General features: G+C 43.7%; 1 long non-coding RNA gene across 1 annotated transcript; it reads right to left on the bottom strand.

The window, feature by feature from the left end:
* Window positions 1-35,999: 35,999 nt before the first annotated feature.
* LOC307181146 lies at window positions 36,000-46,720 on the bottom strand. The gene is made up of 3 exons (XR_013826018.1): window positions 46,639-46,720; window positions 42,314-42,395; window positions 36,000-36,084 (listed from the first exon to the last, which is right to left on the bottom strand). It is a non-coding gene; the product is annotated as an uncharacterized lncRNA (long non-coding RNA).
* Between the last annotated feature and the right edge of the window lie 25,369 nt (window positions 46,721-72,089).

Here is a 72,089-nt window from a genome sequence, read left to right as displayed (position 1 = left end):
CAACGAAATGGACTCAACACCGCATATTAAACGTCTAAGAATGTACCTGACTAGTAAGTATCTTAAAACCTATGGATTGCTATGTCTCCGAAAGAGAATCAAGCATGTGTACAGGGGCATAAACGCAGCAGTGATAGGATTGGAGAGGTTCGGTGAGCAAATGAAGACCCTTTGAAGTCATATTGCATGGTACCCATTCCACGGGTCTCAACTCTCCAGGTTTAAGGTATTCTTCCTTCAGCTAAAGCATGCATGTGGAACCCAAGTATGATCAACCATGTGAACGGGAGACGTGTTCAAATATGTCTCAGTTTTCCTCCCCTGGTACTCGGGTGCAACATTCCAGACGCTTTACTAACACTCTCCCCACTTGGAGAGTCAGCGCCTTTAACCTCCTGTTTGGCCCAGTTTGCAATTTCTGCGGAAGATGAACAGGAATAGCGAGAACCAATGAGAGACTAGCTGGAGGTGTTTGGACGGGCAAATTTAACTCTCATTTCCCACCAGGAAGAGGAAATAACCAAAGGCTCAGCGTGCCGTGCCGGAACCAGATTAGGGCCTGAAGCCATCCTGCGGTGTTGCGGCCAGGTCACAAGAAAGCAAGTTGAAGAAAGGAGCTCAGGGGCACTGTAATTCACAAACCTGCAGAGTTATAAATGACAGCTATCGTCCAAAAATAGACTGAAGTAAGGCTGCCAAGAGGACTTGAAAGCGGGGCAGAATTGCAGGAAACCGATTTCAGGAGGTAGACTGGAATTGCATTGAAAGCATAGGAAAAGAGGCAGAACGTCCACAATGATGCACTTGGCCAAAAAGGGCGTATGCGTTTTTCCCTGAATATATTCAGGAAAAAACGCATACGCCCTTTTTGGCCAACCAAGCAAGCTTGCAAAGGAAATCTGCACTACAATGAAGTCTCACTTCCCCCCGGTCAAAAGGGCCATCTGAAAAAAGTGTAAAATCCAGAAAGGCAGGACAGGCCATGGAGAACTGGGAGCCTTGTTATGCTGATGGGCGGGATGTAAATTGCCAACAACGACTCGGGAGAAGTGTATGCTGTTTCCTGAAACATCTAAAAAACAAAGCAACAGAACCTAGGGCACTTCCACTTATGGTCCTATAGCTTAGGGAAATTAAAATCAAAAAGACACAGCCACCCCAAAGTTTGGAACGGCTCTGTTTACAAGAACCTCGTTTACAGTACAAGTTCAACATCGCAGAAAGTGAAAAATGGATAAAGAAGTTGTGGTATTCACTTACAAAGCAATATCACTCAGCAATGAAATCTATGTCATCAGGCCCTTAGCAGCACAATGAGTGGATTCAGGTATGATGATTCTAACTGAAATAAGTCACACAGAAAAAGAAACATCATAAGATATCAGTAATACACGGAATGGAAACTTGGCTACACAGGAACTGAATTACAGAACAGAACTGGGTCACAAATTTAGAAAAACAACTTATGCTTGCTTAAGGGTAAAGGTGAGTTGGGGTGCTGCATAAAACCAGAGATTGAAATGAGCACAGATAAAGTTCCTTAAGCCAAATATGGAATAGACAAGAGCTACTCCTTGCTCAACGAAATGGACTCAACACCGCATATTAAACGCCTAAGAATGTACCTGACTAGTAAGTATCTTAAAACCTATGGATTGCTATGTCTCCGAAAGAGAATCAAGCATGTGTACAGGGGCATAAACGCAGCAGTGATAGGATTGGAGACGTTCGGTGAGCAAATGAAGACCCTTTGAAGTCATATTGCATGGTACCCATTGCACGGGTATTAACTCTCCAGGTTTAAGGTATTCTTCCTTCAGCTAAAACATGCATGTGGAACCCAAGTATGATCAACCATGTGAACGGGAGACGTGTTCAAATATGTCTCAGTTTTCCTCCCCTGGTAATCGGGTGCAACATTCCAGACGCTTTACTAACACTCTCCCCACTTGGAGAGTCAGCGCCTTTAACCTCCTGTTTGGCCCACTTTGCAATTTCTGCGGAAGATGAACAGGAATAGCGAGAACCAATGAGAGACTAGCTGGAGGTGTCTGGACGGGCAAATTTAACTCTCATTTCCCACCAGGAAGAGGAATTAACCAAAGGCTCAGCGTGCCGTGCCGGAACCAGATTAGGGCCTGAAGCCATCCTGCGGTGTTGCGGCCAGCTCAAAAGAAAGCGAGTTGAAGAAAGGAGCTCAGGGGCACTGTAATTCACAAACCTGCAGAGTTATAAATGACAGCTATCGTCCAAAAATAGACTGAAGTAAGGCTGCCAAGAGGACTTGAAAGCGGGGCAGAATTGCAGGAAACCGATTTCAGGAGGTAGACTGGAATTGCATTGAAAGCATAGGAAAAGAGGCAGAACGTCCACAATAATGCCCTTGGCCAAAAAGGGCATATGCGTTTTTTCCTGAATATATTCAGGAAAAAACGCATATGCCCTTTTTGGCCAACCAAGCAAGCTTGCAAAGGAAATCTGCACTACAATGAAGTCTCACTTCCCCCTGGTCAAAAGGGCCATCTGAAAAAAGTGTAAAATCCTGAAAGGCAGGACAGGCCATGGAGAACTGGGAGCCTTGTTATGCTGATGGGCGGGATGTAAATTGCCAACAGACACTCGGGAGAAGTGTATGGTGTTTCCTGAAACATCTAAAAAACAAAGCAACAGAACCTAGGGCACTTCCACTTATGGTCCTATAGCTTAGGGAAATTAAAATCAAAAAGACACAGCCACCCCAAAGTTTGGGACGCCTCTGTTTACAAGAACCTCGTTTACAGTACAAGTTCAACATCGCAGAAAGTGAAAAATGGATAAAGAAGTTGTGGTATTTACTTACAAAGCAATATCACTCAGCAATGAAATCTATGTCATCAGGCCCTTAGCATCACAATGAGTGGATTCAGGTATGATGATTCTAACTGAAGTAAGTCACACAGAAAAAGAAACATCATAAGATATCAGTAATACACGGAATGTAAACTTGGCTACACAGGAACTGAATTACAGAACAGAACAGGGTCTCAAATTTAGAAAACCAACTTATGCTTGCTTAAGGGGAAAGGTGAGTTGGGGTGCTGCATAAAACCAGAGATTGAAATGAGCACAGATAAAGTTCCTTAAGTCAAATATGGAATAGACAAGAGCTACTCCTTGCTCAACGAAATGGACTCAACACCGCATATTAAACGTCTAAGAATGTACCTGACTAGTAAGTATCTTAAAACCTATGGATTGCTATGTCTCCGAAAGAGAATCAAGCATGTGTACAGGGGCATAAACGCAGCAGTGATAGGATTGGAGAGGTTCGGTGAGCAAATGAAGACCCTTTGAAGTCATATTGCATGGTACCCATTACACGGGTCTTAACTCTAAAGGTTTAAGGTATTCTTCCTTCAGCTAAAGCATGCATGTGGAACCCAAGTATGATCAACCATGTGAACGGGAGACGTGTTCAAATATGTCTCAGTTTTCCTCCCCTGGTACTCGGGTGCAACATTCCAGACGCTTTACTAACACTCTCCCCACTTGGAGAGTCAGCGCCTTTAACCTCCTGTTTCGCCCAGTTTGCAATTTCTGCGGAAGATGAACAGGAATAGCGAGAACCAATGAGAGACTAGCTGGAGGTGTTTGGACGGGCAAATTTAACTCTCATTTCCCACCAGGAAGAGGAAATAACCAAAGGCTCAGCGTGCCGTGCCGGAACCAGATTAGGGCCTGAAGCCATCCTGCGGTGTTGCGGCCAGCTCAAAAGAAACCGAGTTGAAGAAAGGAGCTCAGGGGCACTGTAATTCACAAACCTGCAGAGTTATAAATGACAGCTATCGTCCAAAAATAGACTGAAGTAAGGCTGCCAAGAGGACTTGAAAGCGGGGCAGAATTGCAGGAAACCGATTTCAGGAGGTAGACTGGAATTGCATTGAAAGCATAGGAAAAGAGGCAGAACGTCCACAATGATGCACTTGGCCAAAAAGGGCGTATGCGTTTTTCCCTGAATATATTCAGGAAAAAACGCATACGCCCTTTTTGGCCAACCAAGCAAGCTTGCAAAGGAAATCTGCACTACAATGAAGTCTCACTTCCCCCCGGTCAAAAGGGCCATCTGAAAAAAGTGTAAAATCCAGAAAGGCAGGACAGGCCATGGAGAACTGGGAGCCTTGTTATGCTGATGGGCGGGATGTAAATTGCCAACAACCACTCGGGAGAAGTGTATGGTGTTTCCTGAAACATCTAAAAAACAAAGCAACAGAACCTAGGGCACTTCCACTTATGGTCCTATAGCTTAGGGAAATTAAAATCAAAAAGACACAGCCACCCCAAAGTTTGGAACGGCTCTGTTTACAAGAACCTCGTTTACAGTACAAGTTCAACATCGCAGAAAGTGAAAAATGGATAAAGAAGTTGTGGTATTCACTTACAAAGCAATATCACTCAGCAATGAAATCTATGTCATCAGGCCCTTAGCAGCACAATGAGTGGATTCAGGTATGATGATTCTAACTGAAATAAGTCACACAGAAAAAGAAACATCATAAGATATCAGTAATACACGGAATGGAAACTTGGCTACACAGGAACTGAATTACAGAACAGAACTGGGTCACAAATTTAGAAAAACAACTTATGCTTGCTTAAGGGTAAAGGTGAGTTGGGGTGCTGCATAAAACCAGAGATTGAAATGAGCACAGATAAAGTTCCTTAAGCCAAATATGGAATAGACAAGAGCTACTCCTTGCTCAACGAAATGGACTCAACACTGCATATTAAACGCCTAAGAATGTACCTGACTAGTAAGTATCTTAAAACCTATGGATTGCTATGTCTCCGAAAGAGAATCAAGCATGTGTACAGGGGCATAAACGCAGCAGTGATAGGATTGGAGACGTTCGGTGAGCAAATGAAGACCCTTTGAAGTCATATTGCATGGTACCCATTGCACGGGTATTAACTCTCCAGGTTTAAGGTATTCTTCCTTCAGCTAAAACATGCATGTGGAACCCAAGTATGATCAACCATGTGAACGGGAGACGTGTTCAAATATGTCTCAGTTTTCCTCCCCTGGTACTCGGGTGCAACATTCCAGACGCTTTACTAACACTCTCCCCACTTGGAGAGTCAGCGCCTTTAACCTCCTGTTTCGCCCAGTTTGCAATTTCTGCGGAAGATGAACAGGAATAGCGAGAACCAATGAGAGACTAGCTGGAGGTGTTTGGACGGGCAAATTTAACTCTCATTTCCCACCAGGAAGAGGAAATAACCAAAGGCTCAGCGTGCCGTGCCGGAACCAGATTAGGGCCTGAAGCCATCCTGCGGTGTTGCGGCCAGCTCAAAAGAAACCGAGTTGAAGAAAGGAGCTCAGGGGCACTGTAATTCACAAACCTGCAGAGTTATAAATGACAGCTATCGTCCAAAAATAGACTGAAGTAAGGCTGCCAAGAGGACTTGAAAGCGGGGCAGAATTGCAGGAAACCGATTTCAGGAGGTAGACTGGAATTGCATTGAAAGCATAGGAAAAGAGGCAGAACGTCCACAATGATGCACTTGGCCAAAAAGGGCGTATGCGTTTTTCCCTGAATATATTCAGGAAAAAACGCATACGCCCTTTTTGGCCAACCAAGCAAGCTTGCAAAGGAAATCTGCACTACAATGAAGTCTCACTTCCCCCCGGTCAAAAGGGCCATCTGAAAAAAGTGTAAAATCCAGAAAGGCAGGACAGGCCATGGAGAACTGGGAGCCTTGTTATGCTGATGGGCGGGATGTAAATTGCCAACAACCACTCGGGAGAAGTGTATGGTGTTTCCTGAAACATCTAAAAAACAAAGCAACAGAACCTAGGGCACTTCCACTTATGGTCCTATAACTTAGGGAAATTAAAATCAAAAAGACACAGCCACCCCAAAGTTTGGAACGGCTCTGTTTACAAGAACCTCGTTTACAGTACAAGTTCAACATCGCAGAAAGTGAAAAATGGATAAAGAAGTTGTGGTATTCACTTACAAAGCAATATCACTCAGCAATGAAATCTATGTCATCAGGCCCTTAGCAGCACAATGAGTGGATTCAGGTATGATGATTCTAACTGAAATAAGTCACACAGAAAAAGAAACATCATAAGATATCAGTAATACACGGAATGGAAACTTGGCTACACAGGAACTGAATTACAGAACAGAACTGGGTCACAAATTTAGAAAAACAACTTATGCTTGCTTAAGGGTAAAGGTGAGTTGGGGTGCTGCATAAAACCAGAGATTGAAATGAGCACAGATAAAGTTCCTTAAGCCAAATATGGAATAGACAAGAGCTACTCCTTGCTCAACGAAATGGACTCAACACTGCATATTAAACGCCTAAGAATGTACCTGACTAGTAAGTATCTTAAAACCTATGGATTGCTATGTCTCCGAAAGAGAATCAAGCATGTGTACAGGGGCATAAACGCAGCAGTGATAGGATTGGAGACGTTCGGTGAGCAAATGAAGACCCTTTGAAGTCATATTGCATGGTACCCATTGCACGGGTATTAACTCTCCAGGTTTAAGGTATTCTTCCTTCAGCTAAAACATGCATGTGGAACCCAAGTATGATCAACCATGTGAACGGGAGACGTGTTCAAATATGTCTCAGTTTTCCTCCCCTGGTACTCGGGTGCAACATTCCAGACGCTTTACTAACACTGTCCCCACTTGGAGAGTCAGTCCCTTTAAACTCCTGTTTGGCCCAGTTTGCAATTTCTGCGGAAGATGAACAGGAATAGCGAGAACCAATGAGAGACTAGCTGGAGGTGTCTGGACGGGCAAATTTAACTCTCATTTCCCACCAGGAAGAGGAATTAACCAAAGGCTCAGCGTGCCGTGCCGAAACCAGATTAGGGCCTGAAGCCATCCTGCGGTGTTGCGGCCAGCTCAAAAGAAAGCGAGTTGAAGAAAGGAGCTCAGGGGCACTGTAATTCACAAACCTGCAGAGTTATAAATGACAGCTATCGTCCAAAAATAGACTGAAGTAAGGCTGCCAAGAGGACTTGAAAGCGGGGCAGAATTGCAGGAAACCGATTTCAGGAGGTAGACTGGAATTGCATTGAAAGCATAGGAAAAGAGGCAGAACGTCCACAATAATGCACTTGGCCAAAAAGGGCGTATGCGTTTTTTCCTGAATATATTCAGGAAAAAACGCATACGCCCTTTTTGGCCAACCAAGCAAGCTTGCAAAGGAAATCTGCACTACAATGAAGTCTCACTTCCCCCTGGTCAAAAGGGCCATCTGAAAAAAGTGTAAAATCCAGAAAGGCAGGACAGGCCATGGAGAACTGGGAGCCTTGTTATGCTGATGGGCGGGATGTAAATTGCCAACAGACACTCGGGAGAAGTGTATGGTGTTTCCTGAAACATCTAAAAAACAAAGCAACAGAACCTAGGGCACTTCCACTTATGGTCCTATAGCTTAGGGAAATTAAAATCAAAAAGACACAGCCACCCCAAAGTTTGGGACGCCTCTGTTTACAAGAACCTCGTTTACAGTACAAGTTCAACATCGCAGAAAGTGAAAAATGGATAAAGAAGTTGTGGTATTTACTTACAAAGCAATATCACTCAGCAATGAAATCTATGTCATCAGGCCCTTAGCAGCACAATGAGTGGATTCAGGTATGATGATTCTAACTGAAATAAGTCACACAGAAAAAGAAACATCATAAGATATCAGTAATACACGGAATGTAAACTTGGCTACACAGGAACTGAATTACAGAACAGAACTGGGTCACAAATTTAGAAAAACAACTTATGCTTGCTTAAGGGTAAAGGTGAGTTGGGGTGCTGCATAAAACCAGAGATTGAAATGAGCACAGATAAAGTTCCTTAAGCCAAATATGGAATAGACAAGAGCTACTCCTTGCTCAAAGAAATGGACTCAACACCGCATATTAAACGCCTAAGAATGTACCTGACTAGTAAGTATCTTAAAACCTATGGATTGCTATGTCTCCGAAAGAGAATCAAGCATGTGTACAGGGGCATAAACGCAGCAGTGATAGGATTGGAGACGTTCGGTGAGCAAATGAAGACCCTTTGAAGTCATATTGCATGGTACCCATTGCACGGGTCTCAACTCTCCAGGTTTAAGGTATTCTTCCTTCAGCTAAAACATGCATGTGGAACCCAAGTATGATCAACCATGTGAATGGGAGACGTGTTCAAATATGTCTCAGTTTTCCTCCCCTGGTACTCGGGTGCAACATTCCAGACGCTTTACTAACACTCTCCCGACTTGGAGAGTCAGTCCCTTTAAACTCCTGTTTGGCCCAGTTTGCAATTTCTGCGGAAGATGAACAGGAATAGCGAGAACCAATGAGAGACTAGCTGGAGGTGTCTGGACGGGCAAATTTAACTCTCATTTCCCACCAGGAAGAGGAATTAACCAAAGGCTCAGCGTGCCGTGCCGGAACCAGATTAGGGCCTGAAGCCATCCTGCGGTGTTGCGGCCAGCTCAAAAGAAAGCGAGTTGAAGAAAGGAGCTCAGGGGCACTGTAATTCACAAACCTGCAGAGTTATAAATGACAGCTATCGTCCAAAAATAGACTGAAGTAAGGCTGCCAAGAGGACTTGAAAGCGGGGCAGAATTGCAGGAAACCGATTTCAGGAGGTAGACTGGAATTGCATTGAAAGCATAGGAAAAGAGGCAGAACGTCCACAATAATGCACTTGGCCAAAAAGGGTGTATGCGTTTTTTCCTGAATATATTCAGGAAAAAACGCATACGCCATTTTTGGCCAACCAAGCAAGCTTGCAAAGGAAATCTGCACTACAATGTAGTCTCACTTCCCCCTGGTCAAAAGGGCCATCTGAAAAAAGTGTAAAATCCAGAAAGGCAGGACAGGCCATGGAGAACTGGGAGCCTTGTTATGCTGATGGGCGGGATGTAAATTGCCAACAGACACTCGGGAGAAGTGTATGGTGTTTCCTGAAACATCTAAAAAACAAAGCAACAGAACCTAGGGCACTTCCACTTATGGTCCTATAGCTTAGGGAAATTAAAATCAAAAAGACACAGCCACCCCAAAGTTTGGGACGCCTCTGTTTACAAGAACCTCGTTTACAGTACAAGTTCAACATCGCAGAAAGTGAAAAATGGATAAAGAAGTTGTGGTATTTACTTACAAAGCAATATCACTCAGCAATGAAATCTATGTCATCAGGCCCTTAGCATCACAATGAGTGGATTCAGGTATGATGATTCTAACTGAAGTAAGTCACACAGAAAAAGAAACATCATAAGATATCAGTAATACACGGAATGTAAACTTGGCTACACAGCAACTGAATTACAGAACAGAACAGGGTCTCAAATTTAGAAAACCAACTTATGCTTGCTTAAGGGGAAAGGTGAGTTGGGGTGCTGCATAAAACCAGAGATTGAAATGAGCACAGATAAAGTTCCTTAAGTCAAATATGGAATAGACAAGAGCTACTCCTTGCTCAACGAAATGGACTCAACACCGCATATTAAACGTCTAAGAATGTACCTGACTAGTAAGTATCTTAAAACCTATGGATTGCTATGTCTCCGAAAGAGAATCAAGCATGTGTACAGGGGCATAAACGCAGCAGTGATAGGATTGGAGAGGTTCGGTGAGCAAATGAAGACCCTTTGAAGTCATATTGCATGGTACCCATTACACGGGTCTTAACTCTCCAGGTTTAAGGTATTCTTCCTTCAGCTAAAACATGCATGTGGAACCCAAGTATGATCAACCATGTGAACGGGAGACGTGTTCAAATATGTCTCAGTTTTCCTCCCCTGGTACTCGGGTGCAACATTCCAGACGCTTTACTAACACTCTCCCCACTTGGAGAGTCAGCGCCTTTAACCTCCTGTTTCGCCCAGTTTGCAATTTCTGCGGAAGATGAACAGGAATAGCGAGAACCAATGAGAGACTAGCTGGAGGTGTCTGGACGGGCAAATTTAACTCTCATTTCCCACCAGGAAGAGGAAATAACCAAAGGCTCAGCGTGCCGTGCCGGAACCAGATTAGGGCCTGAAGCCATCCTGCGGTGTTGCGGCCAGGTCACAAGAAAGCAAGTTGAAGAAAGGAGCTCAGGGGCACTGTAATTCACAAACCTGCAGAGTTATAAATGACAGCTATCGTCCAAAAATAGACTGAAGTAAGGCTGCCAAGAGGACTTGAAAGCGGGGCAGAATTGCAGGAAACCGATTTCAGGAGGTAGACTGGAATTGCATTGAAAGCATAGGAAAAGAGGCAGAACGTCCACAATAATGCACTTGGCCAAAAAGGGCGTATGCGTTTTTTCCTGAATATATTCAGGAAAAAACGCATACGCCCTTTTTGGCCAACCAAGCAAGCTTGCAAAGGAAATCTGCACTACAATGAAGTCTCACTTCCCCCTGGTCAAAAGGGCCATCTGAAAAAAGTGTAAAATCCAGAAAGGCAGGACAGGCCATGGAGAACTGGGAGCCTTGTTATGCTGATGGGCGGGATGTAAATTGCCAACAGACACTCGGGAGAAGTGTATGGTGTTTCCTGAAACATCTAAAAAACAAAGCAACAGAACCTAGGGCACTTCCACTTATGGTCCTATAGCTTAGGGAAATTAAAATCAAAAAGACACAGCCACCCCAAAGTTTGGGACGCCTCTGTTTACAAGAACCTCGTTTACAGTACAAGTTCAACATCGCAGAAAGTGAAAAATGGATAAAGAAGTTGTGGTATTTACTTACAAAGCAATATCACTCAGCAATGAAATCTATGTCATCAGGCCCTTAGCAGCACAATGAGTGGATTCAGGTATGATGATTCTAACTGAAATAAGTCACACAGAAAAAGAAACATCATAAGATATCAGTAATACACGGAATGTAAACTTGGCTACACAGGAACTGAATTACAGAACAGAACTGGGTCACAAATTTAGAAAAACAACTTATGCTTGCTTAAGGGTAAAGGTGAGTTGGGGTGCTGCATAAAACCAGAGATTGAAATGAGCACAGATAAAGTTCCTTAAGCCAAATATGGAATAGACCAGAGCTACTCCTTGCTCAAAGAAATGGACTCAACACCGCATATTAAACGCCTAAGAATGTACCTGACTAGTAAGTATCTTAAAACCTATGGATTGCTATGTCTCCGAAAGAGAATCAAGCATGTGTACAGGGGCATAAACGCAGCAGTGATAGGATTGGAGACGTTCGGTGAGCAAATGAAGACCCTTTGAAGTCATATTGCATGGTACCCATTGCACGGGTCTCAACTCTCCAGGTTTAAGGTATTCTTCCTTCAGCTAAAACATGCATGTGGAACCCAAGTATGATCAACCATGTGAACGGGAGACGTGTTCAAATATGTCTCAGTTTTCCTCCCCTGGTACTCGGGTGCAACATTCCAGACGCTTTACTAACACTCTCCCGACTTGGAGAGTCAGTCCCTTTAAACTCCTGTTTGGCCCAGTTTGCAATTTCTGCGGAAGATGAACAGGAATAGCGAGAACCAATGAGAGACTAGCTGGAGGTGTCTGGACGGGCAAATTTAACTCTCATTTCCCACCAGGAAGAGGAATTAACCAAAGGCTCAGCGTGCCGTGCCGGAACCAGATTAGGGCCTGAAGCCATCCTGCGGTGTTGCGGCCAGCTCAAAAGAAAGCGAGTTGAAGAAAGGAGCTCAGGGGCACTGTAATTCACAAACCTGCAGAGTTATAAATGACAGCTATCGTCCAAAAATAGACTGAAGTAAGGCTGCCAAGAGGACTTGAAAGCGGGGCAGAATTGCAGGAAACCGATTTCAGGAGGTAGACTGGAATTGCATTGAAAGCATAGGAAAAGAGGCAGAACGTCCACAATAATGCACTTGGCCAAAAAGGGTGTATGCGTTTTTTCCTGAATATATTCAGGAAAAAACGCATACGCCATTTTTGGCCAACCAAGCAAGCTTGCAAAGGAAATCTGCACTACAATGAAGTCTCACTTCCCCCTGGTCAAAAGGGCCATCTGAAAAAAGTGTAAAATCCAGAAAGGCAGGACAGGCCATGGAGAACTGGGAGCCTTGTTATGCTGATGGGCGGGATGTAAATTGCCAACAACCACTCGGGAGAAGTGTATGGTGTTTCCTGAAACATCTAAAAAACAAAGCAACAGAACCTAGGGCACTTCCACTTATGGTCCTATAGCTTAGGGAAATTAAAATCAAAAAGACACAGCCACCCCAAAGTTTGGGACGCCTCTGTTTACAAGAACCTCGTTTACAGTACAAGTTCAACATCGCAGAAAGTGAAAAATGGATAAAGAAGTTGTGGTATTTACTTACAAAGCAATATCACTCAGCAATGAAATCTATGTCATCAGGCCCTTAGCATCACAATGAGTGGATTCAGGTATGATGATTCTAACTGAAGTAAGTCACACAGAAAAAGAAACATCATAAGATATCAGTAATACACGGAATGTAAACTTGGCTACACAGCAACTGAATTACAGAACAGAACAGGGTCTCAAATTTAGAAAACCAACTTATGCTTGCTTAAGGGGAAAGGTGAGTTGGGGTGCTGCATAAAACCAGAGATTGAAATGAGCACAGATAAAGTTCCTTAAGTCAAATATGGAATAGACAAGAGCTACTCCTTGCTCAACGAAATGGACTCAACACCGCATATTAAACGTCTAAGAATGTACCTGACTAGTAAGTATCTTAAAACCTATGGATTGCTATGTCTCCGAAAGAGAATCAAGCATGTGTACAGGGGCATAAACGCAGCAGTGATAGGATTGGAGAGGTTCGGTGAGCAAATGAAGACCCTTTGAAGTCATATTGCATGGTACCCATTACACGGGTCTTAACTCTCCAGGTTTAAGGTATTCTTCCTTCAGCTAAAACATGCATGTGGAACCCAAGTATGATCAACCATGTGAACGGGAGACGTGTTCAAATATGTCTCAGTTTTCCTCCCCTGGTACTCGGGTGCAACATTCCAGACGCTTTACTAACACTCTCCCCACTTGGAGAGTCAGCGCCTTTAACCTCCTGTTTCGCCCAGTTTGCAATTTCTGCGGAAGATGAACAGGAATAGCGAGAACCAATGAGAGACTAGCTGGAGGTGTCTGGACGGGCAAATTTAACTCTCATTTCCCACCAGGAAGAGGAAATAACCAAAGGCTCAGCGTGCCGTGCCGGAACCAGATTAGGGCCTGAAGCCATCCTGCGGTGTTGCGGCCAGGTCACAAGAAAGCAAGTTGAAGAAAGGAGCTCAGGGGCACTGTAATTCACAAACCTGCAGAGTTATAAATGACAGCTATCGTCCAAAAATAGACTGAAGTAAGGCTGCCAAGAGGACTTGAAAGCGGGGCAGAATTGCAGGAAACCGATTTCAGGAGGTAGACTGGAATTGCATTGAAAGCATAGGAAAAGAGGCAGAACGTCCACAATAATGCACTTGGCCAAAAAGGGCGTATGCGTTTTTTCCTGAATATATTCAGGAAAAAACGCATACGCCCTTTTTGGCCAACCAAGCAAGCTTGCAAAGGAAATCTGCACTACAATGAAGTCTCACTTCCCCCTGGTCAAAAGGGCCATCTGAAAAAAGTGTAAAATCCAGAAAGGCAGGACAGGCCATGGAGAACTGGGAGCCTTGTTATGCTGATGGGCGGGATGTAAATTGCCAACAGACACTCGGGAGAAGTGTATGGTGTTTCCTGAAACATCTAAAAAACAAAGCAACAGAACCTAGGGCACTTCCACTTATGGTCCTATAGCTTAGGGAAATTAAAATCAAAAAGACACAGCCACCCCAAAGTTTGGGACGCCTCTGTTTACAAGAACCTCGTTTACAGTACAAGTTCAACATCGCAGAAAGTGAAAAATGGATAAAGAAGTTGTGGTATTTACTTACAAAGCAATATCACTCAGCAATGAAATCTATGTCATCAGGCCCTTAGCAGCACAATGAGTGGATTCAGGTATGATGATTCTAACTGAAATAAGTCACACAGAAAAAGAAACATCATAAGATATCAGTAATACACGGAATGTAAACTTGGCTACACAGGAACTGAATTACAGAACAGAACTGGGTCACAAATTTAGAAAAACAACTTATGCTTGCTTAAGGGTAAAGGTGAGTTGGGGTGCTGCATAAAACCAGAGATTGAAATGAGCACAGATAAAGTTCCTTAAGCCAAATATGGAATAGACAAGAGCTACTCCTTGCTCAAAGAAATGGACTCAACACCGCATATTAAACGCCTAAGAATGTACCTGACTAGTAAGTATCTTAAAACCTATGGATTGCTATGTCTCCGAAAGAGAATCAAGCATGTGTACAGGGGCATAAACGCAGCAGTGATAGGATTGGAGACGTTCGGTGAGCAAATGAAGACCCTTTGAAGTCATATTGCATGGTACCCATTGCACGGGTCTCAACTCTCCAGGTTTAAGGTATTCTTCCTTCAGCTAAAACATGCATGTGGAACCCAAGTATGATCAACCATGTGAACGGGAGACGTGTTCAAATATGTCTCAGTTTTCCTCCCCTGGTACTCGGGTGCAACATTCCAGACGCTTTACTAACACTCTCCCGACTTGGAGAGTCAGTCCCTTTAAACTCCTGTTTGGCCCAGTTTGCAATTTCTGCGGAAGATGAACAGGAATAGCGAGAACCAATGAGAGACTAGCTGGAGGTGTCTGGACGGGCAAATTTAACTCTCATTTCCCACCAGGAAGAGGAATTAACCAAAGGCTCAGCGTGCCGTGCCGGAACCAGATTAGGGCCTGAAGCCATCCTGCGGTGTTGCGGCCAGCTCAAAAGAAAGCGAGTTGAAGAAAGGAGCTCAGGGGCACTGTAATTCACAAACCTGCAGAGTTATAAATGACAGCTATCGTCCAAAAATAGACTGAAGTAAGGCTGCCAAGAGGACTTGAAAGCGGGGCAGAATTGCAGGAAACCGATTTCAGGAGGTAGACTGGAATTGCATTGAAAGCATAGGAAAAGAGGCAGAACGTCCACAATAATGCACTTGGCCAAAAAGGGTGTATGCGTTTTTTCCTGAATATATTCAGGAAAAAACGCATACGCCATTTTTGGCCAACCAAGCAAGCTTGCAAAGGAAATCTGCACTACAATGAAGTCTCACTTCCCCCTGGTCAAAAGGGCCATCTGAAAAAAGTGTAAAATCCAGAAAGGCAGGACAGGCCATGGAGAACTGGGAGCCTTGTTATGCTGATGGGCGGGATGTAAATTGCCAACAGACACTCGGGAGAAGTGTATGGTGTTTCCTGAAACATCTAAAAAACAAAGCAACAGAACCTAGGGCACTTCCACTTATGGTCCTATAGCTTAGGGAAATTAAAATCAAAAAGACACAGCCACCCCAAAGTTTGGGACGCCTCTGTTTACAAGAACCTCGTTTACAGTACAAGTTCAACATCGCAGAAAGTGAAAAATGGATAAAGAAGTTGTGGTATTTACTTACAAAGCAATATCACTCAGCAATGAAATCTATGTCATCAGGCCCTTAGCATCACAATGAGTGGATTCAGGTATGATGATTCTAACTGAAGTAAGTCACACAGAAAAAGAAACATCATAAGATATCAGTAATACACGGAATGTAAACTTGGCTACACAGCAACTGAATTACAGAACAGAACAGGGTCTCAAATTTAGAAAACCAACTTATGCTTGCTTAAGGGGAAAGGTGAGTTGGGGTGCTGCATAAAACCAGAGATTGAAATGAGCACAGATAAAGTTCCTTAAGTCAAATATGGAATAGACAAGAGCTACTCCTTGCTCAACGAAATGGACTCAACACCGCATATTAAACGTCTAAGAATGTACCTGACTAGTAAGTATCTTAAAACCTATGGATTGCTATGTCTCCGAAAGAGAATCAAGCATGTGTACAGGGGCATAAACGCAGCAGTGATAGGATTGGAGAGGTTCGGTGAGCAAATGAAGACCCTTTGAAGTCATATTGCATGGTACCCATTACACGGGTCTTAACTCTCCAGGTTTAAGGTATTCTTCCTTCAGCTAAAGCATGCATGTGGAACCCAAGTATGATCAACCATGTGAACGGGAGACGTGTTCAAATATGTCTCAGTTTTCCTCCCCTGGTACTCGGGTGCAACATTCCAGACGCTTTACTAACACTCTCCCCACTTGGAGAGTCAGCGCCTTTAACCTCCTGTTTCGCCCAGTTTGCAATTTCTGCGGAAGATGAACAGGAATAGCGAGAACCAATGAGAGACTAGCTGGAGGTGTTTGGACGGGCAAATTTAACTCTCATTTCCCACCAGGAAGAGGAAATAACCAAAGGCTCAGCGTGCCGTGCCGGAACCAGATTAGGGCCTGAAGCCATCCTGCGGTGTTGCGGCCAGGTCACAAGAAAGCAAGTTGAAGAAAGGAGCTCAGGGGCACTGTAATTCACAAACCTGCAGAGTTATAAATGACAGCTATCGTCCAAAAATAGACTGAAGTAAGGCTGCCAAGAGGACTTGAAAGCGGGGCAGAATTGCAGGAAACCAATTTCAGGAGGTAGACTGGAATTGCATTGAAAGCATAGGAAAAGAGGCAGAACGTCCACAATGATGCACTTGGCCAAAAAGGGCGTATGCGTTTTTTCCTGAATATATTCAGGAAAAAACGCATACGCCCTTTTTGGCCAACCAAGCAAGCTTGCAAAGGAAATCTGCACTACAATGAAGTCTCACTTCCCCCCGGTCAAAAGGGCCATCTGAAAAAAGTGTAAAATCCAGAAAGGCAGGACAGGCCATGAAGAACTGGGAGCCTTGTTATGCTGATGGGCGGGATGTAAATTGCCAACAACCACTCGGGAGAAGTGTATGGTGTTTCCTGAAACATCTAAAAAACAAAGCAACAGAACCTAGGGCACTTCCACTTATGGTCCTATAGCTTAGGGAAATTAAAATCAAAAAGACACAGCCACCCCAAAGTTTGGAACGGCTCTGTTTACAAGAACCTCGTTTACAGTACAAGTTCAACATCGCAGAAAGTGAAAAATGGATAAAGAAGTTGTGGTATTCACTTACAAAGCAATATCACTCAGCAATGAAATCTATGTCATCAGGCCCTTAGCAGCACAATGAGTGGATTCAGGTATGATGATTCTAACTGAAATAAGTCACACAGAAAAAGAAACATCATAAGATATCAGTAATACACGGAATGGAAACTTGGCTACACAGGAACTGAATTACAGAACAGAACTGGGTCACAAATTTAGAAAAACAACTTATGCTTGCTTAAGGGTAAAGGTGAGTTGGGGTGCTGCATAAAACCAGAGATTGAAATGAGCACAGATAAAGTTCCTTAAGCCAAATATGGAATAGACAAGAGCTACTCCTTGCTCAACGAAATGGACTCAACACTGCATATTAAACGCCTAAGAATGTACCTGACTAGTAAGTATCTTAAAACCTATGGATTGCTATGTCTCCGAAAGAGAATCAAGCATGTGTACAGGGGCATAAACGCAGCAGTGATAGGATTGGAGACGTTCGGTGAGCAAATGAAGACCCTTTGAAGTCATATTGCATGGTACCCATTGCACGGGTATTAACTCTCCAGGTTTAAGGTATTCTTCCTTCAGCTAAAACATGCATGTGGAACCCAAGTATGATCAACCATGTGAACGGGAGACGTGTTCAAATATGTCTCAGTTTTCCTCCCCTGGTACTCGGGTGCAACATTCCAGACGCTTTACTAACACTGTCCCCACTTGGAGAGTCAGTCCCTTTAAACTCCTGTTTGGCCCAGTTTGCAATTTCTGCGGAAGATGAACAGGAATAGCGAGAACCAATGAGAGACTAGCTGGAGGTGTCTGGACGGGCAAATTTAACTCTCATTTCCCACCAGGAAGAGGAATTAACCAAAGGCTCAGCGTGCCGTGCCGAAACCAGATTAGGGCCTGAAGCCATCCTGCGGTGTTGCGGCCAGCTCAAAAGAAAGCGAGTTGAAGAAAGGAGCTCAGGGGCACTGTAATTCACAAACCTGCAGAGTTATAAATGACAGCTATCGTCCAAAAATAGACTGAAGTAAGGCTGCCAAGAGGACTTGAAAGCGGGGCAGAATTGCAGGAAACCGATTTCAGGAGGTAGACTGGAATTGCATTGAAAGCATAGGAAAAGAGGCAGAACGACCACAATAATGCACTTGGCCAAAAAGGGCGTATGCGTTTTTTCCTGAATATATTCAGGAAAAAACGCATACGCCCTTTTTGGCCAACCAAGCAAGCTTGCAAAGGAAATCTGCACTACAATGAAGTCTCACTTCCCCCTGGTCAAAAGGGCCATCTGAAAAAAGTGTAAAATCCAGAAAGGCAGGACAGGCCATGGAGAACTGGGAGCCTTGTTATGCTGATGGGCGGGATGTAAATTGCCAACAGACACTCGGGAGAAGTGTATGGTGTTTCCTGAAACATCTAAAAAACAAAGCAACAGAACCTAGGGCACTTCCACTTATGGTCCTATAGCTTAGGGAAATTAAAATCAAAAAGACACAGCCACCCCAAAGTTTGGGACGCCTCTGTTTACAAGAACCTCGTTTACAGTACAAGTTCAACATCGCAGAAAGTGAAAAATGGATAAAGAAGTTGTGGTATTTACTTACAAAGCAATATCACTCAGCAATGAAATCTATGTCATCAGGCCCTTAGCAGCACAATGAGTGGATTCAGGTATGATGATTCTAACTGAAATAAGTCACACAGAAAAAGAAACATCATAAGATATCAGTAATACACGGAATGTAAACTTGGCTACACAGGAACTGAATTACAGAACAGAACTGGGTCACAAATTTAGAAAAACAACTTATGCTTGCTTAAGGGTAAAGGTGAGTTGGGGTGCTGCATAAAACCAGAGATTGAAATGAGCACAGATAAAGTTCCTTAAGCCAAATATGGAATAGACAAGAGCTACTCCTTGCTCAAAGAAATGGACTCAACACCGCATATTAAACGCCTAAGAATGTACCTGACTAGTAAGTATCTTAAAACCTATGGATTGCTATGTCTCCGAAAGAGAATCAAGCATGTGTACAGGGGCATAAACGCAGCAGTGATAGGATTGGAGAAGTTCGGTGAGCAAATGAAGACCCTTTGAAGTCATATTGCATGGTACCCATTGCACGGGTCTCAACTCTCCAGGTTTAAGGTATTCTTCCTTCAGCTAAAACATGCATGTGGAACCCAAGTATGATCAACCATGTGAATGGGAGACGTGTTCAAATATGTCTCAGTTTTCCTCCCCTGGTACTCGGGTGCAACATTCCAGACGCTTTACTAACACTCTCCCGACTTGGAGAGTCAGTCCCTTTAAACTCCTGTTTGGCCCAGTTTGCAATTTCTGCGGAAGATGAACAGGAATAGCGAGAACCAATGAGAGACTAGCTGGAGGTGTCTGGACGGGCAAATTTAACTCTCATTTCCCACCAGGAAGAGGAATTAACCAAAGGCTCAGCGTGCCGTGCCGGAACCAGATTAGGGCCTGAAGCCATCCTGCGGTGTTGCGGCCAGCTCAAAAGAAAGCGAGTTGAAGAAAGGAGCTCAGGGGCACTGTAATTCACAAACCTGCAGAGTTATAAATGACAGCTATCGTCCAAAAATAGACTGAAGTAAGGCTGCCAAGAGGACTTGAAAGCGGGGCAGAATTGCAGGAAACCGATTTCAGGAGGTAGACTGGAATTGCATTGAAAGCATAGGAAAAGAGGCAGAACGTCCACAATAATGCACTTGGCCAAAAAGGGTGTATGCGTTTTTTCCTGAATATATTCAGGAAAAAACGCATACGCCATTTTTGGCCAACCAAGCAAGCTTGCAAAGGAAATCTGCACTACAATGTAGTCTCACTTCCCCCTGGTCAAAAGGGCCATCTGAAAAAAGTGTAAAATCCAGAAAGGCAGGACAGGCCATGGAGAACTGGGAGCCTTGTTATGCTGATGGGCGGGATGTAAATTGCCAACAGACACTCGGGAGAAGTGTATGGTGTTTCCTGAAACATCTAAAAAACAAAGCAACAGAACCTAGGGCACTTCCACTTATGGTCCTATAGCTTAGGGAAATTAAAATCAAAAAGACACAGCCACCCCAAAGTTTGGGACGCCTCTGTTTACAAGAACCTCGTTTACAGTACAAGTTCAACATCGCAGAAAGTGAAAAATGGATAAAGAAGTTGTGGTATTTACTTACAAAGCAATATCACTCAGCAATGAAATCTATGTCATCAGGCCCTTAGCATCACAATGAGTGGATTCAGGTATGATGATTCTAACTGAAGTAAGTCACACAGAAAAAGAAACATCATAAGATATCAGTAATACACGGAATGTAAACTTGGCTACACAGCAACTGAATTACAGAACAGAACAGGGTCTCAAATTTAGAAAACCAACTTATGCTTGCTTAAGGGGAAAGGTGAGTTGGGGTGCTGCATAAAACCAGAGATTGAAATGAGCACAGATAAAGTTCCTTAAGTCAAATATGGAATAGACAAGAGCTACTCCTTGCTCAACGAAATGGACTCAACACCGCATATTAAACGTCTAAGAATGTACCTGACTAGTAAGTATCTTAAAACCTATGGATTGCTATGTCTCCGAAAGAGAATCAAGCATGTGTACAGGGGCATAAACGCAGCAGTGATAGGATTGGAGAGGTTCGGTGAGCAAATGAAGACCCTTTGAAGTCATATTGCATGGTACCCATTACACGGGTCTTAACTCTCCAGGTTTAAGGTATTCTTCCTTCAGCTAAAACATGCATGTGGAACCCAAGTATGATCAACCATGTGAACGGGAGACGTGTTCAAATATGTCTCAGTTTTCCTCCCCTGGTACTCGGGTGCAACATTCCAGACGCTTTACTAACACTCTCCCCACTTGGAGAGTCAGCGCCTTTAACCTCCTGTTTCGCCCAGTTTGCAATTTCTGCGGAAGATGAACAGGAATAGCGAGAACCAATGAGAGACTAGCTGGAGGTGTCTGGACGGGCAAATTTAACTCTCATTTCCCACCAGGAAGAGGAAATAACCAAAGGCTCAGCGTGCCGTGCCGGAACCAGATTAGGGCCTGAAGCCATCCTGCGGTGTTGCGGCCAGGTCACAAGAAAGCAAGTTGAAGAAAGGAGCTCAGGGGCACTGTAATTCACAAACCTGCAGAGTTATAAATGACAGCTATCGTCCAAAAATAGACTGAAGTAAGGCTGCCAAGAGGACTTGAAAGCGGGGCAGAATTGCAGGAAACCGATTTCAGGAGGTAGACTGGAATTGCATTGAAAGCATAGGAAAAGAGGCAGAACGTCCACAATAATGCACTTGGCCAAAAAGGGCGTATGCGTTTTTTCCTGAATATATTCAGGAAAAAACGCATACGCCCTTTTTGGCCAACCAAGCAAGCTTGCAAAGGAAATCTGCACTACAATGAAGTCTCACTTCCCCCTGGTCAAAAGGGCCATCTGAAAAAAGTGTAAAATCCAGAAAGGCAGGACAGGCCATGGAGAACTGGGAGCCTTGTTATGCTGATGGGCGGGATGTAAATTGCCAACAGACACTCGGGAGAAGTGTATGGTGTTTCCTGAAACATCTAAAAAACAAAGCAACAGAACCTAGGGCACTTCCACTTATGGTCCTATAGCTTAGGGAAATTAAAATCAAAAAGACACAGCCACCCCAAAGTTTGGGACGCCTCTGTTTACAAGAACCTCGTTTACAGTACAAGTTCAACATCGCAGAAAGTGAAAAATGGATAAAGAAGTTGTGGTATTTACTTACAAAGCAATATCACTCAGCAATGAAATCTATGTCATCAGGCCCTTAGCAGCACAATGAGTGGATTCAGGTATGATGATTCTAACTGAAATAAGTCACACAGAAAAAGAAACATCATAAGATATCAGTAATACACGGAATGTAAACTTGGCTACACAGGAACTGAATTACAGAACAGAACTGGGTCACAAATTTAGAAAAACAACTTATGCTTGCTTAAGGGTAAAGGTGAGTTGGGGTGCTGCATAAAACCAGAGATTGAAATGAGCACAGATAAAGTTCCTTAAGCCAAATATGGAATAGACCAGAGCTACTCCTTGCTCAAAGAAATGGACTCAACACCGCATATTAAACGCCTAAGAATGTACCTGACTAGTAAGTATCTTAAAACCTATGGATTGCTATGTCTCCGAAAGAGAATCAAGCATGTGTACAGGGGCATAAACGCAGCAGTGATAGGATTGGAGACGTTCGGTGAGCAAATGAAGACCCTTTGAAGTCATATTGCATGGTACCCATTGCACGGGTCTCAACTCTCCAGGTTTAAGGTATTCTTCCTTCAGCTAAAACATGCATGTGGAACCCAAGTATGATCAACCATGTGAACGGGAGACGTGTTCAAATATGTCTCAGTTTTCCTCCCCTGGTACTCGGGTGCAACATTCCAGACGCTTTACTAACACTCTCCCGACTTGGAGAGTCAGTCCCTTTAAACTCCTGTTTGGCCCAGTTTGCAATTTCTGCGGAAGATGAACAGGAATAGCGAGAACCAATGAGAGACTAGCTGGAGGTGTCTGGACGGGCAAATTTAACTCTCATTTCCCACCAGGAAGAGGAATTAACCAAAGGCTCAGCATGCCGGGCCGGAACCAGATTAGGGCCTGAAGCCATCCTGCGGTGTTGCGGCCAGCTCAAAAGAAAGCGAGTTGAAGAAAGGAGCTCAGGGGCACTGTAATTCACAAACCTGCAGAGTTATAAATGACAGCTATCGTCCAAAAATAGACTGAAGTAAGGCTGCCAAGAGGACTTGAAAGCGGGGCAGAATTGCAGGAAACCAATTTCAGGAGGTAGACTGGAATTGCATTGAAAGCATAGGAAAAGAGGCAGAACGTCCACAATGATGCACTTGGCCAAAAAGGGCGTATGCGTTTTTTCCTGAATATATTCAGGAAAAAACGCATACGCCCTTTTTGGCCAACCAAGCAAGCTTGCAAAGGAAATCTGCACTACAATGAAGTCTCACTTCCCCCCGGTCAAAAGGGCCATCTGAAAAAAGTGTAAAATCCAGAAAGGCAGGACAGGCCATGAAGAACTGGGAGCCTTGTTATGCTGATGGGCGGGATGTAAATTGCCAACAACCACTCGGGAGAAGTGTATGGTGTTTCCTGAAACATCTAAAAAACAAAGCAACAGAACCTAGGGCACTTCCACTTATGGTCCTATAGCTTAGGGAAATTAAAATCAAAAAGACACAGCCACCCCAAAGTTTGGAACGGCTCTGTTTACAAGAACCTCGTTTACAGTACAAGTTCAACATCGCAGAAAGTGAAAAATGGATAAAGAAGTTGTGGTATTCACTTACAAAGCAATATCACTCAGCAATGAAATCTATGTCATCAGGCCCTTAGCAGCACAATGAGTGGATTCAGGTATGATGATTCTAACTGAAATAAGTCACACAGAAAAAGAAACATCATAAGATATCAGTAATACACGGAATGGAAACTTGGCTACACAGGAACTGAATTACAGAACAGAACTGGGTCACAAATTTAGAAAAACAACTTATGCTTGCTTAAGGGTAAAGGTGAGTTGGGGTGCTGCATAAAACCAGAGATTGAAATGAGCACAGATAAAGTTCCTTAAGCCAAATATGGAATAGACAAGAGCTACTCCTTGCTCAACGAAATGGACTCAACACCGCATATTAAACGCCTAAGAATGTACCTGACTAGTAAGTATCTTAAAACCTATGGATTGCTATGTCTCCGAAAGAGAATCAAGCATGTGTGCAGGGGCATAAACGCAGCAGTGATAGGATTGGAGACGTTCGGTGAGCAAATGAAGACCCTTTGAAGTCATATTGCATGGTACCCATTGCACGGGTCTTAACTCTCCAGGTTTAAGGTATTCTTCCTTCAGCTAAAACATGCATGTGGAACCCAAGTATGATCAACCATGTGAACGGGAGACGTGTTCAAATATGTCTCAGTTTTCCTCCCCTGGTACTCGGGTGCAACATTCCAGACGCTTTACTAACACTCTCCCCACTTGGAGAGTCAGTCCCTTTAAACTCCTGTTTGGCCCAGTTTGCAATTTCTGCGGAAGATGAACAGGAATAGCGAGAACCAATGAGAGACTAGCTGGAGGTGTCTGGACGGGCAAATTTAACTCTCATTTCCCACCAGGAAGAGGAATTAACCAAAGGCTCAGCGTGCCGAGCCGGAACCAGATTAGGGCCTGAAGCCATCCTGCGGTGTTGCGACCAGCTCAAAAGAAAGCGAGTTGAAGAAAGGAGCTCAGGGGCACTGTAATTCACAAACCTGCAGAGTTATAAATGACAGCTATCGTCCAAAAATAGACTGAAGTAAGGCTGCCAAGAGGACTTGAAAGCGGGGCAGAATTGCAGGAAACCGATTTCAGGAGGTAGACTGGAATTGCATTGAAAGCATAGGAAAAGAGGCAGAACGTCCACAATAATGCACTTGGCCAAAAAGGGCATATGCGTTTTTTCCTGAATATATTCAGGAAAAAACGCATACGCCATTTTTGGCCAACCAAGCAAGCTTGCAAAGGAAATCTGCACTACAATGAAGTCTCACTTCCCCCTGGTCAAAAGGGCCATCTGAAAAAAGTGTAAAATCCAGAAAGGCAGGACAGGCCATGGAGAACTGGGAGCCTTGTTATGCTGATGGGCGGGATGTAAATTGCCAACAGACACTCGGGAGAAGTGTATGGTGTTTCCTGAAACATCTAAAAAACAAAGCAACAGAACCTAGGGCACTTCCACTTATCGTCCTATAGCTTAGGGAAATTAAAATCAAAAAGACACAGCCACCCCAAAGTTTGGGACGCCTCTGTTTACAAGAACCTCGTTTACAGTACAAGTTCAACATCGCAGAAAGTGAAAAATGGATAAAGAAGTTGTGGTATTCACTTACAAAGCAATATCACTCAGCAATGAAATCTATGTCATCAGGCCCTTAGCAGCACAATGAGTGGATTCAGGTATGATGATTCTAACTGAAATAAGTCACACAGAAAAAGAAACATCATAAGATATCAGTAATACACGGAATGGAAACTTGGCTACACAGGAACTGAATTACAGAACAGAACTGGGTCCCAAATTTAGAAAACGAACTTATGCTTGCTTAAGGGTAAAGGTGAGTTGGGGTGCTGCATAAAACCAGAGATTGAAATGAGCACATATAAAGTTCCTTAAGCCAAATATGGAATAGACAAGAGCCACTCCTTGGTCAAAGAAATGGACTCAACACCGCATATTAAACGCCTAAGAATGTACCTGACTAGTAAGTATCTTAAAACCTATGGATTGCTATGTCTCCGAAAGAGAATCAAGCATGTGTACAGGGGCATAAAGGCAGCAGTGATAGGATTGGAGAGGTTCGGTGAGCAAATGAAGACCCTTTGAAGTCATATTGCATGGTACCCATTACACGGGTCTCAACTCTCCAGGTTTAAGGTATTCTTCCTTCAGCTAAAACATGCATTGGAACCTAGAGTATGATCAACCATGTGATCGGGAGACGTGTTCAAATATGTCTCAGTTTTCGTACCCTGGTACTCGGGTGCAACATTCCAGACGCTTTACTAACACTCTCCCCACTTGGAGAGTCAGCGCCTTTAACCTCCTGTTTGGCCCAGTATGCAATTTCTGCGGAAGATGAACAGGAATAGCGAGAACCAATGAGAGACTAGCTGGAGGTGTTTGGACGGGCAAATTTAACTCTCATTTCCCACCAGGAAGAGGAAATAACCAAAGGCTCAGCGTGCCGTACCGGAACCAGATTAGGGCCTGAAGCCATCCTGCGGTGTTGTGGCCAGCTCAAAAGAAAGCGAGTTGAAGAAAGGAGCTCAGGGGCACAGTAGTTCACAAACCTGCAGAGTTATAAATGACAGCTATCGTCCAAAAACATACTGAAGTAAGGCTGCCAAGAGGACTTGAAAGCGGGGCAGAATTGCAGGAAACCGATTTCAGGAGGTAGACTGGAATTGCATTGAAAGCATAGGAAAAGAGGCAGAACGTCCACAATGATGCACTTGGCCAAAAAGGGCGTATGCGTTTTTTCCTGAATATATTCAGGAAAAAACGCATACGCCCTTTTTGGCCAACCAAGCAAGCTTGCAAAGGAAATCTGCACTACAATGAAGTCTCACTTCCCCCCGGTCAAAAGGGCCATCTGAAAAAAGTGTAAAATCCAGAAAGGCAGGACAGGCCATGGAGAACTGGGAGCCTTGTTATGCTGATGGGCGGGATGTAAATCGCCAACAGACACTCGGGAGAAGTGTATGGTGTTTCCTGAAACATCTAAAAAACAAAGCAACAGAACCTAGGGCACTTCCACTTATGGTCCTATAGCTTAGGGAAATTAAAATCAAAAAGACACAGCCACCCCAAAGTTTGGGACGCCTCTGTTTACAAGAACCTCGTTTACAGTACAAGTTCAACATCGCAGAAAGTGAAAAATGGATAAAGAAGTTGTGGTATTTACTTACAAAGCAATATCACTCAGCAAAGAAATCTGTGTCATCAGGCCCTTAGCAGCACAATGAGTGGATTCAGGTATGATGATTCTAACTGAAGTAAGTCACACAGAAAAAGAAACATCATAAGATATCAGTAATACACGGAATGTAAACATGGCTACACAGGAACTGAATTACAGAACAGAACAGGGTCTCAAATTTAGAAAACCAACTTGTGCTTGCTTAAGGGGAAAGGTGAGTTGGGGTGCTGCATAAAACCAGAGATTGAAATGAGCACAGATAAAGTTCCTTAAGTCAAATATGGAATAGACAAGAGCTACTCCTTGCTCAACGAAATGGACTCAACACCGCATATTAAACGTCTAAGAATGTACATGACTAGTAAGTATCTTAAAACCTATGGATTGCTATGTCTCCGAAAGAGAATCAAGCATGTGTACAGGGGCATAAACGCAGCAGTGATAGGATTGGAGAGGTTCGGTGAGCAAATGAAGACCCTTTGAAGTCATATTGCATGGTACCCATTACACGGGTCTTAACTCTCCAGGTTTAAGGTATTCTTCCTTCAGGTAAAACATGCATGTGGAACCCAAGTATGATCAACCATGTGAACGGCAGACGTGTTCAAATATGTCTCAGTTTTCCTCCCCTGGTACTCGAGTGCAACATTCCAGACGCTTTACTAACACTCTCCCCACTTGGAGAGTCAGTCCCTTTAAACTCCTGTTTGGCCCAGTTTGCAATTTCTGCGGAAGATGAACAGGAATAGCGAGAACCAATGAGAGACTAGCTGGAGGTGTCTGGACGGGCAAATTTAACTCTCATTTCCCACCAGGAAGAGGAATTAACCAAAGGCTCAGCGTGCCGTGCCAGAACCAGATTAGGGCCTGAAGCCATCCTGCGGTGTTGCGGCCAGCTCAAAAGAAAGCGAGTTGAAGAAAGGAGCTCAGGGGCACTGTAATTCACAAACCTGCAGAGTTATAAATGACAGCTATCGTCCAAAAATAGACTGAAGTAAGGCTGCCAAGAGGACTTGAAAGCGGGGCAGAATTGCAGGAAACCGATTTCAGGAGGTAGACTGGAATTGCATTGAAAGCATAGGAAAAGAGGCAGAACGTCCACAATAATGCACTTGGCCAAAAAGGGCGTATGCGTTTTTTCCTGAATATATTCAGGAAAAAACGCATACGCCCTTTTTGGCCAACCAAGCAAGCTTGCAAAGGAAATCTGCACTACAATGAAGTCTCACTTCCCCCTGGTCAAAAGGGCCATCTGAAAAAAGTGTAAAATCCAGAAAGGCAGGACAGGCCATGGAGAACTGGGAGCCTTGTTATGCTGATGGGCGGGATGTAAATTGCCAACAGACACTCGGGAGAAGTGTATGGTGTTTCCTGAAACATCTAAAAAACAAAGCAACAGAACCTAGGGCACTTCCACTTATGGTCCTATAGCTTAGGGAAATTAAAATCAAAAAGACACAGCCACCCCAAAGTTTGGGACGGCTCTGTTTACAAGAACCTCGTTTACAGTACAAGTTCAACATCGCAGAAAGTGAAAAATGGATAAAGAAGTTGTGGTATTTACTTACAAAGCAATATCACTCAGCAATGAAATCTATGTCATCAGGCCCTTAGCATCACAATGAGTGGATTCAGGTATGATGATTCTAACTGAAGTAAGTCACACAGAAAAAGAAACATCATAAGATATCAGTAATACACGGAATGTAAACTTGGCTACACAGCAACTGAATTACAGAACAGAACAGGGTCTCAAATTTAGAAAACCAACTTATGCTTGCTTAAGGGGAAAGGTGAGTTGGGGTGCTGCATAAAACCAGAGATTGAAATGAGCACAGATAAAGTTCCTTAAGTCAAATATGGAATAGACAAGAGCTACTCCTTGCTCAACGAAATGGACTCAACACCGCATATTAAACGCCTAAGAATGTACCTGACTAGTAAGTATCGTAAAACCTATGGATTGCTATGTCTCCGAAAGAGAATCAAGCATGTGTACAGGGGCATAAACGCAGCAGTGATAGGATTGGAGAGGTTCGGTGAGCAAATGAAGACCCTTTGAAGTCATATTGCATGGTACCCATTACACGGGTCTTAACTCTCCAGGTTTAAGGTATTCTTCCTTCAGCTAAAACATGCATGTGGAACCCAAGTATGATCAACCATGTGAACGGGAGACGTGTTCAAATATGTCTCAGTTTTCCTCCCCTGGTACTCGGGTGCAACATTCCAGACGCTTTACTAACACTCTCCCCACTTGGAGAGTCAGCGCCTTTAACCTCCTGTTTGGCCCAGTTTGCAATTTCTGCGGAAGATGAACAGGAATAGCGAGAACCAATGAGAGGCTAGCTGGAGGTGTCTGGACGGGCAAATTTAACTCTCATTTCCCACCAGGAAGAGGTAATAACCAAAGGCTCAGCGTGCCGTACCGGAACCAGATTAGGGCCTGAAGCCATCCTGCGGTGTTGCGGCCAGCTCAAAAGAAAGCGAGTTGAAGAAAGGAGCTCAGGGGCACTGTAATTCACAAACCTGCAGAGTTATAAATGACAGCTATCGTCCAAAAATAGACTGAAGTAAGGCTGCCAAGAGGACTTGAAAGCGGGGCAGAATTGCAGGAAACCGATTTCAGGAGGTAGACTGGAATTGCATTGAAAGCATAGGAAAAGAGGCAGAACGTCCACAATGATGCACTTGGCCAAAAAGGGCGTATGCGTTTTTTCCTGAATATATTCAGGAAAAAACGCATACGCCCTTTTTGGCCAACCAAGCAAGCTTGCAAAGGAAATCTGCACTACAATGAAGTCTCACTTCCCCCCGGTCAAAAGGGCCATCTGAAGAAAGTGTAAAATCCAGAAAGGCAGGACAGGCCATGGAGAACTGGGAGCCTTGTTATGCTGATGGGCGGGATGTAAATTGCCAACAACCACTCGGGAGAAGTGTATGGTGTTTCCTGAAACATCTAAAAAACAAAGCAACAGAACCTAGGGCACTTCCACTTATGGTCCTATAGCTTAGGGAAATTAAAATCAAAAAGACACAGCCACCCCAAAGTTTGGAACGGCTCTGTTTACAAGAACCTCGTTTACAGTACAAGTTCAACATCGCAGAAAGTGAACAATGGATAAAGAAGTTGTGGTATTTACTTACAAAGCAATATCACTCAGCAATGAAATCTGTGTCATCAGGCCCTTAGCAGCACAATGAGTGGATTCAGGTATGATGATTCTAACTGAAGTAAGTCACACAGAAAAAGAAACATCATAAGATATCAGTAATACACGGAATGGAAACTTGGCTACACAGGAACTGAATTACAGAACAGAACAGGGTCTCAAATTTAGAAAAACAACTTATTCTTGCTTAAGGGTAAAGGTGAGTTGGGGTGCTGCATAAAACCAGAGATTGAAATGAGCACAGATAAAGTTCCTTAAGTCAAATATGGAATAGACAAGAGCTACTCCTTGCTCAACGAAATGGACTCAACACCGCATATTAAACGCCTAAGAATGTACCTGACTAGTAAGTATCGTAAAACCTATGGATTGCTATGTCTCCGAAAGAGAATCAAGCATGTGTACAGGGGCATAAACGCAGCAGTGATAGGATTGGAGAGGTTCGGTGAGCAAATGAAGACCCTTTGAAGTCATATTGCATGGTACCCATTCCACGGGTCTCAACTCTCCAGGTTTAAGGTATTCTTCCTTCAGCTAAAACATGCATGTGGAACCCAAGTATGATCAACCATGTGAACGGGAGACGTGTTCAAATATGTCTCAGTTTTCCTCCCCTGGTACTCGGGTGCAACATTCCAGACGCTTTACTAACACTCTCCCCACTTGGAGAGTCAGCGCCTTTAACCTCCTGTTTGGCCCAGTTTGCAATTTCTGCGGAAGATGAACAGGAATAGCGAGAACCAATGAGAGACTAGCTGGAGGTGTCTGGACGGGCAAATTTAACTCTCATTTCCCACCAGGAAGAGGAAATAACCAAAGGCTCAGCGTGCCGTGCCGGAACCATATTAGGGCCTGAAGCCATCCTGCGGTGTTGCGGCCAGGTCACAAAAAAGCAAGTTGAAGAAAGGAGCTCAGGGGCACTGTAATTCACAAACCTGCAGAGTTATAAATGACAGCTATCGTCCAAAAATAGACTGAAGTAAGGCTGCCAAGAGGACTTGAAAGCGGGGCAGAATTGCAGGAAACCGATTTCAGGAGGTAGACTGGAATTGCATTGAAAGCATAGGAAAAGAGGCAGAACGTCCACAATGATGCACTTGGCCAAAAAGGGCGTATGCGTTTTTTCCTGAATATATTCAGGAAAAAACGCATACGCCCTTTTTGGCCAACCAAGCAAGCTTGCAAAGGAAATCTGCACTACAATGAAGTCTCACTTCCCCCCGGTCAAAAGGGCCATCTGAAAAAAGTGTAAAATCCAGAAAGGCAGGACAGGCCATGGAGAACTGGGAGCCTTGTTATGCTGATGGGCGGGATGTAAATTGCCAACAACCACTCGGGAGAAGTGTATGGTGTTTCCTGAAACATCTAAAAAACAAAGCAACAGAACCTAGGGCACTTCCACTTATGGTCCTATAGCTTAGGGAAATTAAAATCAAAAAGACACAGCCACCCCAAAGTTTGGAACGGCTCTGTTTACAAGAACCTCGTTTACAGTACAAGTTCAACATCGCAGAAAGTGAAAAATGGATAAAGAAGTTGTGGTATTTACTTACAAAGCAATATCACTCAGCAATGAAATCTGTGTCATCAGGCCCTTAGCAGCACAATGAGTGGATTCAGGTATGATGATTCTAACTGAAGTAAGTCACACAGAAAAAGAAACATCATAAGATATCAGTAATACACGGAATGGAAACTTGGCTACATAGGAACTGAATTACAGAACAGAACAGGGTCTCAAATTTAGAAAAACAACTTATGCTTGCTTAAGGGTAAAGGTGAGTTGGGGTGCTGCATAAAACCAGAGATTGAAATGAGCACAGATAAAGTTCCTTAAGTCAAATATGGAATAGACAAGAGCTACTCCTTGCTCAACGAAATGGACTCAACACCGCATATTAAACGCCTAAGAATGTACCTGACTAGTAAGTATCTTAAAACCTATGGATTGCTATGTCTCCGAAAGAGAATCAAGCATGTGTACAGGGGCATAAACGCAGCAGTGATAGGATTGGAGAGGTTCGGTGAGCAAATGAAGACCCTTTGAAGTCATATTGCATGGTACCCATTCCACGGGTCTCAACTCTCCAGGTTTAAGGTATTCTTCCTTCAGCTAAAACATGCATGTGGAACCCAAGTATGATCAACCATGTGAACGGGAGACGTGTTCAAATATGTCTCAGTTTTCCTCCCCTGGTACTCGGGTGCAACATTCCAGACGCTTTACTAACACTCTCCCCACTTGGAGAGTCAGCGCCTTTAACCTCCTGTTTGGCCCAGTTTGCAATTTCTGCGGAAGATGAACAGGAATAGCGAGAACCAATGAGAGGCTAGCTGGAGGTGTCTGGACGGGCAAATTTAACTCTCATTTCCCACGAGGGAGAGGTAATAACCAAAGGCTCAGCGTGCCGTACCGGAACCAGATTAGGGCCTGAAGCCATCCTGCGGTGTTGCGGCCAGGTCACAAGAAAGCGAGTTGAAGAAAGGAGCTCAGGGGCACTGTACTTCACAAACCTGCAGAGTTATAAATGACAGCTATCGTCCAAAAATAGACTGAAGTAAGGCTGCCAAGAGGACTTGAAAGCGGGGCAGAATTGCAGGAAACCGATTTCAGGAGGTAGACTGGAATTGCATTGAAAGCATAGGAAAAGAGGCAGAACGTCCACAATGATGCACTTGGCCAAAAAGGGCGTATGCGTTTTTTCCTGAATATATTCAGGAAAAAACGCATACGCCCTTTTTGGCCAACCAAGCAAGCTTGCAAAGGAAATCTGCACTACAATGAAGTCTCACTTCCCCCCGGTCAAAAGGGCCATCTGAAAAAAGTGTAAAATCCAGAAAGGCAGGACAGGCCATGGACAACTGGGAGCCTTGTTATGCTGATGGGCGGGATGTAAATTGCCAACAGACACTTGGGAGAAATGTATGGTGTTTCCTGAAACATCTAAAAAACAATGCAACAGAGCCTAGGGCACTGCCACTTATGGTCCTATAGCTTAGGGAAATTAAAATCAAAAAGACACAGCCACCTCAAAGTTTGGGACGCCTCTGTTTACAAGAACCTCGTTTACAGTACAAGTTCAACATCGCAGAAAGTGAAAAATGGATAAAGAAGTTGTGGTATTTACTTACAAAGCAATATCACTCAGCAATGAAATCTATGTCATCAGGCCCTTAGCATCACAATGAGTGGATTCAGGTATGATGATTCTAACTGAAATAAGTCACACAGAAAAAGAAACATCAGAAGATATCACTAATACACGGAATGTAAACTTGGCTATACAGGAACTGAATTACAGAACAGAACAGGGTCTCAAATTTAGAAAACCAACTTATGCTTGCTTAAGGGTAAAGGTGAGTTGGGGTGCTGCATAAAACCAGAGATTGAAATGAGCACAGATAAAGTTCCTTAAGTCAAATATGGAATAGACAAGAGCTACTCCTTGCTCAACGAAATGGACTCAACACCGCATATTAAACGCCTAAGAATGTGCCTGACTAGTAAGTATCTTAAAACCTATGGATTGCTATGTCTCCGAAAGAGAATCAAGCATGTGTACAGGGGCATAAATGCAGCAGTGATAGGATTGGAGAGGTTCGGTGAGCAAATGAAGACCCTTTGAAGTCATATTGCATGGTACCCATTACACGGGTCTCAACTCTCCAGGTTTAAGGTATTCTTCCTTCAGCTAAAACATGCATGTGGAACCCAAGTATGATCAACCATGTGAACGGGAGACGTGTTCAAATATGTCTCAGTTTTCCTCCCCTGGTACTCGGGTGCAACATTCCAGACGCTTTACTAACACTCTCCCCACTTGGAGAGTCAGCGTCTTTAACCTCCTGTATGGCCCACTTTGCAATTTCTGCGAAAGATGAACAGGAATAGCGAGAACCAATGAGAGGCAAGCTGGAGGTGTCTGGACGGGCAAATTTAACTCTCATTTCCCACCAGGAAGAGGAAATAACCAAAGGCTCAGCGTGCCGGGCCGGAACCAGATTAGGGCCTGAAGCCATCCTGCGGTGTTGCGGCCAGGTCACAAGAAAGCGAGTTGAAGAAAGGAGCTCCGGGGAACTGTAATTCACAAACCTGCAAAGTTATAAATGACAGCTATCGTCTAAAAATAGACTGAAGTAAGGCTGCCAAGAGGACTTGAAAGCGGGGCAGAATAGCAGGAAACCGATTTCAGGAGGTAGACTGGAATTGCATTGAAAGCATAGGAAAAGAGGCAGAACGTCCACAATGATGCACTTGGCCAAAAAGGGCGTATGCGTTTTTCCCTGAATATATTCAGGAAAAAACGCATACGCCCTTTTTGGCCAACCAAGCAAGCTTGCAAAGGAAATCTGCACTACAATGAAGTCTCACTTCCCCCCGGTCAAAAGGGCCATCTGAAAAAAGTGTAAAATCCAGAAAGGCAGGACAGGCCATGGAGAACTGGGAGCCTTGTTATGCTGATGGGCGGGATGTAAATTGCCAACAGACACTCCGCAGAAGTGTATGGTGTTTCCTGAAACATCTAAAAAACAAAGCAACAGAACCTAGGGCATTTCCACTTATGGTCCTATAGCTTAGGGAAATTAAAATCAAAAAGACACAGCCACCCCAAAGTTTGGAACGGCTCTGCTTACAAGAACCTCGTTTACAGTACAAGTTCAACATCGCAGAAAGTGAAAAATGGATAAAGAAGTTGTGGTATTCACTTACAAAGCAATATCACTCAGCAATGAAATCTGTGTCATCAGGCCCTTAGCAGCACAATGAGTGGATTCAGGTATGATGATTCTAACTGAAATAAGTCACACAGAAAAAGAAACATCATAAGATATCAGTAATACACGGAATGGAAACTTGGCTACACAGGAACTGAATTACAGAACAGAACTGGGTCACAAATTTAGAAAAACAACTTATGCTTGCTTAAGGGTAAAGGTGAGTTGGGGTGCTGCATAAAACCAGAGATTGAAATGAGCACAGATAAAGTTCCTTAAGCCAAATATGGAATAGACAAGAGCTACTCCTTGCTCAACGAAATGGACTCAACACCGCATATTAAACAAACACCTAAGAATGTACCTGACTAGTAAGTATCTTAAAACCTATGGATTGCTATGTCTCCGAAAGAGAATCAAGCATGTGTACAGGGTCATAAACGCAGCAGTGATAGGATTGGAGAGGTTCGGTGAGCAAATGAAGACCCTTTGAAGTCATATTGCATGGTACCCATTCCACGGGTCTCAACTCTCCAGGTTTAAGGTATTCTTCCTTCAGCTAAAACATGCATGTGGAACCCAAGTATGATCAACCATGTGAACGGGAGACGTGTTCAAATATGTCTCAGTTTTCCTCCCCTGGTACTCGGGTGCAACATTCCAGACGCTTTACTAACACTCTCCCCACTTGGAGAGTCAGTCCCTTTAACCTCCTGTTTGGCCCAGTTTGCAATTTCTGCGGAAGATGAACAGGAATAGCGAGAACCAATGAGAGGCTAGCTGGAGGTGTCTGGACGGGCAAATTTAACTCTCATTTCCCACCAGGAAGAGGAATTAACCAAAGGCTCAGCATGCCGGGCCGGAACCAGATTAGGGCCTGAGGCCATCCTGCGGTGTTGCGGCCAGGTCACAAGAAAGCGAGTTGAAGAAAGGAGCTCAGGGGCACTGTAATTCACAAACCTGCAGAGTTATAAATGACAGCTATCGTCCAAAAATAGACTGAAGTAAGGCTGCCAAGAGGACTTGAAAGCAGGGCAGAATTGCAGGAAACCGATTTCAGGAGGTAGACTGGAATTGCATTGAAAGCATAGGAAAAGAGGCAGAACGTCCACAATGATGCACTTGGCCAAAAAGGGCGTATGCGTTTTTTCCTGAATATATTCAGGAAAAAACGCATACGCCCTTTTTGGCCAACCAAGCAAGCTTGCAAAGGAAATCTGCACTACAATGAAGTCTCACTTCCCCCCGGTCAAAAGGGCCATCTGAAAAAAGTGTAAAATCCAGAAAGGCAGGACAGGCCATGGAGAACTGGGAGCCTTGTTATGCTGATGGGCGGGGTGTAAATTGCCAACAGACACTGGGGAGAAGTGTATGGTGTTTCCTGAAACATCTAAAAAACAAAGCAACAGAGCCTAGGGCACTTCCACTTATGGTCCTATAGCTTAGGGAAATTAAAATCAAAAAGACACAGCCACCCCAAAGTTTGGAACGCCTCTGTTTACAAGAACCTCGTTTACAGTACAAGTTCAACATCGCAGAAAGTGAAAAATGGATAAAGAAGTTGTGGTATTTACTTACAAAGCAATATCACTCAGCAATGAAATCTATGTCATCAGGCCCTTAGCAGCACAATGAGTGGATTCGGGTATGATGATTCTAACTGAAATAAGTCACACAGAAAAAGAAACATCATAAGATATCACTAATACACGGAATGTAAACTTGGCTACACAGGAACTGAATTCCAAAACAGAACAGGTTCTCAAATTTAGAAAACCAACTAATGCTTGCTTAAGGGGAAAGGTGAGTTGGGTTGCTGCATAAAACCAGAGATTGAAATGAGCACAGATAAAGTTCCTTAAGCCAAATATGAAATAGACAAGAGCCACTCCTTGCTCAACGAAATGGACTCAACACCGCATATTAAACGCCTAAAATGTACCTGACTAGTAAGTATTTTAAACCTATGGATTGCTATGTCTCCGAAAGAGAATCAAGCATGTGTACAGGGGCATAAACGCAGCAGTGATAGGATTGGAGAGGTTTGGTGAGCAAATGAAGACCCTTTGAAGTCATATTGCATGGTACCCATTACACGGGTCTTAACTCTCCAGGTTTAAGGTATTCTTCCTTCAGCTAAAACATGCATGTGGAACCCAAGTATGATCAACCATGTGAACGGGAGACGTGTTCAAATATGTCTCAGTTTTCCTCCCCTGGTACTCGGGTGCAACATTCCAGACGCTTTACTAACACTCTCCCCACTTAGAGAGTCAGCGCCTTTAACCTCCGGTTTGGCCCAGTTTGCAATTTCTGCGGAAGATGAACAGGAATAGCGATAACCAATGAGAGACTAGCTGGAGGTGTTTGGACGGGCAAATTTAACTCTCATTTCCCACCAGGAAGAGGAAATAACCAAAGGCTCAGCGTGCCGTGCCGGAACCAGATTAGGGCCTGAAGCCATCCTGCGGTGTTGCGGCCAGGTCACAAGAAAGCGAGTTGAAGAAAGGAGCTCAGGGGCACTGTAATTCACAAACCTGCAGAGTTATAAATGACAGCTATCGTCCAAAAATAGACTGAAGTAAGGCTGCCAAGAGGACTTGAAAGCGGGGCAGAATTGCAGGAAACCGATTTCAGGAGGTAGACTGGAATTGCATTGAAAGCATAGGAAAAGAGGCAGAACGTCCACAATGATGCGCTTGGCCAAAAAGGGCGTATGCGTTTTTTCCTGAATATATTCAGGAAAAAACGCATACGCCCTTTTTGGCCAACCAAGCAAGCTTGCAAAGGAAATCTGCACTACAATGAAGTCTCACTTCCCCCCGGTCAAAAGGGCCATCTGAAAAAAGTGTAAAATCCAGAAAGGCAGGACAGGCCATGGAGAACTGGGAGCCTTGTTATGCTGATGCACGGGATGTAAATTGCCAACAGACACTCGGGAGAAGTGTATGGTGTTTCCTGAAACATCTAAAAAACAAAGCAACAGAGCCTAGGGCACTGCCACTTATGGTCCTATAGCTTAGGGAAATTAAAATCAAAAAGACACAGCCACCCCAAAGTTTGGGACGCCTCTGTTTACAAGAACCTCGTTTACAGTACAAGTTCAACATCGCAGAAAGTGAAAAATGGATAAAGAAGTTGTTGTATTTACTTACAAAGCAATATCACTCAGCAATGAAATCTATGTCATCAGGCCCTTAGCATCACAATGAGTGGATTCAGGTATGATGATTCTAACTGAAATAAGTCACACAGAAAAAGAAACATCATAAGATATCAGTAATACACGGAATGTAAACTTGGCTACACAGGAACTGAATTACAGAACAGAACAGGGTCTCAAATTTAGAAAACCAACTTATGCTTGCTTAAGGGTAAAGGTGAGTTGGGGTGCTGCATAAAACCAGAGATTGAAATGAGCACAGATAAAGTTCCTTAAGTCAAATATGGAATACACAAGAGCTACTCCTTGCTCAACGAAATGGACTCAACACCGCATATTAAACGCCTAAGAATGTACCTGACTAGTAAGTATCGTAAAACCTATGGATTGCTATGTCTCCAAAAGAGAATCAAGCATGTGTACAGGGGCATAAACGCAGCAGTGATAGGTTTGGAGAGGTTCGGTGAGCAAATGAAGACCCTTTGAAGTCATATTGCATGGTACCCATTTCACGGGTCTTAACTCTCCAGGTTTAAGGTATTCTTCCTTCAGCTAAAACATGCATGTGGAACCCAAGTATGATCAACCATGTGAACGGGAGACGTGTTCAAATATGTCTCAGTTTTCCTCCCCTGGTACTCGGGTGCAACATTCCAGACGCTTTACTAACACTCTCCCCACTTGGAGAGTCAGCGCCTTTAACCTCCTGTTTGGCCCACTTTGCAATTTCTGCGGAAGATGAACAGGAATAGCGAGAACCAATGAGAGGCTAGCTGGAGGTGTCTGGACGGGCAAATTTAACTCTCATTTCCCACCAGGAAGAGGAAATAACCAAAGGCTCAGCGTGCCGTACCGGAACCAGATTAGGGCCTGAAGCCATCCTGCGGTGTTGCGGCCAGCTCAAAAGAAAGCAAGTTGAAGAAAGGAGCTCAGGGGCACTGTAATTCACAAACCTGCAGAGTTATAAATGACAGCTATCGTCCAAAAATAGACTGAAGTAAGGCTGCCAAGAGGACTTGAAAGCGGGGCAGAATTGCAGGAAACCGATTTCAGGAGGTAGACTGGAATTGCATTGAAAGCATAGGAAAAGAGGCAGAACGTCCACAATGATGCACTTGGCCAAAAAGGGTGTATGCGTTTTTTCCTGAATATATTCAGGAAAAAACGCATACGCCCTTTTTGGCCAACCAAGCAAGCTTGCAAAGGAAATCTGCACTACAATGAAGTCTCACTTCCCCCCGGTCAAAAGGGCCATCTGAAAAAAGTGTAAAATCCAGGAAGGCAGGACAGGCCATGGAGAACTGGGAGCCTTGTTATGCTGATGGGCGGGATGTAAATTGCCAACAGACACTCGGGAGAAGTGTATGGTGTTTCCTGAAACATCTAAAAAACAAAGCAACAGAGCCTAGGGCACTGCCACTTATGGTCCTATAGCTTAGGGAAATTAAAATCAAAAAGACACAGCCACCCCAAAGTTTGGGACGCCTCTGTTTACAAGAACCTCGTTTACAGTACAAGTTCAACATCGCAGAAAGTGAAAAATGGATAAAGAAGTTGTTGTATGTACTTACAAAGCAATATCACTCAGCAATGAAATCTATGTCATCAGGCCCTTAGCATCACAATGAGTGGATTCAGGTATGATGATTCTAACTGAAATAAGTCACACAGAAAAAGAAACATCATAAGATATCAGTAATACACGGAATGTAAACTTGGCTACACAGGAACTGAATTACAGAACAGAACAGGGTCTCAAATTTAGAAAACCAACTTATGCTTGCTTAAGGGTAAAGGTGAGTTGGGGTGCTGCATAAAACCAGAGATTGAAATGAGCACAGATAAAGTTCCTTAAGTCAAATATGGAATAGACAAGAGCTACTCCTTGCTCAACGAAATGGACTCAACACCGCATATTAAACGCCTAAGAATGTACCTGACTAGTAAGTATCTTAAAACCTATGGATTGCTATGTCTCCGAAAGAGAATCAAGCATGTGTACAGGGGCATAAACGCAGCAGTGATAGGATTGGAGAGGTTCGGTGAGCAAATGAAGACCCTTTGAAATCATATTGCATGGTACCCATTACACGGGTCTTAACTCTCCAGGTTTAAGGTATTCTTCCTTCAGCTAAAACATGCATGTGGAACCCAAGTATGATCAACCATGTGAACGGGAGACGTGTTCAAATATGTCTCAGTTTTCCTCCCCTGGTACTCGGGTGCAACATTCCAGACGCTTTACTAACACTCTTCCGACTTGGAGAGTCAGTCCCTTTAAACTCCTGTTTGGCCCAGTTTGCAATTTCTGCGGAAGATGAACAGGAATAGCGAGAACCAATGAGAGACTAGCTGGAGGTGTCTGGACGGGCAAATTTAACTCTCATTTCCCACCAGGAAGAGGAATTAACCAAAGGCTCAGCGTGCCGTGCCGGAACCAGATTAGGGCCTGAAGCCATCCTGCGGTGTTGCGGCCAGCTCAAAAGAAAGCGAGTTGAAGAAAGGAGCTCAGGGGCACTGTAATTCACAAACCTGCAGAGTTATAAATGACAGCTATCGTCCAAAAATAGACTGAAGTAAGGCTGCCAAGAGGACTTGAATGCGGGGCAGAATTGCAGGAAACCGATTTCAGGAGGTAGACTGGAATTGCATTGAAAGCATAGGAAAAGAGGCAGAACGTCCACAATGATGCACTTGGCCAAAAAGGGCGTATGCGTTTTTTCCTGAATATATTCAGGAAAAAACGCATACGCCCTTTTTGGCCAACCAAGCAAGCTTGCAAAGGAAATCTGCACTACAATGAAGTCTCACTTCCCCCCGGTCAAAAGGGCCATCTGAAAAAGTGTAAAATCCAAAAAGGCAGGAAAGGCCATGGAGAACTGGGAGCCTTGTTATGCTGATGGGCGGGATGTAAATTGCCAACAACCACTCGGGAGAAGTGTATGGTGTTTCCTGAAACATCTAAAAAACAAAGCAACAGAACCTAGGGCACTGCCACTTATCGTCCTATAGCTTAGGGAAATTAAAATCAAAAAGACACAGCCACCCCAAAGTTTGGAACGGCTCTGTTTACAAGAATCTCGTTTACAGTACAAGTTCAACATCGCAGAAAGTGAAAAATGGATAAAGAAGTTGTGGTATTTACTTACAAAGCAATATCACTCAGCAATAAAATCTGTGTCATCAGGCCCTTAGCAGCACAATGAGTGGATTCAGGTATGATGATTCTAACTGAAGTAAGTCACACAGAAAAAGAAACATCATAAGATATCAGTAATACACGGAATGTAAACTTGGCTACACAGGAACTGAATTACAGAACAGAACAGGGTCTCAAATGTAGAAAACCAACTATGCTTGCTTAAGGGTAAAGGTGAGTTGGGGTGCTGCATAAAACCAGAGATTGAAATGAGCACAGATAAAGTTCCTTAAGTCAAATATGGAATAGACAAGAGCTACTCCTTGCTCAACGAAATGGACTCAACACCGCATATTAAACGCCTAAGAATGTGCCTGACTAGTAAGTATCTTAAAACCTATGGATTGCTATGTCTCCGAAAGAGAATCAAGCATGTGTACAGGGGCATAAACGCAGCAGTGATAGGATTGGAGAGGTTCGGTGAGCAAATGAAGACCCTTTGAAGTCATATTGCATGGTACCCATTCCACGGTTTTCAATTACCCAGGTTTTAGGTATTCTTCCTTCAGCTAAAACATGCATGTGGAACCCAGAGTATGATCAACCATGTGATCGGGAGACGTGTTCAAATATGTCTCAGTTTTCCTCCCTTGGTACTCGGGTGCAACACTCCAGACGCTTTACTAACACTCTCCCCTCTTGGAGAGTCAGCGCCTTTAACCTCCTGTTTGGCACAGTTTGCAATTTCTGCGGAAGATGAACAGGAATAGCGAGAACCAATGAGAGGCTAGCTGGAGGTGTCTGGACGGGCAAATTTAACTCTCATTTCCCACCAGGAAGAGGAAATAACCAAAGGCTCAGCGTGCCGTACCGGAACCAGATTAGGGCCTGAAGTCATCCTGCGGTGTTGCGGCCAGCTCAAAAGAAAGCGAGTTGAAGAAAGGAGCTCAGGGGCACTGTAATTCACAAACCTGCAGAGTTATAAATGACAGCTATCGTCCAAAAATAGACTGAAGTAAGGCTGCCAACAGGACTTGAAAGCGGGGCAGAATTGCAGGAAACCGATTTCAGGAGGTAGACTGGAATTGCATTGAAAGCATAGGAAAAGAGGCAGAACGTCCACAATGATGCACTTGGCCAAAAAGGGCGTATGCGTTTTTTCCTGAATATATTCAGGAAAAAACGCATACGCCCTTTTTGGCCAACCAAGCAAGCTTGCAAAGGAAATCTGCACTACAATGAAGTCTCACTTCCCCCCGGTCAAAAGGGCCATCTGAAAAAAGTGTAAAATCCAGAAAGGCAGGACAGGCCATGGAAAACTGGGAGCCTTGTTATGCTGATGGGCGGGATGTAAATTGCCAACAGACACTCGGGAGAAGTGTATGGTGTTTCCTGAAACATCTAAAAAACAAAGCAACAGAACCTAGGGCACTTCCACTTATGGTCCTATAGCTTAGGGAAATTAAAATCAAAAAGACACAGCCACCCCAAAGTTTGGAACGGCTCTGTTTACAAGAACCTCGTTTACAGTACAAGTTCAACATCGCAGAAAGTGAAAAATGGAAAGAAGTTGTGGTATTTACTTACAAAGCAATATCACTCAGCAATGAAATATGTGTCATCAGGCCCTTAGCAGCACAATGAGTGGATTCAGGTATGATGATTCTAACTGAAATAAGTCACACAGAAAAAGAAACATCATAAGATATCAGTAATACACGGAATGTAAACTTGGCTACACAGGAACTGAATTACAGAACAGAACAGGGTCTCAAATTTAGAAAACCAACTTATGCTTGCTTAAGGGTAAAGGTGAGTTGGGGTGCTGCATAAAACCAGAGATTGAAATGAGCACAGATAAAGTTCCTTAAGTCAAATATGGAATAGACAAGAGCTACTCCTTGCTCAACGAAATGGGCTCAACACCGCATATTAAACGCCTAAGAATGTACCTGACTAGTAAGTATCTTAAAACCTATGGATTGCTATGTCTCCGAAAGAGAATCAAGCATGTGTACAGGGGCATAAACGCAGCAGTGATAGGATTGGAGAGGTTCGGTGAGCAAATGAAGACCCTTTGAAGTCATATTGCATGGTACCCATTCCACGGGTCTCAACTGTCCAGGTTTAAGGTATTCTTCCTTCAGCTAAAACATGCATGTGGAACCCAAGTATGATCAACCATGTGAACGGGAGACGTGTTCAAATATGTCTCAGTTTTCCTCCCCTGGTACTCGGGTGCAACATTCCAGACGCTTTACTAACACTCTCCCCACTTGGAGAGTCAGCGCCTTTAACCTCCGGTTTGGCCCAGTTTGCAATTTCTGCGGAAGATGAACAGGAATAAAAAACGCATACGCCCTTTTTGGCCAACCAAGCAAGCTTGCAAAGGAAATCTGCACTACAATGAAGTCTCACTTCCCCCCGGTCAAAAGGGCCATCTGAAAAAAGTGTAAAATCCAGAAAGGCAGGACAGGCCATGGAGAACTGGGAGCCTTGTTATGCTGATGGGCGGGATGTAAATTGCCAAAAACCACTCGGGAGAAGTGTATGGTGTTTCCTGAAACATCTAAAAGACAAAGCAACAGAACCTAGGGCACTTCCACTTATGGTCCTATAGCTTAGGGAAATTAAAATCAAAAAGACACAGCCACCCCAAAGTTTGGAACGGCTCTGTTTACAAGAACCTCGTTTACAGTACAAGTTCAACATCACAGAAAGTGAAAAATGGATAAAGAAGTTGTGGTATTTACTTACAAAGCAATATCACTCAGCAATGAAATCTGTGTCATCAGGCCCTTAGCATCACAATGAGTGGATTCAGGTATGACGATTCTAACTGAAGTAAGTCACACAGAAAAAGAAACATCATAAGATATCAGTAATACACGGAATGTAAACTTGGCTACACAGGAACTGAATTACAGAAGAGAACAGGGTCTCAAATTTAGAAAACCAACTATGCTTGCTTAAGGGTAAAGGTGAGTTGGGGTGCTGCATAAAACCAGAGATTGAAATGAGCACAGATAAAGTTCCTTAAGTCAAATATGGAATAGACAAGAGCTACTCCTTGCTCAACGAAATGGACTCAACACCGCATATTAAACGCCTAAGAATGTGCCTGACTAGTAAGTATCTTAAAACCTATGGATTGCTATGTCTCCAAAAGAGAATCAAGCATGTGTACAGGGGCATAAACGCAGCAGTGATAGGATTGGAGAGGTTCGGTGAGCAAATGAAGACCCTTTGAAGTCATATTGCATGGTACCCATTTCACGGGTCTTAACTCTCCAGGTTTAAGGTATTCTTCCTTCAGCTAAAACATGCATGTGGAACCCAAGTATGATCAACCATGTGAACGGGAGACGTGTTCAAATATGTCTCAGTTTTCCTCCCCTGGTACTCGGGTGCAACATTCCAGACGCTTTACTAACACTCTCCCGACTTGGAGAGTCAGTCCCTTTAAACTCCTGTTTGGCCCAGTTTGCAATTTCTGCGGAAGATGAACAGGAATAGCGAGAACCAATGAGAGACTAGCTGGAGGTGTCTGGACGGGCAAATTTAACTCTCATTTCCCACCAGGAAGAGGAATTAACCAAAGGCTCAGCGTGCCGTGCCGGAACCAGATTAGGGCCTGAAGCCATCCTGCGGTGTTGCGGCCAGGTCACAAGAAAGCGAGTTGAAGAAAGGAGCTCAGGGGCACTGTAATTCACAAACCTGCAGAGTTATAAATGACAGCTATCGTCCAAAAATAGACTGAAGTAAGGCTGCCAAGAGGACTTGAAAGCGGGGCAGAATTGCAGGAAACCGATTTCAGGAGGTAGACTGGAATTGCATTGGAAGCATAGGAAAAGAGGCAGAACATCCACAATGATGCACTTGGCCAAAAAGGGCGTATGCGTTTTTTCCTGAATATATTCAGGAAAAAACGCATACGCCCTTTTTGGCCAACCAAGCAAGCTTGCAAAGGAAATCTGCACTACAATGAAGTCTCACTTCCCCCCGGTCAAAAGGGCCATCTGAAAAAAGTGTAAAATCCAGAAAGGCAGGACAGGCCATGGAGAACTGGGAGCCTTGTTATGCTGATGGGCGGGATGTAAATTGCCAACAACCACTCGGGAGAAGTGTATGGTGTTTCCTGAAACATCTAAAAAACAAAGCAACAGAACCTAGGGCACTGCCACTTATCGTCCTATAGCTTAGGGAAATTAAAATCAAAAAGACACAGCCACCCCAAAGTTTGGAACGGCTCTGTTTACAAGAATCTCGTTTACAGTACAAGTTCAACATCGCAGAAAGTGAAAAATGGATAAAGAAGTTGTGGTATTTACTTACAAAGCAATATCACTCAGCAATAAAATCTGTGTCATCAGGCCCTTAGCAGCACAATGAGTGGATTCAGGTATGATGATTCTAACTGAAGTAAGTCACACAGAAAAAGAAACATCATAAGATATCAGTAATACACGGAATGTAAACTTGGCTACACAGGAACTGAATTACAGAACAGAACAGGGTCTCAAATGTAGAAAACCAACTATGCTTGCTTAAGGGTAAAGGTGAGTTGGGGTGCTGCATAAAACCAGAGATTGAAATGAGCACAGATAAAGTTCCTTAAGTCAAATATGGAATAGACAAGAGCTACTCCTTGCTCAACGAAATGGACTCAACACCGCATATTAAACGCCTAAGAATGTGCCTGACTAGTAAGTATCTTAAAACCTATGGATTGCTATGTCTCCGAAAGAGAATCAAGCATGTGTACAGGGGCATAAACGCAGCAGTGATAGGATTGGAGAGGTTCGGTGAGCAAATGAAGACCCTTTGAAGTCATATTGCATGGTACCCATTCCACGGTTTTCAATTACCCAGGTTTTAGGTATTCTTCCTTCAGCTAAAACATGCATGTGGAACCCAGAGTATGATCAACCATGTGATCGGGAGACGTGTTCAAATATGTCTCAGTTTTCCTCCCTTGGTACTCGGGTGCAACACTCCAGACGCTTTACTAACACTCTCCCCTCTTGGAGAGTCAGCGCCTTTAACCTCCTGTTTGGCACAGTTTGCAATTTCTGCGGAAGATGAACAGGAATAGCGAGAACCAATGAGAGGCTAGCTGGAGGTGTCTGGACGGGCAAATTTAACTCTCATTTCCCACCAGGAAGAGGAAATAACCAAAGGCTCAGCGTGCCGTACCGGAACCAGATTAGGGCCTGAAGTCATCCTGCGGTGTTGCGGCCAGCTCAAAAGAAAGCGAGTTGAAGAAAGGAGCTCAGGGGCACTGTAATTCACAAACCTGCAGAGTTATAAATGACAGCTATCGTCCAAAAATAGACTGAAGTAAGGCTGCCAACAGGACTTGAAAGCGGGGCAGAATTGCAGGAAACCGATTTCAGGAGGTAGACTGGAATTGCATTGAAAGCATAGGAAAAGAGGCAGAACGTCCACAATGATGCACTTGGCCAAAAAGGGCGTATGCGTTTTTTCCTGAATATATTCAGGAAAAAACGCATACGCCCTTTTTGGCCAACCAAGCAAGCTTGCAAAGGAAATCTGCACTACAATGAAGTCTCACTTCCCCCCGGTCAAAAGGGCCATCTGAAAAAAGTGTAAAATCCAGAAAGGCAGGACAGGCCATGGAAAACTGGGAGCCTTGTTATGCTGATGGGCGGGATGTAAATTGCCAACAGACACTCGGGAGAAGTGTATGGTGTTTCCTGAAACATCTAAAAAACAAAGCAACAGAACCTAGGGCACTTCCACTTATGGTCCTATAGCTTAGGGAAATTAAAATCAAAAAGACACAGCCACCCCAAAGTTTGGAACGGCTCTGTTTACAAGAACCTCGTTTACAGTACAAGTTCAACATCGCAGAAAGTGAAAAATGGAAAGAAGTTGTGGTATTTACTTACAAAGCAATATCACTCAGCAATGAAATATGTGTCATCAGGCCCTTAGCAGCACAATGAGTGGATTCAGGTATGATGATTCTAACTGAAATAAGTCACACAGAAAAAGAAACATCATAAGATATCAGTAATACACGGAATGTAAACTTGGCTACACAGGAACTGAATTACAGAACAGAACAGGGTCTCAAATTTAGAAAACCAACTTATGCTTGCTTAAGGGTAAAGGTGAGTTGGGGTGCTGCATAAAACCAGAGATTGAAATGAGCACAGATAAAGTTCCTTAAGTCAAATATGGAATAGACAAGAGCTACTCCTTGCTCAACGAAATGGGCTCAACACCGCATATTAAACGCCTAAGAATGTACCTGACTAGTAAGTATCTTAAAACCTATGGATTGCTATGTCTCCGAAAGAGAATCAAGCATGTGTACAGGGGCATAAACGCAGCAGTGATAGGATTGGAGAGGTTCGGTGAGCAAATGAAGACCCTTTGAAGTCATATTGCATGGTACCCATTCCACGGGTCTCAACTGTCCAGGTTTAAGGTATTCTTCCTTCAGCTAAAACATGCATGTGGAACCCAAGTATGATCAACCATGTGAACGGGAGACGTGTTCAAATATGTCTCAGTTTTCCTCCCCTGGTACTCGGGTGCAACATTCCAGACGCTTTACTAACACTCTCCCCACTTGGAGAGTCAGCGCCTTTAACCTCCGGTTTGGCCCAGTTTGCAATTTCTGCGGAAGATGAACAGGAATAAAAAACGCATACGCCCTTTTTGGCCAACCAAGCAAGCTTGCAAAGGAAATCTGCACTACAATGAAGTCTCACTTCCCCCCGGTCAAAAGGGCCATCTGAAAAAAGTGTAAAATCCAGAAAGGCAGGACAGGCCATGGAGAACTGGGAGCCTTGTTATGCTGATGGGCGGGATGTAAATTGCCAAAAACCACTCGGGAGAAGTGTATGGTGTTTCCTGAAACATCTAAAAGACAAAGCAACAGAACCTAGGGCACTTCCACTTATGGTCCTATAGCTTAGGGAAATTAAAATCAAAAAGACACAGCCACCCCAAAGTTTGGAACGGCTCTGTTTACAAGAACCTCGTTTACAGTACAAGTTCAACATCACAGAAAGTGAAAAATGGATAAAGAAGTTGTGGTATTTACTTACAAAGCAATATCACTCAGCAATGAAATCTGTGTCATCAGGCCCTTAGCATCACAATGAGTGGATTCAGGTATGACGATTCTAACTGAAGTAAGTCACACAGAAAAAGAAACATCATAAGATATCAGTAATACACGGAATGTAAACTTGGCTACACAGGAACTGAATTACAGAAGAGAACAGGGTCTCAAATTTAGAAAACCAACTATGCTTGCTTAAGGGTAAAGGTGAGTTGGGGTGCTGCATAAAACCAGAGATTGAAATGAGCACAGATAAAGTTCCTTAAGTCAAATATGGAATAGACAAGAGCTACTCCTTGCTCAACGAAATGGACTCAACACCGCATATTAAACGCCTAAGAATGTGCCTGACTAGTAAGTATCTTAAAACCTATGGATTGCTATGTCTCCAAAAGAGAATCAAGCATGTGTACAGGGGCATAAACGCAGCAGTGATAGGATTGGAGAGGTTCGGTGAGCAAATGAAGACCCTTTGAAGTCATATTGCATGGTACCCATTTCACGGGTCTTAACTCTCCAGGTTTAAGGTATTCTTCCTTCAGCTAAAACATGCATGTGGAACCCAAGTATGATCAACCATGTGAACGGGAGACGTGTTCAAATATGTCTCAGTTTTCCTCCCCTGGTACTCGGGTGCAACATTCCAGACGCTTTACTAACACTCTCCCGACTTGGAGAGTCAGTCCCTTTAAACTCCTGTTTGGCCCAGTTTGCAATTTCTGCGGAAGATGAACAGGAATAGCGAGAACCAATGAGAGACTAGCTGGAGGTGTCTGGACGGGCAAATTTAACTCTCATTTCCCACCAGGAAGAGGAATTAACCAAAGGCTCAGCGTGCCGTGCCGGAACCAGATTAGGGCCTGAAGCCATCCTGCGGTGTTGCGGCCAGGTCACAAGAAAGCGAGTTGAAGAAAGGAGCTCAGGGGCACTGTAATTCACAAACCTGCAGAGTTATAAATGACAGCTATCGTCCAAAAATAGACTGAAGTAAGGCTGCCAAGAGGACTTGAAAGCGGGGCAGAATTGCAGGAAACCGATTTCAGGAGGTAGACTGGAATTGCATTGAAAGCATAGGAAAAGAGGCAGAACATCCACAATGATGCACTTGGCCAAAAAGGGCGTATGCGTTTTTTCCTGAATATATTCAGGAAAAAACGCATACGCCCTTTTTGGCCAACCAAGCAAGCTTGCAAAGGAAATCTGCACTACAATGAAGTCTCACTTCCCCCCGGTCAAAAGGGCCATCTGAAAAAAGTGTAAAATCCAGAAAGGCAGGACAGGCCATGGAGAACTGGGAGCCTTGTTATGCTGATGGGCGGGATGTAAATTGCCAACAGACACTCGGGAGAAGTGTATGGTGTATCCTGAAACATCTAAAAAACAAAGCAACAGAACCTAGGGCACTTCCACTTATGGTCCTATAGCTTAGGGAAATTAAAATCAAAAAGACACAGCCACCCCAAAGTTTGGAACGGCTCTGTTTACAAGAACCTCGTTTACAGTACAAGTTCAACATCGCAGAAAGTGAAAAATGGATAAAGAAGTTGTGGTATTTACTTACAAAGCAATATCACTCAGCAATGAAATCTGTGTCATCAGGCCCTTAGCATCACAATGAGTGGATTCAGGTATGATGATTCTAACTGAAGTAAGTCACACAGAAAAAGAAACATCATAAGATATCAGTAATACACGGAATGTAAACTTGGCTACACAGGAACTGAATTACAGAAGAGAACAGGGTCTCAAATTTAGAAAACCAACTATGCTTGCTTAAGGGTAAAGGTGAGTTGGGGTGCTGCATAAAACCAGAGATTGAAATGAGCACAGATAAAGTTCCTTAAGTCAAATATGGAATAGACAAGAGCTACTCCTTGCTCAACGAAATGGACTCAACACCGCATATTAAACGCCTAAGAATGTGCCTGACTAGTAAGTATCTTAAAACCTATGGATTGCTATGTCTCCGAAAGAGAATCAAGCATGTGTACAGGGGCATAAACGCAGCAGTGATAGGATTGGAGAGGTTCGGTGAGCAAATGAAGACCCTTTGAAGTCATATTGCATGGTACCCATTACACGGGTCTTAACTCTCCAGGTTTAAGGTATTCTTCCTTCAGCTAAAACATGCATGTGGAACCCAAGTATGATCAACCATGTGAATGGGAGACGTGTTCAAATATGTCTCAGTTTTCCTCCCCTGGTACTCGGGTGCAACATTCCAGACGCTTTACTAACACTCTCCCCACTTGGAGAGTCAGCGCCTTTAACCTCCTGTTTGGCACAGTTTGCAATTTCTGCGGAAGATGAACAGGAATAGCGAGAACCAATGAGAGGCTAGCTGGAGGTGTCTGGACGGGCAAATTTAACTCTCATTTCCCACCAGGAAGAGGAAATAACCAAAGGCTCAGCGTGCCGTACCGGAACCAGATTAGGGCCTGAAGCCATCCTGCGGTGTTGCGGCCAGCTCAAAAGAAAGCGAGTTGAAGAAAGGAGCTCAGGGGCACTGTAATTCACAAACCTGCAGAGTTATAAATGACAGCTATCGTCCAAAAATAGACTGAAGTAAGGCTGCCAAGAGGACTTGAAAGCGGGGCAGAATTGCAGGAAACCGATTTCAGGAGGTAGACTGGAATTGCATTGAAAGCATAGGAAAAGAGGCAGAACGTCCACAATGATGCACTTGGCCAAAAAGGGCGTATGCGTTTTTTCCTGAATATATTCAGGAAAAAACGCATACGCCCTTTTTGGCCAACCAAGCAAGCTTGCAAAGGAAATCTGCACTACAATGAAGTCTCACTTCCCCCCGGTCAAAAGGGCCATCTGAAAAAGTGTAAAATCCAAAAAGGCAGGACAGGCCATGGAGAACTGGGAGCCTTGTTATGCTGATGGGCGGGATGTAAATTGCCAACAACCACTCGGGAGAAGTGTATGGTGTTTCCTGAAACATCTAAAAAACAAAGCAACAGAACCTAGGGCACTGCCACTTATGGTCCTATAGCTTAGGGAAATTAAAATCAAAAAGACACAGCCACCCCAAAGTTTGGAACGGCTCTGTTTACAAGAATCTCGTTTACAGTACAAGTTCAACATCGCAGAAAGTGAAAAATGGATAAAGAAGTTGTGGTATTTACTTACAAAGCAATATCACTCAGCAATGAAATCTGTGTCATCAGGCCCTTAGCAGCACAATGAGTGGATTCAGGTATGATGATTCTAACTGAAGTAAGTCACACAGAAAAAGAAACATCATAAGATATCAGTAATACACGGAATGTAAACTTGGCTACACAGGAACTGAATTACAGAACAGAACAGTGTCTCAAATTTAGAAAACCAACTATGCTTGCTTAAGGGTAAAGGTGAGTTGGGGTGCTGCATAAAACCAGAGATTGAAATGAGCACAGATAAAGTTCCTTAAGTCAAATATGGAATAGACAAGAGCTACTCCTTGCTCAACGAAATGGACTCAACACCGCATATTAAACGCCTAAGAATGTGCCTGACTAGTAAGTATCTTAAAACCTATGGATTGCTATGTCTCCGAAAGAGAATCAAGCATGTGTACAGGGGCATAAACGCAGCAGTGATAGGATTGGAGAGGTTCGGTGAGCAAATGAAGACCCTTTGAAGTCATATTGCATGGTACCCATTCCACGGGTCTCAACTCTCCAGGTTTAAGGTATTCTTCCTTCAGCTAAAACATGCATGTGGAACCCAAGTATGATCAACCATGTGAACGGGAGACGTGTTCAAATATGTCTCAGTTTTCCTGCCCTGGTACTCGGGTGCAACATTCCAGACACTTTACTAACACTCTCCCCACTTAGAGAGTCAGCGCCTTTAACCTCCGGTTTGGCCCAGTTTGCAATTTCTGCGGAAGATGAACAGGAATAGCGAGAACCAATGAGAGACTAGCTGGAGGTGTTTGGACGGGCAAATTTAACTCTCATTTCCCACCAGGAAGAGGAAATAACCAAAGGCTCAGCGTGCCATGCCGGAACCAGATTAGGGCCTGAAGCCATCCTGCGGTGTTGCGGCCAGGTCACAAGGAAGCGAGTTGAAGAAAGGAGCTCAGGGGCACTGTAATTCACAAACCTGCAGAGTTATAAATGACAGCTATCGTCCAAAAATAGACTGAAGTAAGGCTGCCAAGAGGACTTGAAAGCGGGGCAGAATAGCAGGAAACCGATTTCAGGAGGTAGACTGGAATTGCATTGAAAGCATAGGAAAAGAGGCAGAACGTCCACAATGATGCACTTGGCCAAAAAGGGCGTATGCATTTTTTCCTGAATATATTCAGGAAAAAACGCATACGCCCTTTTTGGCCAACCAAGCAAGCTTGCAAAGGAAATCTGCACTACAATGAAGTCTCACTTCCCCCCGGTCAAAAGGGCCATCTGAAAAAAGTGTAAAATCCAGAAAGGCAGGACAGGCCATGGAGAACTGGGAGCCTTGTTATGCTGATGGGCGGGATGTAAATTGCCAACAACCACTCGGGAGAAGTGTATGGTGTATCCTGAAACATCTAAAAAACAAAGCAACAGAACCTAGGGCACTTCCACTTATGGTCCTATAGCTTAGGGAAATTAAAATCAAAAAGACACAGCCACCCCAAAGTTTGGAACGGCTCTGTTTACAAGAACCTCGTTTACAGTACAAGTTCAACATCGCAGAAAGTGAAAAATGGATAAAGAAGTTGTGGTATTTACTTACAAAGCAATATCACTCAGCAATGAAATCTATGTCATCAGGCCCTTAGCATCACAATGAGTGGATTCAGGTATGATGATTCTAACTGAAGTAAGTCACACAGAAAAAGAAACATCATAAGATATCAGTAATACACGGAATGTAAACTTGGCTACACAGGAACTGAATTACAGAAGAGAACAGGGTCTCAAATTTAGAAAACCAACTTATGCTTGCTTAAGGGTAAAGGTGAGTTGGGGTGCTGCATAAAACCAGAGATTGAAATGAGCACAGATAAAGTTCCTTAAGTCAAATATGGAATAGACAAGAGCTACTCCTTGCTCAACGAAATGGACTCAACACAGCATATTAAACGCCTAAGAATGTACCTGACTAGTAAGTATCTTAAAACCTATGGATTGCTATGTCTCCGAAAGAGAATCAAGCATGTGTACAGGGGCATAAACGCAGCAGTGATAGGATTGGAGAGGTTCGGTGAGCAAATGAAGACCCTTTGAAGTCATATTGCATGGTACCCATTACACGGGTCTCAACTCTCCAGGTTTAAGGTATTCTTCCTTCAGCTAAAACATGCATGTGGAACCCAAGTATGATCAACCATGTGAACGGGAGACGTGTTCAAATATGTCTCAGTTTTCCTCCCCTGGTACTCGGGTGCAACATTCCAGACGCTTTACTAACACTCTCCCCACTTGGAGAGTCAGCGCCTTTAACCTCCTGTTTGGCCCAGTTTGCAATTTCTGCGGAAGATGAACAGGAATAAAAAACGCATACGCCCTTTTTGGCCAACCAAGCAAGCTTGCAAAGGAAATCTGCACTACAATGAAGTCTCACTTCCCCCCGGTCAAAAGGGCCATCTGAAAAAAGTGTAAAATCCAGAAAGGCAGGACAGGCCATGGAGAACTGGGAGCCTTGTTATGCTGATGGGCGGGATGTAAATTGCCAACAGACACTCGGGAGAAGTGTATGGTGTATCCTGAAACATCTAAAAAACAAAGCAACAGAACCTAGGGCACTTCCACTTATGGTCCTATAGCTTAGAGAAATTAAAATCAAAAAGACACAGCCACCCCAAAGTTTGGAACGGCTCTGTTTACAAGAACCTCGTTTACAGTACAAGTTCAACATCACAGAAAGTGAAAAATGGATAAAGAAGTTGTGGTATTTACTTACAAAGCAATATCACTCAGCAATGAAATCTGTGTCATCAGGCCCTTAGCATCACAATGAGTGGATTCAGGTATGCTGATTCTAACTGAAGTAAGTCACACAGAAAAAGAAACATCATAAGATATCAGTAATACACGGAATGTAAACTTGGCTACACAGGAACTGAATTACAGAAGAGAACAGGGTCTCAAATTTAGAAAACCATCTATGCTTGCTTAAGGGTAAAGGTGAGTTGGGGTGCTGCATAAAACCAGAGATTGAAATGAGCACAGATAAAGTTCCTTAAGTCAAATATGGAATAGACAAGAGCTACTCCTTGCTCAACGAAATGGACTCAACACCGCATATTAAACGCCTAAGAATGTGCCTGACTAGTAAGTATCTTAAAACCTATGGATTGCTATGTCTCCGAAAGAGAATCAAGCATGTGTACAGGGGCATAAACGCAGCAGTGATAGGATTGGAGAGGTTCGGTGAGCAAATGAAGACCCTTTGAAGTCATATTGCATGGTACCCATTACACGGGTCTTAACTCTCCGGGTTTAAGGTATTCTTCCTTCAGCTAAAACATGCATGTGGAACCCAAGTATGATCAACCATGTGAACGGGAGACGTGTTCAAATATGTCTCAGTTTTCCTCCCCTGGTACTCGGGTGCAACATTCCAGACGCTTTACTAACACTCTCCCCACTTAGAGAGTCAGCGCCTTTAACCTCCGGTTTGGCCCAGTTTGCAATTTCTGCGGAAGATGAACAGGAATAGCGAGAACCAATGAGAGACTAGCTGGAGGTGTTTGGACGGGCAAATTTAACTCTCATTTCCCACCAGGAAGAGGAAATAACCAAAGGCTCAGCGTGCCGTGCCGGAACCAGATTAGGGCCTGAAGCCATCCTGCGGTGTTGCGGCCAGGTCACAAGAAAGCGAGTTGAAGAAAGGAGCTCAGGGGCACTGTAATTCACAAACCTGCAGAGTTATAAATGACAGCTATCGTCCAAAAATAGACTGAAGTAAGGCTGCCAAGAGGACTTGAAAACGGGGCAGAATTGCAGGAAACCGATTTCAGGAGGTAGACTGGAATTGCATTGAAAGCATAGGAAAAGAGGCAGAACGTCCACAATGATGCACTTGGCCAAAAAGGGCGTATGCGTTTTTTCCTGAATATATTCAGGAAAAAACGCATACGCCCTTTTTGGCCAACCAAGCAAGCTTGCAAAGGAAATCTGCACTACAATGAAGTCTCACTTCCCCCCGGTCAAAAGGGCCATCTGAAAAAAGTGTAAAATCCAGAAAGGCAGGACAGGCCATGGAGAACTGGGAGCCTTGTTATGCTGATGGGCGGGATGTAAATTGCCAACAGACACTCGGGAGAAGTGTATGGTGTATCCTGAAACATCTAAAAAACAAAGCAACAGAGCCTAGGGCACTTCCACTTATGGTCCTATAGCTTAGGGAAATTAAAATCAAAAAGACACAGCCACCCCAAAGTTTGGAACGGCTCTGTTTACAAGAACCTCGTTTACAGTACAAGTTCAACATCGCAGAAAGTGAAAAATGGATAAAGAAGTTGTGGTATTTACTTACAAAGCAATATCACTCAGCAATGAAATCTATGTCATCAGGCCCTTAGCATCACAATGAGTGGATTCAGGTATGATGATTCTAACTGAAATAAGTCACACAGAAAAAGAAACATCATAAGATATCAGTAATACACGGAATGTAAACTTGGCTACACAGGAACTGAATTACAGAACAGAACAGGGTCTCAAATTTAGAAAACCAACTTATGCTTGCTTAAGGGTAAAGGTGAGTTGGGGTGCTGCATAAAACCAGAGATTGAAATGAGCACAGATAAAGTTCCTTAAGTCAAATATGGAATAGACAAGAGCTACACCTTTCTCAACGAAATGGACTCAACACAGCATATTAAACGCCTAAGAATGTACCTGACTAGTAAGTATCTTAAAACCTATGGATTGCTATGTCTCCAAAAGAGAATCAAGCATGTGTACAGGGGCATAAACGCAGCAGTGATAGGATTGGAGAGGTTCGGTGAGCAAATGAAGACCCTTTGAAGTCATATTGCATGGTACCCATTACACGGGTCTTAACTCTCCAGGTTTAAGGTATTCTTCCTTCAGCTAAAACATGCATGTGGAACCCAAGTATGATCAACCATGTGAACGGGAGACGTGTTCAAATATGTCTCAGTTTTCCTCCCCTGGTACTCGGGTGCAACATTCCAGACGCTTTACTAACACTCTCCCCACTTGGAGAGTCAGCGCCTTTAACCTCCTGTTTGGCCCAGTTTGCAATTTCTGCGGAAGATGAACAGGAATAAAAAACGCATACGCCCTTTTTGGCCAACCAAGCAAGCTTGCAAAGGAAATCTGCACTACAATGAAGTCTCACTTCCCCCCGGTCAAAAGGGCCATCTGAAAAAAGTGTAAAATCCAGAAAGGCAGGACAGGCCATGGAGAACTGGGAGCCTTGTTATGCTGATGCGCGGGATGTAAATTGCCAACAGACACTCGGGAGAAGTGTATGGTGTATCCTGAAACATCTAAAAAACAAAGCAACAGAACCTAGGGCACTTCCACTTATGGTCCTATAGCTTAGGGAAATTAAAATCAAAAAGACACAGCCACCCCAAAGTTTGGAACGGCTCTGTTTACAAGAACCTCGTTTACAGTACTAGTTCAACATCACAGAAAGTGAAAAATGGATAAAGAAGTTGTGGTATTTACTTACAAAGCAATATCACTCAGCAATGAAATCTGTGTCATCAGGCCCTTAGCATCACAATGAGTGGATTCAGGTATGATGATTCTAACTGAAGTAAGTCACACAGAAAAAGAAACATCATAAGATATCAGTAATACACGGAATGTAAACTTGGCTACACAGGAACTGAATTACAGAACAGAACAGGGTCTCAAATTTAGAAAACCAACTATGCTTGCTTAAGGGTAAAGGTGAGTTGGGGTGCTGCATAAAACCAGAGATTGAAATGAGCACAGATAAAGTTCCTTAAGTCAAATATGGAATAGACAAGAGCTACTCCTTGCTCAACGAAATGGACTCAACACCGCATATTAAACGCCTAAGAATGTGCCTGACTAGTAAGTATCTTAAAACCTATGGATTGCTATGTCTCCGAAAGAGAATCAAGCATGTGTACAGGGGCATAAACGCAGCAGTGATAGGATTGGAGAGGTTCGGTGAGCAAATGAAGACCCTTTGAAGTCATATTGCATGGTACCCATTACACGGGTCTTAACTCTCCAGGTTTAAGGTATTCTTCCTTCAGCTAAAACATGCATGTGGAACCCAAGTATGATCAACAATGTGAACGGGAGACGTGTTCAAATATGTCTCAGTTTTCCTCCCCTGGTACTCGGGTGCAACATTCCAGACACTTTACTAACACTCTCCCCACTTAGAGAGTCAGCGCCTTTAACCTCCGGTTTGGCCCAGTTTGCAATTTCTGCGGAAGATGAACAGGAATAGCGAGAACCAATGAGAGACTAGCTGGAGGTGTTTGGACGGGCAAATTTAACTCTCATTTCCCACCAGGAAGAGGAAATAACCAAAGGCTCAGCGTGCCGTGCCGGAACCAGATTAGGGCCTGAAGCCATCCTGCGGTGTTGCGGCCAGGTCACAAGAAAGCGAGTTGAAGAAAGGAGCTCAGGGGCACTGTAATTCACAAACCTGCAGAGTTATAAATGACAGCTATCGTCCAAAAATAGACTGAAGTAAGGCTGCCAAGAGGACTTGAAAGCGGGGCAGAATTGCAGGAAACCGATTTCAGGAGGTAGACTGGAATTGCATTGAAAGCATAGGAAAAGAGGCAGAACGTCCACAATGATGCACTTGGCCAAAAACGGCGTATGCGTTTTTTCCTGAATATATTCAGGAAAAAACGCATACGCCCTTTTTGGCCAACCAAGCAAGCTTGCAAAGGAAATCTGCACTACAATGAAGTCTCACTTCCCCCCGGTCAAAAGGGCCATCTGAAAAAAGTGTAAAATCCAGAAAGGCAGGACAGGCCATGGAGAACTGGGAGCCTTGTTATGCTGATGGGCGGGATGTAAATTGCCAACAGACACTCGGGAGAAGTGTATGGTGTATCCTGAAACATCTAAAAAACAAAGCAACAGAACTTAGGGCACTTCCACTTATGGTCCTATAGCTTAGGGAAATTAAAATCAAAAAGACACAGCCACCCCAAAGTTTGGAACGGCTCTGTTTACAAGAACCTCGTTTACAGTACAAGTTCAACATCGCAGAAAGTGAAAAATGGATAAAGAAGTTGTGGTATTTACTTACAAAGCAATATAACTCAGCAATGAAATCTATGTCATCAGGCCCTTAGCATCACAATGAGTGGATTCAGGTATGATGATTCTAACTGAAATAAGTCACACAGAAAAAGAAACATCATAAGATATCAGTAATACACGGAATGTAAACTTGGCTACACAGGAACTGAATTACAGAACAGAACAGGGTCTCAAATTTAGAAAACCAACTTATGCTTGCTTAAGGGTAAAGGTGAGTTGGGGTGCTGCATAAAACCAGAGATTGAAATAAGCACAGATAAAGTTCCTTAAGTCAAATATGGAATAGACAAGAGCTACTCCTTGCTCAACGAAATGGACTCAACACCGCATATTAAACGCCTAAGAATGTACCTGACTAGTAAGTATCTTAAAACCTATGGATTGCTATGTCTCCAAAAGAGAATCAAGCATGTGTACAGGGGCATAAACGCAGCAGTGATAGGATTGGAGAGGTTCGGTGAGCAAATGAAGACCCTTTGAAGTCATATTGCATGGTACCCATTACACGGGTCTTAACTCTCCAGGTTTAAGGTATTCTTCCTTCAGCTAAAACATGCATGTGGAACCCAAGTATGATCAACCATGTGAACGGGAGACGTGTTCAAATACGTCTCAGTTTTCCTCCCCTGGTACTCGGGTGCAACATTCCAGACACTTTACTAACACTCTCCCCACTTGGAGAGTCAGCGCCTTTAACCTCCTGTTTGGCCCAGTTTGCAATATCTGCGGAAGATGAACAGGAATAAAAAACGCATACGCCCTTTTTGGCCAACCAAGCAAGCTTGCAAAGGAAATCTGCACTACAATGAAGTCTCACTTCCCCCCGGTCAAAAGGGCCATCTGAAAAAAGTGTAAAATCCAGAAAGGCAGGACAGGCCATGGAGAACTGGGAGCCTTGTTATGCTGATGGGCGGGATGTAAATTGCCAAAAACCACTCGGGAGAAGTGTATGGTGTTTCCTGAAACATCTAAAAAACAAAGCAACAGAACCTAGGGCACTTCCACTTATGGTCCTATAGCTTAGGGAAATTAAAATCAAAAAGACACAGCCACCCCAAAGTTTGGAACGGCTCTGTTTACAAGAACCTCGTTTACAGTACAAGTTCAACATCACAGAAAGTGAAAAATGGATAAAGAAGTTGTGGTATTTACTTACAAAGCAATATCACTCAGCAATGAAATCTGTGTCATCAGGCCCTTAGCATCACAATGAGTGGATTCAGGTATGATGATTCTAACTGAAGTAAGTCACACAGAAAAAGAAACATCATAAGATATCAGTAATACACGGAATGTAAACTTGGCTACACAGGAACTGAATTACAGAAGAGAACAGGGTCTCAAATTTAGAAAACCAACTATGCTTGCTTAAGGGTAAAGGTGAGTTGGGGTGCTGCATAAAACCAGAGATTGAAATGAGCACAGATAAAGTTCCTTAAGTCAAATATGGAATAGACAAGAGCTACTCCTTGCTCAACGAAATGGACTCAACACCGCATATTAAACGCCTAAGAATGTGCCTGACTAGTAAGTATCTTAAAACCTATGGATTGCTATGTCTCCGAAAGAGAATCAAGCATGTGTACAGGGGCATAAACGCAGCAGTGATAGGATTGGAGAGGTTCGGTGAGCAAATGAAGACCCTTTGAAGTCATATTGCATGGTACCCATTACACGGGTCTTAACTCTCCAGGTTTAAGGTATTCTTCCTTCAGCTAAAACATGCATGTGGAACCCAAGTATGATCAACCATGTGAACGGGAGACGTGTTCAAATATGTCTCAGTTTTCCTCCCCTGGTACTCGGGTGCAACATTCCAGACACTTTACTAACACTCTCCCCACTTAGAGAGTCAGTGCCTTTAACCTCCGGTTTGGCCCAGTTTGCAATTTCTGCGGAAGATGAACAGGAATAGCGAGAACCAATGAGAGACTAGCTGGAGGTGTTTGGACGGGCAAATTTAACTCTCATTTCCCACCAGGAAGAGGAAATAACCAAAGGCTCAGCGTGCCGTGCCGGAACCAGATTAGGGCCTGAAGCCATCCTGCGGTGTTGCGGCCAGGTCACAAGAAAGCGAGTTGAAGAAAGGAGCTCAGGGGCACTGTAATTCACAAACCTGCAGAGTGATAAATGACAGCTATCGTCCAAAAATAGACTGAAGTAAGGCTGCCAAGAGGACTTGAAAGCGGGGCAGAATTGCAGGAAACCGATTTCAGGAGGTAGACTGGAATTGCATTGAAAGCATAGGAAAAGAGGCAGAACGTCCACAATGATGCACTTGGCCAAAAAGGGCGTATGCGTTTTTTCCTGAATATATTCAGGAAAAAACGCATACGCCCTTTTTGGCCAACCAAGCAAGCTTGCAAAGGAAATCTGCACTACAATGAAGTCTCACTTCCCCCCGGTCAAAAGGGCCATCTGAAAAAAGTGTAAAATCCAGGAAGGCAGGACAGGCCATGGAGAACTGGGAGCCTTGTTATGCTGATGGGCGGGATGTAAATTGCCAACAGACACTCGGGAGAAGTGTATGGTGTTTCCTGAAACATCTAAAAAACAAAGCAACAGAGCCTAGGGCACTGCCACTTATGGTCCTATAGCTTAGGGAAATTAAAATCAAAAAGACACAGCCACCCCAAAGTTTGGGACGCCTCTGTTTACAAGAACCTCGTTTACAGTACAAGTTCAACATCGCAGAAAGTGAAAAATGGATAAAGAAGTTGTTGTATTTACTTACAAAGCAATATCACTCAGCAATGAAATCTATGTCATCAGGCCCTTAGCATCACAATGAGTGGATTCAGGTATGATGATTCTAACTGAAATAAGTCACACAGAAAAAGAAACATCATAAGATATCAGTAATACACGGAATGTAAACTTGGCTACACAGGAACTGAATTACAGAACAGAACAGGGTCTCAAATTTAGAAAACCAACTTATGCTTGCTTAAGGGTAAAGGTGAGTTGGGGTGCTGCATAAAACCAGAGATTGAAATGAGCACAGATAAAGTTCCTTAAGTCAAATATGGAATACACAAGAGCTACTCCTTGCTCAACGAAATGGACTCAACACCGCATATTAAACGCCTAAGAATGTACCTGACTAGTAAGTATCGTAAAACCTATGGATTGCTATGTCTCCAAAAGAGAATCAAGCATGTGTACAGGGGCATAAACGCAGCAGTGATAGGATTGGAGAGGTTCGGTGAGCAAATGAAGACCCTTTGAAGTCATATTGCATGGTACCCATTTCACGGGTCTTAACTCTCCAGGTTTAAGGTATTCTTCCTTCAGCTAAAACATGCATGTGGAACCCAAGTATGATCAACCATGTGAACGGGAGACGTGTTCAAATATGTCTCAGTTTTCCTCCCCTGGTACTCGGGTGCAACATTCCAGACGCTTTACTAACACTCTCCCCACTTAGAGAGTCAGCGCCTTTAACCTCCGGTTTGGCCCAGTTTGCAATTTCTGCGGAAGATGAACAGGAATAGCGAGAACCAATGAGAGACTAGCTGGAGGTGTTTGGACGGGCAAATTTAACTCTCATTTCCCACCAGGAAGAGGAAATAACCAAAGGCTCAGCGTGCCGTGCCGGAACCAGATTAGGGCCTGAAGCCATCCTGCGCTGTTGCGGCCAGGTCACAAGAAAGCGAGTTGAAGAAAGGAGCTCAGGGGCACTGTAATTCACAAACCTGCAGAGTTATAAATGACAGCTATCGTCCAAAAATAGACTGAAGTAAGGCTGCCAAGAGGACTTGAAAGCGGGGCAGAATTGCAGGAAACCGATTTCAGGAGGTAGACTGGAATTGCATTGAAAGCATAGGAAAAGAGGCAGAACGTCCACAATGATGCACTTGGCCAAAAAGGGCGTATGCGTTTTTTCCTGAATATATTCAGGAAAAAACGCATACGCCCTTTTTGGCCAACCAAGCAAGCTTGCAAAGGAAATCTGCACTACAATGAAGTCTCACTTCCCCCCGGTCAAAAGGGCCATCTGAAAAAAGTGTAAAATCCAGAAAGGCAGGACAGGCCATGGAGAACTGGGAGCCTTGTTATGCTGATGGGCGGGATGTAAATTGCCAACAGACACTCGGGAGAAGTGTATGGTGTTTCCTGAAACATCTAAAAAACAAAGCAACAGAGCCTAGGGCACTGCCACTTATGGTCCTATAGCTTAGGGAAATTAAAATCAAAAAGACACAGCCACCCCAAAGTTTGGGACGCCTCTGTTTACAAGAACCTCGTTTACAGTACAAGCTCAACATCGCAGAAAGTGAAAAATGGATAAAGAAGTTGTTGTATGTACTTACAAAGCAATATCACTCAGCAATGAAATCTATGTCATCAGGCCCTTAGCATCACAATGAGTGGATTCAGGTATGATGATTCTAACTGAAATAAGTCACACAGAAAAAGAAACATCATAAGATATCAGTAATACACGGAATGTAAACTTGGCTACACAGGAACTGAATTACAGAACAGAACAGGGTCTCAAATTTAAAAAACCAACTTATTCTTGCTTAAGGGTAAAGGTGAGTTGGGGTGCTGCATAAAACCAGAGATTGAAATGAGCACAGATAAAGTTCCTTAAGTCAAATATGGAATAGACAAGAGCTACTCCTTGCTCAACGAAATGGACTCAACACCGCATATTAAACGCCTAAGAATGTACCTGACTAGTAAGTATCTTAAAACCTATGGATTGCTATGTCTCCGAAAGAGAATCAAGCATGTGTACAGGGGCATAAACGCAGCAGTGATAGGATTGGAGAGGTTCGGTGAGCAAATGAAGACCCTTTGAAGTCATATTGCATGGTACCCATTACACAGGTCTTAACTCTCCAGGTTTAAGGTATTCTTCCTTCAGCGAAAACATGCATGTGGAACCCAAGTATGATCAACCATGTGAACGGGAGACGTGTTCAAATATGTCTCAGTTTTCCTCCCCTGGTACTCGGGTGCAACATTCCAGACGCTTTACTAACACTCTTCCGACTTGGAGAGTCAGTCCCTTTAAACTCCTGTTTGGCCCAGTTTGCAATTTCTGCGGAAGATGAACAGGAATAGCGAGAACCAATGAGAGACTAGCTGAAGGTGTCTGGACGGGCAAATTTAACTCTCATTTCCCACCAGGAAGAGGAATTAACCAAAGGCTCAGCGTGCCGTGCCGGAACCAGATTAGGGCCTGAAGCCATCCTGCGGTGTTGCGGCCAGCTCAAAAGAAAGCGAGGTGAAGAAAGGAGCTCAGGGGCACTGTAATTCACAAACCTGCAGAGTTATAAATGACAGCTATCGTCCAAAAATAGACTGAAGTAAGGCTGCCAAGAGGACTTGAATGCGGGGCAGAATTGCAGGAAACCGATTTCAGGAGGTAGACTGGAATTGCATTGAAAGCATAGGAAAAGAGGCAGAACGTCCACAATGATGCACTTGGCCAAAAAGGGCGTATGCGTTTTTTCCTGAATATATTCAGGAAAAAACGCATACGCCCTTTTTGGCCAACCAAGCAAGCTTGCAAAGGAAATCTGCACTACAATGAAGTCTCACTTCCCCCTGGTCAAAAGGGCCATCTGAAAAAAGTGTAAAATCCAGAAAGGCAGTACAGGCCATTGAGAACTGGGAGCCTTGTTATGCTGATGGGCGGGATGTAAATTGCCAACAGACACTTGGGAGAAGTGTATGGTGTTTCCTGAAACATCTAGAAAACAAAGCAACAGAGCCTAGGGCACTTCCACTTATGGTCCTATAGCTTAGGGAAATTAAAATCAAAAAGACACAGCCACCCCAAAGTTTGGAACGGCTCTGTTTACAAGAACCTCTTTTACCGTACAAGTTCAACATCGCAGAAAGTGAAAAATGGATAAAGAACTTGTGGTACTTACGTACAATGCAGTATCACTCAGCAATGAAATCTATGTCATCAGGCACGTAGCAGCATAATCAGTAGATTCAGATACGATGATTCTAACTGAAATAAGTCACACAGAAAAAGAAACATCATAAGATATCACTAATACACGGAATGTAAACTTGGCTACACAGGAACTGAATTCCAAAACAGAACAGGTTCTCAAATTTAGAAAACCAACTTATGCTTGCTTAAGGGGAAAGGTGAGTTGGGTTGCTGCATAAAACCAGAGATTGAAATGAGCACAGATAAAGTTCCTTAAGCCAAATATGAAATAGAAAAGAGCCACTCCTTGCTCAACGAAATGGACTCAACACCGCATATTAAACGCCTAAGAATGTACCTGACTAGTAAGTATTTTAAACCTATGGATTGCTATGTCTCCGAAAGAGAATCAAGCATGTGTACAGGGGCATAAACGCAGCAGTGATAGGATTGGAGAGGTTTGGTGAGCAAATGAAGACCCTTTGAAGTCATATTGCATGGTACCCATTACACGGGTCTTAACTCTCCAGGTTTAAGGTATTCTTCCTTCAGCTAAAACATGCATGTGGAACCCAAGTATGATCAACCATGTGAACGGGAGACGTGTTCAAATATGTCTCAGTTTTCCTCCCCTGGTACTCGGGTGCAACATTCCAGACGCTTTACTAACACTCTCCCCACTTAGAGAGTCAGCGCCTTTAACCTCCGGTTTGGCCCAGTTTGCAATTTCTGCGGAAGATGAACAGGAATAGCGAGAACCAATGAGAGACTAGCTGGAGGTGTTTGGACGGGCAAATTTAACTCTCATTTCCCACCAGGAAGAGGAAATAACCAAAGGCTCAGCGTGCCGTGCCGGAACCAGATTAGGGCCTGAAGCCATCCTGCGGTGTTGCGGCCAGGTCACAAGAAAGCGAGTTGAAGAAAGGAGCTCAGGGGCACTGTAATTCACAAACCTGCAGAGTTATAAATGACAGCTATCGTCCAAAAATAGACTGAAGTAAGGCTGCCAAGAGGACTTGAAAGCGGGGCAGAATTGCAGGAAACCGATTTCAGGAGGTAGACTGGAATTGCATTGAAAGCATAGGAAAAGAGGCAGAACGTCCACAATGATGCGCTTGGCCAAAAAGGGCGTATGCGTTTTTTCCTGAATATATTCAGGAAAAAACGCATACGCCCTTTTTGGCCAACCAAGCAAGCTTGCAAAGGAAATCTGCACTACAATGAAGTCTCACTTCCCCCCGGTCAAAAGGGCCATCTGAAAAAAGTGTAAAATCCAGAAAGGCAGGACAGGCCATGGAGAACTGGGAGCCTTGTTATGCTGATGCACGGGATGTAAATTGCCAACAGACACTCGGGAGAAGTGTATGGTGTTTCCTGAAACATCTAAAAAACAAAGCAACAGAGCCTAGGGCACTGCCACTTATGGTCCTATAGCTTAGGGAAATTAAAATCAAAAAGACACAGCCACCCCAAAGTTTGGGACGCCTCTGTTTACAAGAACCTCGTTTACAGTACAAGTTCAACATCGCAGAAAGTGAAAAATGGATAAAGAAGTTGTTGTATTTACTTACAAAGCAATATCACTCAGCAATGAAATCTATGTCATCAGGCCCTTAGCATCACAATGAGTGGATTCAGGTATGATGATTCTAACTGAAATAAGTCACACAGAAAAAGAAACATCATAAGATATCAGTAATACACGGAATGTAAACTTGGCTACACAGGAACTGAATTACAGAACAGAACAGGGTCTCAAATTTAGAAAACCAACTTATGCTTGCTTAAGGGTAAAGGTGAGTTGGGGTGCTGCATAAAACCAGAGATTGAAATGAGCACAGATAAAGTTCCTTAAGTCAAATATGGATTACACAAGAGCTACTCCTTGCTCAACGAAATGGACTCAACACCGCATATTAAACGCCTAAGAAGGTACCTGACTAGTAAGTATCGTAAAACCTATGGATTGCTATGTCTCCAAAAGAGAATCAAGCATGTGTACAGGGGCATAAACGCAGCAGTGATAGGATTGGAGAGGTTCGGTGAGCAAATGAAGACCCTTTGAAGTCATATTGCATGGTACCCATTTCACGGGTCTTAACTCTCCAGGTTTAAGGTATTCTTCCTTCAGCTAAAACATGCATGTGGAACCCAAGTATGATCAACCATGTGAACGGGAGACGTGTTCAAATATGTCTCAGTTTTCCTCCCCTGGTACTCGGGTGCAACATTCCAGACGCTTTACTAACACTCTCCCCACTTAGAGAGTCAGCGCCTTTAACCTCCGGTTTGGCCCAGTTTGCAATTTCTGCGGAAGATGAACAGGAATAGCGAGAACCAATGAGAGACTAGCTGGAGGTGTTTGGACGGGCAAATTTAACTCTCATTTCCCACCAGGAAGAGGAAATAACCAAAGGCTCAGCGTGCCGTGCCGGAACCAGATTAGGGCCTGAAGCCATCCTGCGGTGTTGCGGCCAGGTCACAAGAAAGCGAGTTGAAGAAAGGAGCTCAGGGGCACTGTAATTCACAAACCTGCAGAGTTATAAATGACAGCTATCGTCCAAAAATAGACTGAAGTAAGGCTGCCAAGAGGACTTGAAAGCGGGGCAGAATTGCAGGAAACCGATTTCAGGAGGTAGACTGGAATTGCATTGAAAGCATAGGAAAAGAGGCAGAACGTCCACAATGATGCACTTGGCCAAAAAGGGCGTATGCGTTTTTTCCTGAATATATTCAGGAAAAAACGCATACGCCCTTTTTGGCCAACCAAGCAAGCTTGCAAAGGAAATCTGCACTACAATGAAGTCTCACTTCCCCCCGGTCAAAAGGGCCATCTGAAAAAAGTGTAAAATCCAGAAAGGCAGGACAGGCCATGGAGAACTGGGAGCCTTGTTATGCTGATGGGCGGGATGTAAATTGCCAACAGACACTCGGGAGAAGTGTATGGTGTTTCCTGAAACATCTAAAAAACAAAGCAACAGAGCCTAGGGCACTGCCACTTATGGTCCTATAGCTTAGGGAAATTAAAATCAAAAAGACACAGCCACCCCAAAGTTTGGGACGCCTCTGTTTACAAGAACCTCGTTTACAGTACAAGCTCAACATCGCAGAAAGTGAAAAATGGATAAAGAAGTTGTTGTATGTACTTACAAAGCAATATCACTCAGCAATGAAATCTATGTCATCAGGCCCTTAGCATCACAATGAGTGGATTCAGGTATGATGATTCTAACTGAAATAAGTCACACAGAAAAAGAAACATCATAAGATATCAGTAATACACGGAATGTAAACTTGGCTACACAGGAACTGAATTACAGAACAGAACAGGGTCTCAAATTTAGAAAACCAACTTATTCTTGCTTAAGGGTAAAGGTGAGTTGGGGTGCTGCATAAAACCAGAGATTGAAATGAGCACAGATAAAGTTCCTTAAGTCAAATATGGAATAGACAAGAGCTACTCCTTGCTCAACGAAATGGACTCAACACCGCATATTAAACGCCTAAGAATGTACCTGACTAGTAAGTATCTTAAAACCTATGGATTGCTATGTCTCCGAAAGAGAATCAAGCATGTGTACAGGGGCATAAACGCAGCAGTGATAGGATTGGAGAGGTTCGGTGAGCAAATGAAGACCCTTTGAAGTCATATTGCATGGTACCCATTACACGGGTCTTAACTCTCCAGGTTTAAGGTATTCTTCCTTCAGCTAAAACATGCATGTGGAACCCAAGTATGATCAACCATGTGAACGGGAGACGTGTTCAAATATGTCTCAGTTTTCCTCCCCTGGTACTCGGGTGCAACATTCCAGACGCTTTACTAACACTCTTCCGACTTGGAGAGTCAGTCCCTTTAAACTCCTGTTTGGCCCAGTTTGCAATTTCTGCGGAAGATGAACAGGAATAGCGAGAACCAATGAGAGACTAGCTGGAGGTGTCTGGACGGGCAAATTTAACTCTCATTTCCCACCAGGAAGAGGAATTAACCAAAGGCTCAGCGTGCCGTGCCGGAACCAGATTAGGGCCTGAAGCCATCCTGCGGTGTTGCGGCCAGCTCAAAAGAAAGCGAGTTGAAGAAAGGAGCTCAGGGGCACTGTAATTCACAAACCTGCAGAGTTATAAATGACAGCTATCGTCCAAAAATAGACTGAAGTAAGGCTGCCAAGAGGACTTGAATGCGGGGCAGAATTGCAGGAAACCGATTTCAGGAGGTAGACTGGAATTGCATTGAAAGCATAGGAAAAGAGGCAGAACGTCCACAATGATGCACTTGGCCAAAAAGGGCGTATGCGTTTTTTCCTGAATATATTCAGGAAAAAACGCATACGCCCTTTTTGGCCAACCAAGCAAGCTTGCAAAGGAAATCTGCACTACAATGAAGTCTCACTTCCCTCTGGTCAAAAGGGCCATCTGAAAAAAGTGTAAAATCCAGAAAGGCAGTACAGGCCATTGAGAACTGGGAGCCTTGTTATGCTGATGGGCGGGATGTAAATTGCCAACAGACACTTGGGAGAAGTGTATGGTGTTTCCTGAAACATCTAGAAAACAAAGCAACAGAGCCTAGGGCACTTCCACTTATGGTCCTATAGCTTAGGGAAATTAAAATCAAAAAGACACAGCCACCCCAAAGTTTGGAAAGGCTCTGTTTACAAGAACCTCTTTTACCGTACAAGTTCAACATCGCAGAAAGTGAAAAATGGATAAAGAACTTGTGGTACTTACGTACAATGCAGTATCACTCAGCAATGAAATCTATGTCATCAGGCACGTAGCAGCATAATCAGTAGATTCAGATACGATGATTCTAACTGAAATAAGTCACACAGAAAAAGAAACATCATAAGATATCACTAATACACGGAATGTAAACTTGGCTACACAGGAACTGAATTCCAAAACAGAACAGGTTCTCAAATTTAGAAAACCAACTTATGCTTGCTTAAGGGGAAAGGTGAGTTGGGTTGCTGCATAAAACCAGAGATTGAAATGAGCACAGATAAAGTTCCTTAAGCCAAATATGAAATAGACAAGAGCCACTCCTTGCTCAACGAAATGGACTCAACACCGCATATTAAACGCCTAAAATGTACCTGACTAGTAAGTATTTTAAACCTATGGATTGCTATGTCTCCGAAAGAGAATCAAGCATGTGTACAGGGGCATAAACGCAGCAGTGATAGGATTGGAGAGGTTTGGTGAGCAAATGAAGACCCTTTGAAGTCATATTGCATGGTACCCATTCCACGGGTTTCAATTACCCAGGTTTTAGGTATTCTTCCTTCAGCTAAAACATGCATGTGGAACCCAGAGTATGATCAACCATGTGATCGGGAGACGTGTTCAAATATGTCTCAGTTTTCCTCCCTTGGTACTCGGGTGCAACATTCCAGACGCTTTACTAACACTCTCCCCACTTGGAGAGTCAGCGCCTTTAACCTCCTGTTTGGCACAGTTTGCAATTTCTGCGGAAGATGAACAGGAATAGCGAGAACCAATGAGAGGCTAGCTGGAGGTGTCTGGACGGGCAAATTTAACTCTCATTTCCCAACAGGAAGAGGAAATAACCAAAGGCTCAGCGTGCCGTACCGGAACCAGATTAGGGCCTGAAGTCATCCTGCGGTGTTGCGGCCAGCTCAAAAGAAAGCGAGGTGAAGAAAGGAGCTCAGGGGCACTGTAATTCACAAACCTGCAGAGTTATAAATGACAGCTATCGTCCAAAAATAGACTGAAGTAAGGCTGCCAAGAGGACTTGAAAGCGGGGCAGAATTGCAGGAAACCGATTTCAGGAGGTAGACTGGAATTGCATTGAAAGCATAGGAAAAGAGGCAGAACGTCCACAATGATGCACTTGGCCAAAAAGGGCGTATGCGTTTTTTCCTGAATATATTCAGGAAAAAACGCATACGCCCTTTTTGGCCAACCAAGCAAGCTTGCAAAGGAAATCTGCACTACAATGAAGTCTCACTTCCCCCCGGTCAAAAGGGCCATCTGAAAAAAGTGTAAAATCCAGAAAGGCAGGACAGGCCATGGAGAACTGGGAGCCTTGTTATGCTGATGGGCGGGATGTAAATTGCCAACAACCACTAGGGAGAAGTGTATGGTGTTTCCTGAAACATCTAAAAAACAAAGCAACAGAACCTAGGGCACTTCCACTTATGGTCCTATAGCTTAGGGAAATTAAAATCAAAAAGACACAGCCACCCCAAAGTTTGGAACGGCTCTGTTTACAAGAACCTCGTTTACAGTACAAGTTCAACATCGCAGAAAGTGAAAAATGGATAAAGAAGTTGTGGTATTTACTTACAAAGCAATATCACTCAGCAATGAAATCTATGTCATCAGGCCCTTAGCATCACAATGAGTGGATTCAGGTATGATGATTCTAACTGAAATAAGTCACACAGAAAAAGAAACATCATAAGATATCAGTAATACACGGAATGTAAACTTGGCTACACAGGAACTGAATTACAGAAGAGAACAGGGTCTCAAATTTAGAAAACCAACTATGCTTGCTTAAGGGTAAAGGTGAGTTGGGGTGCTGCATAAAACCAGAGATTGAAATGAGCACAGATAAAGTTCCTTAAGTCAAATATGGAATAGACAAGAGCTACTCCTTGCTCAACGAAATGGACTCAACACCGCATATTAAACGCCTAAGAATGTGCCTGACTAGTAAGTATCTTAAAACCTATGGATTGCTATGTCTCCGAAAGAGAATCAAGCATGTGTACAGGGGCATAAACGCAGCAGTGATAGGATTGGAGAGGTTCGGTGAGCAAATGAAGACCCTTTGAAGTCATATTGCATGGTACCCATTTCACGGGTCTTAACTCTCCAGGTTTAAGGTATTCTTCCTTCAGCTAAAACATGCATGTGGAACCCAAGTATGATCAACCATGTGAACGGGAGACGTGTTCAAATATGTCTCAGTTTTCCTCCCCTGGTACTCGGGTGCAACATTCCAGACGCTTTACTAACACTCTCCCCACTTGGAGAGTCAGCGCCTTTAACCTCCTGTTTGGCCCACTTTGCAATTTCTGCGGAAGATGAACAGGAATAGCGAGAACCAATGAGAGGCTAGCTGGAGGTGTCTGGACGGGCAAATTTAACTCTCATTTCCCACCAGGAAGAGGAAATAACCAAAGGCTCAGCGTGCCGTACCGGAACCAGATTAGGGCCTGAAGCCATCCTGCGGTGTTGCGGCCAGCTCAAAAGAAAGCAAGTTGAAGAAAGGAGCTCAGGGGCACTGTAATTCACAAACCTGCAGAGTTATAAATGACAGCTATCGTCCAAAAATAGACTGAAGTAAGGCTGCCAAGAGGACTTGAAAGCGGGGCAGAATTGCAGGAAACCGATTTCAGGAGGTAGACTGGAATTGCATTGAAAGCATAGGAAAAGAGGCAGAACGTCCACAATGATGCACTTGGCCAAAAAGGGCGTATGCGTTTTTTCCTGAATATATTCAGGAAAAAACGCATACGCCCTTTTTGGCCAACCAAGCAAGCTTGCAAAGGAAATCTGCACTACAATGAAGTCTCACTTCCCCCCGGTCAAAAGGGCCATCTGAAAAAAGTGTAAAATCCAGAAAGGCAGGACAGGCCATGGAGAACTGGGAGCCTTGTTATGCTGATGGGCGGGATGTAAATTGCCAACAGACACTCGGGAGAAGTGTATGGTGTTTCCTGAAACATCTAAAAAACAAAGCAACAGAGCCTAGGGCACTGCCACTTATGGTCCTATAGCTTAGGGAAATTAAAATCAAAAAGACACAGCCACCCCAAAGTTTGGGACGCCTCTGTTTACAAGAACCTCGTTTACAGTACAAGTTCAACATCGCAGAAAGTGAAAAATGGATAAAGAAGTTGTTGTATTTACTTACAAAGCAATATCACTCAGCAATGAAATCTATGTCATCAGGCCCTTAGCATCACAATGAGTGGATTCAGGTATGATGATTCTAACTGAAATAAGTCACACAGAAAAAGAAACATCATAAGATATCAGTAATACACGGAATGTAAACTTGGCTACACAGGAACTGAATTACAGAACAGAACAGGGTCTCAAATTTAGAAAACCAACTTATGCTTGCTTAAGGGTAAAGGTGAGTTGGGGTGCTGCATAAAACCAGAG

The sequence above is a fragment of the Stenella coeruleoalba genome (genome assembly GCF_951394435.1).
Source record: "Stenella coeruleoalba genome assembly, contig: scaffold_81, whole genome shotgun sequence".
In the NCBI taxonomy this organism is placed as follows: domain Eukaryota; kingdom Metazoa; phylum Chordata; class Mammalia; order Artiodactyla; family Delphinidae; genus Stenella; species Stenella coeruleoalba.
The sequence above is the reverse complement of the archived record's forward strand: the minus strand, read 5'-3'. Positions and strand labels throughout refer to the sequence as shown.